This window comes from Schistocerca gregaria, chromosome 8 (assembly GCF_023897955.1).
Source record: "Schistocerca gregaria isolate iqSchGreg1 chromosome 8, iqSchGreg1.2, whole genome shotgun sequence".
NCBI classification, from domain to species: domain Eukaryota; kingdom Metazoa; phylum Arthropoda; class Insecta; order Orthoptera; family Acrididae; genus Schistocerca; species Schistocerca gregaria.
The window spans coordinates 132,663,345-132,735,433 of record NC_064927.1 but is presented as its reverse complement, the minus strand read 5'-3'; the positions used below and the strand labels follow the sequence as shown (position 1 = coordinate 132,735,433).

Below are 72,089 nucleotides of genomic sequence, written 5' to 3'. Positions count from 1 at the left end.
CACGTATGTTCAGAACTCTTGGTGAAAGTGAACAAAAGGTGAAATGGTGGTAGGTAATGATGCAAAATAACTTTATCACTTTCTGGAAAAGCTAGTTGGTAATGAAAGTATGTTTTACTAACAAGTGCTGGAATGTTGTGGGGATAGGCAGTAATTTGAGATGCCAAATATCTTCAATTCTTCCCTTAACAGCAAATGTAGCAAAATAGCTGTTAACACACACATGTCCAGAATATTAGGAAGATCAACACTGAGAATTTACTTGCTGGTCAGTGCAGTGCAATCTGGATTGTGAGCCACCCCTGTGCCGTGATTTACATTCCATTGTTGTTGGCATTCTGGTCCAAACATCTGTATTCTTAACATTCAACCAACACATAAAATGAGATTGAAAACTGACAAAATCAAATACACAGACATTGTGGATTGTACCTGTGATTGGTCAACTACAGGCAAGTCATTAGCTAATAAAGGTGATTTGAAATGGTGCTGAAGTTGTAACAGCCATGGTCATGAAACAAAATACTGGCTTTTAGTTAACCACCAAAGATTTCCAAAAAAATTTGAGCTAAACTGATCTTGATTTGTGTCAATTAGAGGAAAGAGATAAACTGTCTCCTAAAGTGAACTTTTCTTTCTCCACACACGTGTATCTTGTGTGTGTAATAATCTAATCCTATCTATGTATCCTTCCATGTAATCCACTAAATGTGGATGGCATTATAACCTCCTGGAATCCTGTGTCCTGTCCACTGACTCTGAAAACCTTTTCTGGAGGGTCCTGGCTTCTGTTAATAGGTCCTGGGCCATCATGCAACCGAACCGGCAGTTCTCCATGTCCTGACCATGGTAAGCAATGCCATCATCACCAATTCCTTCCAAATCAAACTTCTATAAAACCTGATGAATAAAAGAACTTGTCATTTTATCTAAAACTCTTTTTAAATAAGGAAACTATTGTAAAGAGCAAATGATCTGTACCCCATGTTATGAAATGAGTGTTCAAATAAGCTAAATGAATAACACAATTACTTGTTTCCTTGCGATACTTATGTAACCGACATCAAATGTGACGCAGCATGTGAAAGTTGCTGGATTTGGATGGGTTACTCCTGCAACTGAAATATCATATCTGAAGATGGTTCTGAATGAATCAAAACTGGTCATATGAATAAAACATTTGCAATCCGAGACAGATTTTAAGTAACATTATCAAATTCTTTGATTCTGAGACTTTTGTAAGACTGTTTCATGTGCACCTGCATGGCAATTCTGCAAGCAGCATTGCCAATTGTATAGAGGGTCCAGTTGTTGGATCCAAGAATTGCATCCTTGGCTTCACTGCTCCATCAACAAATCATCTGCTATACCCATTATTGCTCAGCAATATACTTAGTGCAATACCTTTGCATTACCGACATTCTATAACAACTAAAAGCATCAATACTGTAACCAATGAACAAATGGTAACTTTTAGAAATAGACTTGTCTAAAAACCATTGTAAAGGACAATATTGTTGTACCTTCAACAGCAAAACTGAAGTTAAAGAACTAAAACAAAAGGGAATTGTGTTGTAAAAATTATACTTTATGTAAGCAAAGCCACACATACCTAAACTGAACATTATAAATAATCCAAAACATATAAAATCAATAGACGTTTTACACAGCTGAAGGCCCCCACCTCAGATTTCCTTGTGTTTGCATGGAATACACCAGAGTAGAAGGGCGAAATTATAAATTTGAACTCAGGTAATGCTAGAATCCAACCTCAACACAGAAAAATCACAATGATTTTATGCTGATGTATGTACTATCCAAATCGATGCAATGACATAATGTAAAGTGGTAAAAAATCAATCTGTAAAATCTTGTCATTAATTGTCATGCAACAGTATAATGTCAAGCAATAGCATAATAAATTTAGTGTCAGCCATTCCAATCTGTATAATCAACACAAACCACATAAACAAATGTCAACCAGAAATTTATGCCAAGTCCAAAGAAAGAAATCAAAAAGAGCACCTGAGTGCAAGAAAGGAAAATAAAAAAAATAGTACCCCAACTGATCGTCCACAGTAAAAGTCCCAAAGTAATAACATGGCTAGATGCAAAATAAAAATTAATGAAAATTACATGAAAGAAAACAAAAGGTTAGCATAATTAAAATGGTAACAAACTTGTGTACTCAGTTTATAAAGTCTGTTACCATTAGGAGCTCTGTAACACACTTTATTTCAAGTCATTTTTTCTGCAATTTCCACATCTTTGATTGTTTGTCGAGTTAGATTGCAGGGATGCTTGCAAATTTAGTTCAAAGATCACTGCAGTCGTTTTTAGTCTACTCACTGACTATTAGAAGATATAAAATGCATAACTGCCATTTTAAGAACCCCACTCCTGCAAAAAATTTTACTTAGGTCTTCCTTCAGCTTTAGAGCTTATTCAGTTAGTCAGTTAGTTTAACATTGTGAATGTAGCTAAGCAGAATACCTTCTAAGGTAATGCAAGTTTTCAGTAAATTATTGCCATAGATAACTGCTATTACTGATGTTTATTAATCAAACACACCTGCTAAGAGCCCCTTGCCTCATATCCCTGTAATCGACTTAGATGCAATGTCTGTCCCATACATCCTCCTCGTACCACCTACTTCAGTCCAGTCACAAGCATCATTTATCCCACAAATGCAGGGATACGTGTGAAAGCAAGCTGCAACAACTGTTTGCCTTTATGTGCACATTACAAGCAACAAGCCATCTGTCCGAATGAATGGCCATCAATAAACTATGGCCAAGAGACAAGTGGACCACCCCATTACTGAACATGCTACCCAACTCAACATGTTTCACTTCAATGACTGCTTCACAGGCTGTGCCATCTGAATTGTTGACATCAACTCCAGCTTGTCTGAAATGCACAGGTAGGAACTCTCCCTGCAATATATCCTATGTTCCCATAAACCCCTGGGCTCAACCTTCGCTAGTCCCTGTCCTTCACCCATCTATCCCTCCTCCCTTCCCACTCCCTCACTACACAGCCTTCTATTGCACCAACATACCCATCAGCCCCCCCCCCCCCAGCCCCCCTCCCCCACCCCACTACTTCACTCAATTCTCCCCTGCAAAACTCCCATATGTATCTAGCGACCTTACTCTGCTCCAACTACATCCCTACATACTCCAACAAGTAGCACTACACCCACCGCTGCCCTGATATCCTACCTTATACACACGCCAGCCTTCTCATTAACCCCCACCACTTAGATGGCTTCTCCCATCAGGTGCAGTTGCTTGCAGTCCGGCCTGAGTGAACACAGACAGTGGTCATGTGTGTGTGAGTTGTGCTTGAGTGAATATGCGTACATTTTCTATGTTAGGAGAAGGTCTTGTATCCAAAAGGTCACATGTGCAGCAGTCTCTTTGTTGTACATGTCTGTGGCTCAACATTTCCTCTATATGGTGAGTAGCATTTCCTCTATATGGTGCGTATCAATCTATCATTTTTCATAATATTGCCATTATATGTATCAGTCATTTACATATTTTCACTGCTAAATTACTTAAGAAAGGAAAATGATTATAATCTAAAAGAAGTGATTAACTTAAAATATTAAGTGTAAGTTTTCATTACCTTATCTAGTAGGATAGAATTTCAGGGTTGATATTCAGACTATTATATTTTATTGTTTGATGAACCCACTGCACATGTCAGATTGTTCAATTTAAAGCCTATAATAAACAATAAGGTAATCCAACACCAACCGCCACCAGATGAGACAAGTGTTGTAATAAATATACTTCTCGCGTTTGCCGCCAGATCGTATTGTGGAAATCCCACAATATTTCATCGATACAACTGTTCGACATCTTCAGATGGTGGTAGATGCTGTTGTCACTGTTACAAGAAGCAACTGGTGATAACCGAGTGGTGGCATCGACATTTATTATGCGACGACGCAAGAAGAGGCTCGCTGTTGGAGGAAAGTAACGTTGACACTGTCCTCTGCGGGGAGCCGCAGAAAGGCCTTCCGCACTTGCACTGTGGGCAAAGACTGTGCTGCCAGGCACTTTAAAGTTCCTGTTTCTTCAGTTTCAGTTTAATGGCAGCCAGTGCTGGATTCCAGATTGCACTTAATTGAAAACTTGCATCCCTATTGATGAGACTGTCTGTTGTACTGATATGAATGACTTTCTCAGGAGATGATGCTGCCAATAAAACTTCAGTCTTCTCATAAAAAATGTGATGCCCTGTGTCCAGGCAATGCTCTGCTATTGTTGATTTATTAGGTTGCCCCAGGCGTATATGACGAGACATTCAACACAATGTTACTACACAGTTCGACATGTCTGCCCAATATAAGATTTCCCCCAGTGGCAGGGAATCTTATACACACCATGTTTCCTAAGACAAGATGCGTCTTTGACCAAACACAACAACTTCCTCAGTTTTTCTGATGGTTGAAATACATACTTCATGTCGTGTCTCTTCAGTATTCTTTATATTCTTGAAGACATGCCTCCAAAATACAGCAAGAGTGCCATTACAATGGGTGCCTTCACATCTTCATTTACATCACTGCTCTGAACTTGCTCAGAAAAAGAGAGCATGGCGTATCTACCAAAACAGCCATTCTGTTGGAATACTGTCCTTCGGCAAACTGTCAGCATTTGAGACCACACATGCTCTATGGACCAAAAGGTAAGACACTATCGCAGTGCGAAGGATGACGACAGCTTGTGGCCTTCAAATATAGCTCTATGTGAGTTGGTTTGCAGTAGACATTATGGCCCAGTGTACCATCAGCTTTTCTTTTGACTATGTCATCCAGGATTGGTGATGTGCCATTTTCTCGACTACTATGATGAACTGTTTATTTGGATGGAGCAAGTTAAGATGCTGGATACACTTAGGTAACGGCTCCATTCTGTGGGGACACACCACAAATGTATTGTCTACATACCACCAGAAGCAGGAAAGTTGGTGACTCGCCAACTGCAGCACTTTCTTCTCAAAGTCCTCCATAAAATAGTTGGCCACTGTAGGAGAAATTGGACTTCCCATGGTGACAAGGTCTACTTGTTCAAAATATTGGTTATGGAACAAGAAAAAACTTGAGGTAAGATCGTGGTTAAACAATGCAATGTCTTTCTTAAACTTGCTGCTGATAAATGCTAATGAGTCCTGCAGAGGCACTTTTCATAAATAAAGGTAGGATGTCGAAGAAAACCAAAATATCTGACAGTTGTAGCTTAGGTGACTTCAGGTTCGCTAAAAGTCCTCTGAATTTCGGATATGCTGATCACTTTTGCCTATGAGAGGTCCCAAAAATGGAGTAAGATGTTTAGATAGGAAATAGGTAGTAGGAACTCCAATGTTGCTCATTCTTGAGCGAAGAGAAGACTCGTCCTAATGTATCTTCAGTAGACAGAACAGTCTTGGGGAAACTGAAACCTTTTGGTGCAGGCCCTTAATGACTTTAGTTAGAATAGATCGCTTCTTGAGAAGGTATAATGTTTTGCTATGGATCTTGCCCATCGGATCCTCTCTATGCTTGCTATAAACAAGATCATCGAGTAGCACCTCTGTCTTACTGTTGTATTCAATTCCTGTAAGAAGGACAGTCGTGTTCTGCTTGTCAGCAGATAAAATGACAAACACTTTGTCCACCTTCAAGTCTAGCAGAGCCTTTCTTTCTGCTGAACTGATATTAAAACCTTTTGGTGGAGCTCATGCTAAAATTTGGCAGTTGTCCGTCCTAATCTCTTCTGCAACGTCACTAGGTAATTTCAAAATTGCCTGTTCTATGCCAGCTGTCACTGTCATATTGGGTATGTCCCAGGTCTTGCATAGTTTAAACTTTTCTCAGCCACTGGAACCACATAATAATACAGCATCCTGCCCATGAGACTGAACATGGTGCATTTATGTCCTGCATTCCCTTCTTGCAGTTGGGCCTCAAGACAACTTTACTTGGATATTCAGTGAGCCTTAGCTTGTTGTTGAGACCAGTCAGCTAGCACCCACGCAACACTATCTACCCAATCTCAGAATGCAGCTGAAATATTTAAAGAAATCTTTAGATGCAGTGATAGTAATTTCATGGACACAATTTGCAGTTTCCATATTGCATAACATAAACTCTCTCTCAAAAGGGATGTGCATGCTTGTCATTTAATTCTTACACTCAATATGATGTTTAAATTTAACAAGATGATATGGTACAGTGTCAAACACATTTTGGAAATCTTGAAAGACAAAACCTACCTGTTCTTGTGTATGAATACAGTAATGTTTCACAGAGTGGTTATTCTTGAATTCATACTGATCAGCTGAGCGACACTTCTTTTCAATCACAGGAATCCAACATTTGAACTTACAATTTGCTAAAATTGTGTAAAGTGTTCAACGTTTGCAAAGGATAGACTAGCAAGGAAGACTACACATGTGTGCCAGCAGTACTTGGAAATTTGCCTCCTGATTGTATGTGCAAACCAGCTATTTAGTCTCCAGTTGTTTTGTGTCCAGTCACAATAAAGTCATTTTGACTGATCTGAAATTAAATCCAGATGGCAGCATTTTTTAAAATATGATATTTCTGTTAATTGATGAGGAAGTAAGTTGCAGTAATTTTGCAGAAATTGGTAGGGTCCACGTACGCTGTTGTAAGTTCTCAACACTGTAGGTGTAATTGAGATACATTGTGAGCATACCAGATATACTACAGAGATAAGAATGCCTGTTAGCACCCTCACAGTACAACATGAATTCTATGTTTCATTGGGTCAGCACAAAATATCGGTACTACCAGAGCACCACTGTGATTATGGGCAGCTTATACAGTTCCAGGCACCCACAATACTTGTGAGACACCCATGACTGCATACACACAACATAAGAGGAGCAATGGAAGACCTGAAGAAACCTAACAACATCCACAGAGAGGACATTTACAGTCCTGATTGCCAGCAATCCCAGTTTGATGAGCCAAGTGCACTTGGTGGACAACAGGCTCACTAGCCATAGCCACAGTCAGTTACACAAGCAGCACAGGCATCGTCTTTCCACAACTAACAACGGGAAAACATGCCTCCCGTAAGCTTGTTGACCTGCGGCGGGCTACCAGTTATTCACATTCAGAAGCCAAATGATCCATGCAGTCAACAGTGGTATTTTAGGGCCAAAACTTTGATATCAGTGACTTTTTATCACTGTTAAAAATACAATATACTGATTTCTGATGTCGCTGGAGAACAACAGTTATACAATCATTTTTAAATGACACATTGTTATTTGACTGCAATGTTGTTTTGGTCAGCCTTTTACGCCTTTTTCAAGTGATTGCTAAAAGGACAAATAATTCTTTTACCCTCAGAAAATTTTATAATACTTTAGACTTGCATCATACCCACAATATTTGTCTTGCTATTCGTTACAATAAGAAACAGTATGAGGCATTTTACTTCTATGTAGCCCATTGCCTTCCCATATCAGCAGGTGTGCAAAGGTTTTATGAACCAATGAACAACATTAAAAAATCAAAAAAATAAAAGAAAAAACCCATGTACATGAGCTGTGTGAATATTGTATATATTAGATGCTGTACTGTGGCTGGTATGTACAAATGCATCTTTTTGTTGCTTCTGTGTATATGTTACACCTTCCTTGAGTCACACCATGTCTATGTTTAATGGTTTTATGTTCATTGCTAATAAGATGTTATGTACATGCGTAGTGATGTATTACTGCTTAGTTCAACCACATTTGTTTTATTTAAGTATTTTCCTACTAAGGATCAGTTACTGCAGACTATGGAATTTATAATGCATTATTACATTTCTGAAGGCGTATCACAGCTGTCGTATATTTTGTTTATGAATTTTGTATCATATGCAAGTGTGGATGCTGCACTGTTGTGGTGCAGTTACAGTCCCTTATTCTCTATTCGCATTTATCTCCCTTTGCTCCCCACCTTTCCTACTCTCCACACATTTTTAACCAACCACTCCCACTCACCTCCCTCCGAAACCTACTTCTAATACTACATTTCCTTCCCTTCCAGTTCACTATTACTCTAACATCCACAAGCTAAATATACAACAAGTTTTATATAGGGTGTTACAAAAAGGTACGGCCAGACTTTCAGGAAATATTCCTCACACACAAAGAAAGAAAATATGTTATGTGGACATGTGTCCGGAAATGCTTACTTTCCATGTTAGAGCTCATTTTATTACTTCTCTTCAAATCACATTAATCAGGGAAAGGAAACACACAGCAACAGAACGTACCAGCGTGACTTCAAACACTTTGTTACAGAAAATGTTCAAAATGTCCTCTGTTAGCGAGGATACATGCATCCACCCTCCGTCGCATGGAATCCCTGATGTGCTGATGCAGCCCTGGATAACGGAGTATTGTATCACATCCGTCCACAATACGCGCACGAAGAGTCTCTACATTTAGTACCGGGGTTGCATAGATAAGAGCTTTCAAATGCCCCCATAAATGAAAGTCAAAAGGGTTGAGGTCAGGAGAGTGTGGAGGCCATGGAATTGGTTGACCCCTACCAATCCATCGGTCACCGAATCTGTTGTTGAGAAGCATACGAACACTTTGACTGAAATGTGCAGGAGCTGCATCGTGCATGAACTACATGTTGTGTCGTACTTGTAAAGGCACATGTTCTAACAGCACAGGTAGACTATTTCATATGAAATCATGATAACGTGCTCCATTGAGCGTAGGTGGAAGAACATGGGACCCAGTCAAGACATCATCAACAATGGCTGCCCAGATGTTCAAAGAAAATCTGTGTTGATAATGTGATTGCACAATTGCGTGCGGATTCTCGTTAGCCCACAAATGTTGATTGTGAAAATTTACAATTTGATCACGGTGGAATGAAGCCTCATCCGTAAAGAGAACATTTGCACTGAAATGAGGGTTGACACATTGTTGGATGAACAATTCGCAGAAGTGTATCCGTGGAGGCCAATCAGCTGCTGATAGTGCCTGTACACGCTGTACAGGGTATGGAAACAGCTGGTTCTCCCGTAGCACTCTCCATACTGTGACGTGGTCAACGTTACCTTGTACAGCAGCAACTTCTCTGACGCTGACACTAGGGTTATCGTCAACTGCGCGAAGAATTGCCTCGTCCATTGCAGGTGTCCTCGTTGTTCTAGGTCTTCCCCAGTCGCGAGTCATAGTCTGGAATGTTCCGTGCTCCCTAAGATGCCGATCAATTGCTTTGAATGCCTTCCTGTCGGGACACCTTCGTTCTGGAAATCTGTCTCGATACAAACTTACCGCACCACGGCTATTGCCCCGTGCTAATCCATACATCAAATGGGCATGTGCCAACTCCGCATTTGTAAACATTGCACTGACTGCAAAACCACGTTTGTGATGAACACTAACCTGTTGATGCTACGTACTGATGTGCTTGATGCTAGTACTGCAGAGCAATGAGTCGCATGTCAACACAAGCACCGAAGTCAACATTTTCTTCCTTCAATTGGGCCGACTGGCGGTGAATCGAGGACGTACAGTACTTACTGACGAAACTAAAATGAGCTCTAACATAGAAATTAAGCATTTCTGGACACATGTCCACATAACATCTTTTCTTTATTTGTGTGTGAGGAATGTTTCCTGAAAGTTTGTCTGTACCTTTTTGTAACACCCTGTATACATAGCCTCTAAGTCAAGTCAAGGTTTGTAAATTCCGTCATTGTACTGTCCTCAGTTAACATCCGTGTAATGAATATAATCTGCATCTATTGTAATTAAGGTAGATTGCACACATACATGAATCTATTTACAGTATGTAACACCAAAATAGATTTCATTAGGAGTTTTCCCTAATACGGGGCAACCACTCTACTTCATGCAAGTGTAACACATGTTTACATTTCCACAAACATAGTATGATTACTACATATTTTCGTAGTTTTACTATATATATCAGTCTCTTGTAACACTCCCCCCCTCCCCCTATTTTGGAGCTTTCAATCACTTTCCTGTTCTATCCCCCACCCCCTGTCTACCACCCCAACTTTATCCCACATCTACACTCTCATTTTGATCTTTCCTGCTTTAACATTACACTCATGTTCCGTCTGTCATTTTATCCAACCCCCCCTCCCCCATCCACATCACCTACATACATACACCTTTCCAACTATCATTTACCCCTTCCCACCCCAACACTACCCTCCCATCACAGTTTCAACACCTGTTGTTAACTTTCGTATTTTTGTTATCAACAGCACTTACTATATCTTTTAGTGACTGTCTTTGAATTTTATTTTATTTTGTTCGTTTTAGACTCAAGTTCCTCACCCAACTTAATGTGGGTTCACTTACAGTTGTTGACAATTGGTTGTATGCATAATTATTGTCACTTTTAGTATTCAGTTGTTCTATTGCCCATACTCTTTGATTTCAGTATCATTACGACGCAAGGACACGTGTTCATCATTTATATACCAAAGTAAACTTGTTTTTATTAAATATGATGTGCTCCCACAAGTATTTACTGGTGTTTTGATTAAATATTATGTGCTCGGAGGGAGGGAGGGAGGGAGGGAGGGAGGGAGGGAGGGAGGGAGGGAGGGAGGGAGGGGAGGGAGGGAGGGAGGGAGGGAGGGAGGGAGGGAGGGAGGGAGGGAGGGAGGGAGGGAGGGAGGGAGGGAGGGAGGGAGGGAGGGAGGGAGGGAGGGAGGGAGGGAGGGAGGGAGGGAGGGAGGGAGGGAGGGAGGGAGGGAGGGAGGGAGGGAGGGAGGGAGGGAGGGAGGGAGGGAGGGAGGGAGGAGGGAGGGAGGGAGGGAGGGAGGGAGGGAGGGAGGGAGGGAGGGAGGGAGGGAGGGAGGGAGGGAGGGAGGGAGGGAGGGAGGGAGGGAGGGAGGGAGGGAGGGAGGGAGGGAGGGAGGGAGGAGGGAGGGAGGGAGGGAGGGAGGGAGGGAGGGAGGGAGGGAGGGAGGGAGGGAGGGGAGGGAGGGAGGGAGGGAGGGAGGGAGGGAGGGAGGGAGGGAGGGAGGGAGGGAGGGAGGGAGGGAGGGAGGAGGGAGGGAGGGAGGGAGGGAGGGAGGGAGGGAGGGAGGGAGGGAGGGAGGGAGGGAGGGAGGGAGGGAGGGAGGGAGGGAGGGAGGGAGGGAGGGAGGGAGGGAGGGAGGGAGGGAGGGAGGGAGGGAGGGAGGGAGGGAGGGAGGGAGGGAGGGAGGGAGGGAGGGAGGGAGGGAGGGAGGGAGGGAGGGAGGGAGGGAGGGAGGGAGGGAGGGAGGGAGGGAGGGAGGGAGGGAGGGAGGGAGGGGAGGGAGGGAGGGAGGGAGGGAGGGAGGGAGGGAGGGAGGGAGGGAGGGAGGGAGGGAGGGAGGGAGGGGGAGGGAGGAGGGAGGGAGGGAGGGAGGGAGGGAGGGAGGGAGGGAGGGAGGGAGGGAGGGAGGGAGGGAGGGAGGGAGGGAGGGAGGGAGGGAGGGAGGGAGGGAGGGAGGGAGGGAGGGAGGGAGGAGGGAGGGAGGGAGGGAGGGAGGGAGGGAGGGAGGGAGGGAGGGAGGGAGGGAGGGAGGGAGGGAGGGAGGGAGGGAGGGAGGGAGGGAGGGAGGGAGGGAGGGAGGGAGGGAGGGAGGGAGGGAGGGAGGGAGGGAGGGAGGGAGGGAGGGAGGGAGGGGAGGGAGGGAGGGGAGGGAGGGAGGGAGGGAGGGAGGGAGGGAGGGAGGGAGGGAGGGAGGGAGGGAGGGAGGGGAGGGAGGAGGGAGGGAGGGAGGGAGGGAGGGAGGGAGGGAGGGAGGGGAGGGAGGGAGGGAGGGAGGGAGGGAGGGAGGGAGGGAGGGAGGGACACTAGATCGCGTGTTTGTAAGAATAATTTTTATTGCTTCTCTCATTATACAATCATTTCCTTTCCTTGTGTGTACTGGAATTTAATTTCTCTTCTATTAAACAGCTACTTGCTCCCTTACTTCATGTAGCGATCAAAGAGTGAGTTTTCTAACCTCATTCTCACATTGCTTCTCTTGTCAAGTTATACATACTTTTAATGACATTAAGTGATATGCTTACCTCATTTCTGATGTGCTAATGAAGGAATAATATCCACTGACCTGTTGAGTAACTATCTCACTGAAGATATTACGCAAGTATGAAAACTGTTAGTTTTTATCAGCACAGTTTCACGAGTTTTTATTGAGCATCTGATTGACAACAGTGCAGAAGCTATTATATATAAGGTCAGCAGCAATTTTCCAACCATGCAGGCAGCCCCTAGCAGAACCCAATTAAATTCAGAGGCAATGAATCCTACAGAATGAAAATTTACTGCCGTATCAGACAATATTCTCCACTTTCATTTGTTTAATACTGACTAAAAAAAAAGACACCCATAGAAAAGTTGTATAGGGAAGATATGCTGGACAAAGGTTTCCTCTAGACTTTTCTAGGCATTTCAGACATCAGTGCTACACATCCATCTTGTTCCTACATGCTTTCTGATGTCATATACAGAGTTTTCATAAGAATGTTCCCTTGTTCTGAGAGAAAACATTTAAGTGGTTGGATGGGGAGGACCTTTGCTAATTAATTCCTGGACTGTATTTAATTCTTTGAAGCTGGTTGAACAAACTGAGTATACAAAAAAGTAAGGAAGATTTACAAATTAATGTTTCCATCAACTGTAGTTTCTATTTGTTCATGTGTTTTAGTCATTTCATAGATACAAACAGTTACATAAACAATCAAATTGGGAGTGGGGAATCGTTATCAGAAAATAATTAGCACTTTCGAAATAATAAGTACATATTTCAGACAGTTCATATCCCCTATCACTAAACTATATGTTCACTACAGACAGAAAAATAAGGGTTGTCTCAAGATGACTGCAAAAAATTCTGCTACATGAACAGAATGAAACTCAAATGCTGCTTCATAAAGTTAGACATTTGTATGTCTTTTCATAAATATACTTATATTAAAAACAAAGATTCCAAGACTTACCAAGCGGGAAAGCGCAGGCGGACAGGCACATGAACAAAACACACAAACACACATACAGAATTACTAGCTTTCGCAACCAACGGTTTACAAATGTCTGCTTGTGTCTGTGTATGTGCGGATGGATAAGTGTGTGTGTGCGAGTGTACACCTGTCCTTTTTCCCCCCCTAAGGTAAGTCTTTTCGCTCCCGGGATTGAAATGACTCCTTACCCTCTCCCTTAAAACCCACATCCTTCCGTCTTTCCCTCTCCTTCCCTCTTTGCTGAAGAAGCAACCGTTGGTTGCGAAAGCTAGTAATTCTGTGTGTGTGTTTGTGTGTTTTGTTCATGTGCCTGTCTGCCGGCGCTTTCCCGCTTGGTAAGTCTTGGAATCTTTGTTTTTAATATATTTTTCCCATGTGGAAGTTTCTTTCTATTTTATTTACATAAATATACTTAAATGCATATAGTATATAATATGTGGAGAAGAAACTGTGAAATTATCTAAAAGGGTGCATACAATAAAGGAATCATATACAAAGCACTCATTATTAACAACACACTGTAACAGTATCCAAATCTTTTTATTTACAAACAAACTTTATTAAGCACATATTTACAAAATAAATACTGTAAAATGAGAACCATTCACACTCTCCGCATTGTAATCAAACTACAAGAAACTGGCTGATGCTGCGATAGTAATCTCTGTGCAAAATGGACTGAAGTTCATCATTATTGAGCCACTGAAAATCATTTAACTTATTCTTATTTGTTTTGACGTCACCAGAAAGGTATCGAGCTTTGAAGAAAAACACCTGTCAGAGAAAAATGGCATATAATATACTTTTCAAAATGTAATAAAACTGATAATTTTTTTCATGCATGATGAACATAAAAATAGAGTTGTTATAAAAAAAAGTTATGCTAACATAAGTGAGAAGAAAAAGTGCAAAATTAGACACACGGTTCTTCTAAATAAGTGATTTAAGTGCCCTCATCAGCGTGTGTTGAGTGCCTCTGATGATTTGTGAGTGAATGTGTGTACATTAGCTAGAAAAAGAGCAAGAGCTCCAAAGCTAGAGTGAATGCTGCTTCCTGTTACATGTTTCTGTAATCCACTCAGTCTGCTGATTGGCTAAGGTGCATAATAAGAAAGGCAGCTTGGTCATTCAGCATGAACCGACAGATGTCTCTGGATCACTGCAGTTTGCTCACAGTATCATGGCCCTTCCTAGCAGCAATATTCTGAATAGTTTTCATAGAAAAGTATTGAAAGAGTTTCATAAGTTTTCAAACACTTGCATATATAATAAACAGATCCACAAAACTACTTATAGCTACCGAGTTTTGTTTTTGTCCTAAAAGCGCCCATGATACTGATTTGAAAAGCCATGTTTTTTCAGCGCATAAAATAGACAATGCCTGTGAAAGAACTGATATACCCACTTTGCAGATGTAAATTACATCTGAAATACATTTCATAACATTGCCGGTAATATGGGATTATTATGGAGATAGACACCTTGAGATTAGACAACACAACATTCTAGAAAGTGGAAGTCCCAAACTAGAAAAGAACTAATTTCAGGTTTGTAACTTGGCATGCTCTGAGGGCATTACATAGGAGACACCTACAAAACACTCATGCATTGTCCCAGCTATGAATATTTCCCAAGCACGTAGGACTCACACTAAATACATAATAACAGAGGATAATAACCTAACCTTAGACTGGCTTATCCAGTTTAATGGAGACTCTGTACCATGTTGCAACATGGCATTTTCTACTTTAACAAATCACTGCCAGTCATGAAAAGAAGTGATAAATAAAAAATAAATGAATGTTACACCAAAGCATAATAGTTCAATCATGATAGGTACTACCAATAAACACACTCTCATAGTATTCCACTAGTGAATAAATTATTTCTTACTATAAAACTCATGTAAGTCATGATAAAGAAGTTGACAGATTTTCAGTTACAAAGACAGAAAAGGAAGTAACTGAATCTAAAATTGCAATGAAAGTACCATTTGAAGATTTATTGAGCTGTTGCTTTACTCTGTCTGTAACAGATGGGATTACAAAATATTAGTTGCACAGATATTTACTGGTTCATGCTGAATGACCAAGCTGCCTTTCTTATGACATCATAAACGTTAACCAGTAAACATTTAACCATGCATGATGCTGTTTTGCCCCATACAGTAGGTGGTGTGTAGGCCCATTGAGGACTTAGAAAGGCTCCTCTTATTAATAAACTAGGTTCTCAAATGGAGAAATGAAAACTTTCCCATAGGCAGAAATGTATTCAAGTAATATAGGTTATGTAATGTCTTTCCAAACTATAACAAAAATCTTGATTAGACCACATCTTTTTTGCTTTATATTAAATTATCTTTAGTGATCATTGTAATAACATAGTTTTTCTTTCGAGTCTGTTTGCGAAAACCAAAAACAGTTCTCATGTTTTGAACTGCTTCTTAAACAGTACTAAATTACTAGTATTACTCATAATGTTTTGTTCCTATTTTATTCCTAACATTCTTCTACAAACAGGTGTTCAGTTTTAGTACACTGTACTTCAATGACAAGGTGTGTGTGTGTGTGTGTGTGTGTGTGTGTGTGTGTGTGTGTGTGTGTGTGTGTGTGTGTGTGTGTGTGTCTAAACGTGCGCACTTTTTAGCTGTTTGCATTATCTTTTCGTAAAGTCCCTTTAATGTGTTCAAAAGTGTACATGTGCAGAGTGTAGTGTATTCATTTATAACTTTTAACCAACAAAGTACATGTTAAAATAATTTGGTTGCAGATGGCAAGCTATAAGTATAGGATAATGTACAAACTGTCCGGCGTAACCTCGGAATGTAAAATTAAGGTAATGACAAAATCAAACACAAACTGTCTTTAGGCCTACTTTTTGTAGATGAGTTATCACTTACAATATATTCAGATTTGTTAGATTTGAATAAAGACAACTCACTGATAATGGCACAGAGGTGTTTTGGTCACATGAAAAAAACAGTTTTTTGCATAACAGATAGACCTTATATCCAAGAATAATGACACAGAAACTGCTAGGATTCAAATCAAACTGTTAAAAGAAACCAATGAATGAACTGGCCTAACAACTAACATCAGAGATGCCTCCAACATCTCTAGATGAAATATGAAGACATTAGCAGTGAATAAAAAAATTTAGCTGCACAGACAAATTTAAGTAACTATGTGAGATCTGAATGAAAAATGGATCGGAAAAAGGAAGTACTAAAGGAATGATTAAACAAACTTGAAACACCTTCCAAATGTCACCTATAATCGACAACAAAAAATGTCTTTCACAAAACACTAAGATACTTCACTGTGAAACGATTCTGAAGCCAGTAGTTATGTATGCAGCTGAAACATTATCTCTAAATGCAAATAAGGTCCTTCTTGAAGAGACTGAGACAAAAGAGTGCAGTATCATTATGGTTAACATAGGATCCTATTACAAGAATAGTATCCACCACAAAAGATCCAACAAGGAAGTTTAAGGCAAAATAATAATAAAAAAAAAAAATATTACAGACTTAATCTCCAAAAAATGTATGCAATTTGGTAGTCATCTCAAACAAATGGAAGGAACACATTGATCAAGAAGATCCTCCACTTTTTTTTATTCAAATCTCATAACCACAATAATGCGCTGGTTTAAAAATACTGAGAAGACTTCCAACCTACAAATAAAGCCTGACAACACCTGTGAGACAGATAGCTTCCATGAGAATATAGTGTTGAACATGATACACCAAGATGAGCAACCAAAAAGTAGACATTGTGCCCCCTCGGATGGAGGTGTGTAAACAAGTCCACTCACAAAGAGTGAAGGAAAGAAATCTGGGCTTCAAAGAAAGCAAAGCTCAATATCAAATGTAAGAGGATTTAAGATGGTTTTAAATGGTCCCAGAGAAATAATAATAATAATAATAATAATAACACAAAAGGACATATACTTGTAATATTCTATCTGGGCTAAAATGGTACAGTAAATAAATTGATATTGCATGTCCATCTTGATTAAGTCTTCCTACTCTCGACTTTCTGATTATGTAGTGATTAAATACCAGATTCATGAAAGGGAGCACATCAATACTTTCCAAGCGATCTGGCATGATGATTTAAAGTCAGTAACCTCCTTTTCCCATCATATTACATGCAACCTCCTCCTCCCCTCCCCCCTCCAAGGGCACTTACAACCACGTACGTTATTACATTAAAATGTAGGGGAAATCACAAATAAAATTACTGGAGAAATTATGAAATCAGTTAAATATGCAGACTCAACACAGTGAAATTTGACCTCATGGAATACAAAAAGGAAGAACACTTAATGTTCACTTTCCTTTTCAGACTGAGAAAAAAGGTAGTAACCCTTATTTAGTCACATGGTACATAGTTTTAAGGCAAAACAAATTGCACCTTCTTAAAGGTGTGGTATGAGCTAGGGCATCAGTGTCAACACTCGCTGGTTACTACATGGGAATATATCAGTAGAACCTTATGGATGAGTTCTAAATGTCCTGCATGTAATGAAACAAATTACACTATTTCATTATTAATGTACTACCTACTGGTTCTGCAAACAAAATTCTGGTTTGTGAAACTTCAAATACCTTACCTTTGCGCCAACAGATTCATTGCGAACTGCTGTTGGGTACCTATACTTATAGAATCCACATGGAGCATTTCCAATGAACTGAACCTTCAAATTATTTCCGCAACTTTCCTTGAGGACTCGCTCTGCAGCCTACAGAACAAGAAGGGAAAAAAATAACTTTATCAGAATTTCCTAAGTGTCTTTTAAACAAGTCATTTTAAGTACATTTGAAAACATTTTCAAGTAAAATCATAAATATTTTAAATATTTTGATTTAGTAACTGAACAGCACAGCAAAGTGCTCTTTTTTTTTTAAATAAATATGAGTTTTAGTTATGAAGACTATTACATGAAAAGATACTCAGGCAAAGATTATTACTGAAAATAAGTAAAATGACCAACTTTCCCGAAAGTTCTAAGATGTCTTTAGCACTGGTTACTTCCCCATTCCCAAGAGCTCTTCGGATCACATGTGTATTTCTGGAATCATTCCCACTTGTCTTACATTTGCTTTTGTTCTCCTAAGATCTTCATTTACAAAACACAATTTGCCCACCTTTAGTATAAGCAGCAGTCAAATAAAAAGGTGACAGACAGAAAAAAGGTAATAAAAATGTGTATTATTTAAAAAGTAATTACCATAACTATTAATACATTTATCCCACTGTGAGACAAAATGGCCAATGCCTTCGTAGAAAAATGCTTGTAGTTGTCTACAGAACAATGATAGTACACAGGTGTGCATCTCTTTGTCTGGAGCTATGAATGTCTTACTTCAGGGCTCCTAAGATATCGGATGGGGAGATACCGGGACTCTATAGTGGATGTATTGGGGACTTACTAAAGAAATTTTTGCAGCTTGGCAATATGTGTTTCAAAACAGTACTGAAAAACCTACGCATTATAATGTATGCCTGGAAGAACTAATTAAGAATAAGAAAACATTTCTGGGAATTTCATGTATAATACTACAGAGTATCAAAGCATACAGGTCCGCCAGCTACACACCAAAAAGGCCTCATCTGACATGGTTTAGCGATGCAGGGGGCACCAAATTTGTTATGAAAATCAGTAAATTACTCAACGGACAGTATTTTTCAGTACAGGTATTTCGTTTATTCCAAGCAAGAGTCGATTCATGATGTCATCGTCTAGACACGAGTTGACTGTAATCTGAATCTGTTTTAGCGAACTAATAATTTCTTCCAGGCTATAAAATTTTATTGATTATGAAATACAAGTTCTTGAAGTTTATTCAGAATTGAAAATGTTTAAAAAGAAATTACATGCCATAATTTATTTGTTCAATAAAAAGGTGTTTTGAATTTTGTATGCATAAAAAAAAAGTGTGAATTTGTGTGCGGCTTTTACTCTGAGACGAGTTATCACTTAGAGTGCTAAAAGTGCATGTTTACAGTTCGTTGACCTGTGTGGTGAATTTTATTTTGTGACCTTGACCTGAATGGAGAGTAAATCTAGTTTCATTTAAACTTTACGCAAGATAAGACACATCAATTTATTACAAAAGAGTCGTTTACCCCATTAGGGAAAACTGAAACCTGCATGCTCAGTTTGAAATATGTTACACACTAGTGCATGATTGAGTTGTCCAGTAAATCACGTACAATAGTTGTAAATGCGTTTGGACTTAAAGCATGAAATTGGAAATTAATTTTGAGAAAAGTGCTGATTTTGACAAAACTTAACCGAAAGTTTATTCAAAATATTGAGGTCCAGTTTAAATTGAGACATGTACCACTTTGTTGATTATGTTGCCTAGCAACACTGTAAAACAGCTTAATTCATTCATTAGAACGATTTGTGACGTAGTAAGGCCCATTACACACACAAAATGTTACATGAAGATGCTGACTGCATGAGAGTGTTTTTCTTTCCACAAATGCCAATAAACCGGCAGTTTCAAAACTTAAATTATTAACTGTTGTGTAACTTCAGTGATTGTTCAACACCACTGCGGAACTTGTTGTACCATGTCTCTTCACAAGGGATCTCAAGAAGCCGGGATATACAAGAAGAAAAAGACTTAAGAAGAGGCATCGGCAAAATGGCACAGTTTTTAAGCCAGACTACAGAAATGGACATCATCATTACTGCATTATTGCACAGCCATAAAAAGCTGCAGTCAAAGCTCCTCCTCTTTCTAGAGTGGTACACGATCTACATACTCCAACAGAATACTGCTGAATCTCAGAGAGTATTAGTGACATCCAATTATGATACGTTACTATGCCATCTTGGACTATGAAGTCCTCTGACTGGTCATCCATTAAAGATGTTAGTATACTTGATCAGTATGTAATAGTAGATATTTCAACTACCAACTATAACAAGTGAGGAACAGTATAAAGCAAAATCATGCCAATTTCAGTGATATAGAGATGGCACAACATTACATATACAGTATTCCAGCTATATTCAATGGGATGAAACTGAAATTGTATCTTCCATATTTTTTATTTAGGTTAGCACCCGCACCTTGCACTCCCCTGAGCCCCCCCCCCTCCCCCACCCCTTTCTGCCAACCCTGTTTATAGAATGGAAAGAGGTGGAGGAAGATGCAGGGGTGAGAGTGTAGAATATGGATAGAGAAATGGTAAAAAACAATGGGTAAGTGTGAGTAGGGGATGAGAGATGGGACTGTACAAAATTGTGATGTACCACTACAGATAGAAAGTATGAACATGGAACATACAATGAAACCATATGTTCCTGTCCTCACTGTTGTGCTGGATGCAACACCAGGCTCTGTATGACACCAGCATAAAAGTTATACTTCAGTCTATTGGCATTAAAAGCTTAATGACATAACATGCAAAATGCTTTAAAAAATTATCATTCAACAAGTTGATTTGCAACCCTTGTATCTTTACATTTGGATTAATTTTTCTTCAGTATGTGATGGAACTGCAGAAAAACAGATGCAATGACAGTTATGTTACATAAGTTTTCAGAAAAATAAAATGGTAATCTTCATGGTACGTTTGGTTAGTTGCACGACAACTTTAGTGTTCTCACTAAAATCTGGAGAGACAAGTGTGGTTAAAAGCAATAAAACAATAGGCTGAAGTCCTGACACAAAACAAAGTTCTAAGTTTTATCACATATCTCATCTGTTAAGTTACCAATGAAACTAGCATGTAACACAGTTATTAGGCCCCTAATATTTTCCTTATTCATTTCTCTAGGAACATAAGTTCTCTAAAGCCTCAAAATTTCAAACTTTGTCAATCTCTCTCTTGTTTGCATTACTCTTTCATTGTAGGTGAGGTAAAGTTATTTCTCCAAGAAATATGTGCGAGATTATTTTTATCAAAGTGATGATATTTTATAATCAGTTACAATGATGTACTACACTCGAAATATCGTAAACTCATGAAACTGTGTGGTCGGTTAATTGGAATTTGGCAAAACAGGTAATGGAGTGTGATATGTTTTCGTCCAACAATATTTTGCAATTTTTTGCTTAAATTCATACCTATCATTCATTTTGGATTTATTCAATAATTATATGGGACATCTACCAGCATCATTAGTGAGTGTTACCTCACCTATCCTCAATGTATTTTAATCATCATCTTGTACTGTTATGTTAATTTCATTTTTAGTTTATTAATATTTAAAACTGAATATGTTTCTGAGAACTGTACATGCAAAAATACCTGTCGCATTGTTTCACCTTCAACCCGCACGCCTTGAGGAAATGCCCACACAAGGCTATTACCAATTTTCATTTGTCCCAAAAGCGTTAAAGTTGTTGATAAACAACGTTCCAGTGATTTCTTATTGCCTTTACGATCTGCATCTGTGAGAAAAATTTTAATTTAGTATACTACACTCATTAACAAAAATTGATAATTTCACCACATTATCTTCGAAAAAATATTTTTTCTTGGTCATCAAATGTAGCATACAACAGACAAGTTAAATATCTTTGACATTCAAGTAAAGAAAGAAAAAATCTATAATCACATACTACAAATATTAAAATATTGTCCTTGAGTAGTATGAAGAAGTATGAACTATTCTCTGACAGTTGTTTTATCATGCTTGTCAAATGTGGCTGTGAAACTCGAATCATGCAATTACTTGTCCTTCAGCATACATGCCTGGTGTTTAATATAAATGGATTTTTATCATTCATCTTTCCTGTACAGACATTTTAGTGCTGATAACACATAAACTAAGCAATTCAGTATAGTTTCAAAGAACCCGTATCTCCTCTACCTATAGAAAGAGGCAGATGACTCCACATAACAAATACAACCTATCACATTTAAATAAAAGTTTTGGTACATCCCACGTAAACTCAGCATGTGAAGAAGAAATCTTACATTCATAGATGTTATGGAATTTAGCAATCATAAAATTCAGGAGGGACTAATAAACTCATACTTCTTGTTTGACCAAAACAATTTCTGGCCTGAAATACAGAACATTAAAAGATTGCACCTTCGTAACACAGGTCACATGTGTTAAATATTAAAATGTTCCGCCTCTGAATTGGTTCAAGATATTTTGTTGCTTTTTTAAATTCAAATGGAAATAATTTTCTTATTAATAAAATATTCTAAGTTTGGTAATGTGCGCCTCGGTTCTTTTGCTGTAGTTGTTTACTGCAATTCAAATATTTTTTTCCCCAAAAGCCAATCTACTGGTCAGTATCACATAGAACCATATTCTCTGACACTCAAATCACTTAATCCAATTTAAGAGGTTTTTTATTAAAAAAAAATTAAAATTTTGGCATACATTAAACCAGTTCCCATTATCAAACTCTCTCGTGAAATCAAAATGTAGTCTAATTTGGTACAGAATTTTTGTTCTTTCTAAAGAATCTAACTTACATCAGCTTCCAAACATGACAAAAGATTCCTAAATATATATGCAAATTTTACAAAACGTGGGTTCTAGATAACAGCACTTTGGAGTAACTCTGTTTAAAATGTCAATTGTTTCTTCAGTAAGCTAAGCACACTAAAAGAAGTATTTCTGCTGAATGCTTGGATGGAATTTGGCAAGTTATTGTCTCTAAGGAAGAGTGAGTCATTGTGAATACTTGGGCAAGGATAACAAAATCTCTCACACAGAGAATGTTCAATGCTCAACGATGTTGTATTGTGGTTAGGGAAACCAATCACCACACCATGAATCACTGCCAGGTGGGCAGCGTGCATGACATGGGTTGTAATCTGTGGAGGATTTATGAAAGAAGGTAGCATGTAGTGCCTTTTTCATTCCCTCATGGCCACTTTTATTTTGTATTACAGCTTGTCCATAATAATACTTTTTCTTCATCTGTAAGCCAACCATGTCCACTAATGCACTCCCCCATCAGCTAATTTCTTTCCTTTCGAACTTCTCTCCAAGTTTCTCAATCTTGAAACTTTCTCGCAGATTAAAACTGTGTGCTGGACCGAGACTCGAACTCGGGACCTTTGCCTTTCGCGGGCAAGTGCTCTACCAACTCTACTCAATCCTCAATCATGTACCTAACCTTTTCTGGATATATCCAACAAATTCCATTTTTTTCAGTTTTTGTGTCTGTGTAAGGTTTGGATTCACAAACTTTTTATTTAAGTACTCTGAAAAGGATTTAACTGATTTTTTTTTAGCATTTAAAGAGCATTTTCCTACCACATGTGTTTATGTGCCCTGCCCACGTTTCTGTCACCCACTTTTCTCCACATATTATATATATATATATTTTTTAATAAGTCACAGCTGCAAAATACTCACGTGAATTCTTTACAGACTATTGGAAAGACTGGTAGAAGCCGACCTCGGGGAAGATCAGTCTTGATTCGGTAGAAATACTGGAACACGTGAGGCAATACTGACCATACAACTTATTTTAGAAAATAGATTAAGGAAAGGCAAACCTGCGTTACTAGCATTTGTAGACTTAGAGAAAGCTTTTGACAATGTTGACTGGAATACTCTCTTTCAAATTCTGAAGGTGGCAGGGGAAAAAAAAAAACAGGGAGCAAAAGGCTATTTACAGTTTGTACAGAAACCAGATGGCAGTTATAAGAGTCGAGGGACATGAAAGGGAAGCAGTCGTTGGGAAAGGAGTAAGACAGGGTTGTAGCCTCTCCCCGATGTTATTCAATCTGTATGTTGAGCAAGCAGTAAAGGAAACAAAATAAAAATTTGGATTAGGTATTAATATCCATGGAGAAGAAATAAAAACTTTGAAGTTTGCCGATGACATTGTAATTCTGTCAGAGACAGCAAAGGACTTGGCAGAGCAGTTGAACAGAATGGAAAGTGTCTTGAAAGGAAATACAAGATGAACATCAACAAAAGCAAAATGAGAATAATGGAATGTAGTCAAATTAAGTCGGGTGATGCTGAGGGAATTAGATTAGGAAATGAGACACTTAAAGTAGTAAAGGAGTTTTGCTATTTGGGAAGCAAAATAACTGATGATGGTTGAAGTAGACAGGATATAAAATGTAGACTGGCAATGGCAAGGAAAGCGTTTCTGAAGAATTTGTTAACATCGAGTATAGCTTTAAGTGTCAGGAAGTCGTTTCTGAAAGTATTTGTATGGAGGGTAGCCATGTTTGGAAGCAAAACATGGACAATAAATGGTTTAGGCAAGAAGAGAATAGAAGCTTTCAAAATGTGGTGCTACAGAAGAATACTGAAGATTAGATGGGTAGAACTAATGAGGTGGTATTGAACGGAATTGAGGAGAAGGGGAGTTTGCGGCACAACGTGACTAGAAGAAGGGATCGGTTGGTAGGGCATGTTCTGAGGCATCAAGGGATCACAAATTTAGTATTGGAGGGCAGTGTGCAGGGTAAAAATCGTGGAGGGAGAACAAAGAGGTGAATACACTATGCAGATTCAGAAGGATGTAGGTTGCAGTAGGTACTGGGAGATGAAGAAGCTTGCACAGGATAGATTAGGATGGTGGAGTTGCATCAAACCAGTCTCAGGACTGAAGACCACAGCAACAACACAACATATCCCCTACATTGCATGTAAGGGTTTTTTTTTTGTGTTGGCTATCCTTGGAATGCAACGGTCGATACTCTTTTGTTTCTGCTGTTTGTAAACAGCACGCTTTCAGACATGCGGTTAGTTTTGTTCAAGTGTGATTGCGAGTAGTTGTTATAACTACATTTGTAGTGTGTTTAAGTGTGTTTTGTAGTGTTTACTGAAGATGATGAAACATAAAGGCATTTTCAAGAAACGACAATTTAGAGGAAACAAGTTTAGAAAGAATGAAATTTTCACTCTGCAGCAGAGTATGCGTTGATATGAAACTTCCTGGCAGATTAAAACTGTGTGCCGGACCGAGACTCGAACTCGGGAGACGAGGTACTGGCAGAAGTAAAGGTGTAAGGACAGGGTGTGAGCTGTACTTGGGTAGCTCAGTCAGTAGAGAATTTGCCCTCAAAAGGCAAAGGTCCCGAGTTCGAGTCTCGGTCCGGCACACAGTTTTAATCTGCCAGGAAGTTTCAAGTTTAGAAAGCTTTCTGTGCAAGAGGTTATGTTGCCTGGCAATGATGTTTCTAATTGTAATTCTTCAACAAGTGCATCATCAAAGAATCTCTCAACATTTCAAGAGAATTACAATGAATTTACTGTAAGTGACAAGGGATGCAGTAACATTATTATAAACTTGAGAATATTATCAGATGTAATTTCTAAATTTGTACAATGTAGACAGTGTGGTGAGTCACAGAGTGTGAAAATTTGTGAGAGTGCCAGTGGGAGAAAAAGGCCTAGCAATTGCTTTGGATTTAATTTGCACTAAATACTCAGCTGTGATTTCATTTACGAGTTCTTCAAAACCAGATGCAAGTGGCCCTTATGAAATCAATACTGGATTAGTTTCTGCCTTACGATCCATTGGCAAGGGCATGGCTGCAGGGAGTACGTGTTGTTCAGTGATGAAATTACATCAACCACCAAGTAAATTTGAAAAACTGACTGCAATATTAAAGAAAGCTGTATGTGAGGTCAGTGAGGAAAGCATGAAGCTGGCTGCTAGGGAAGCAGTGGAAGAAAATGATGGATGTTCGGATATTGCAGTTGCACTTGATGGAGGGTGGCAGAAAAGAGGACATACTTCTCTGAATGGAGTAGTGTCTGCCAAGAGTGTAGACACCGATAAAGTGTTAGATGTGGAGATAATGTCTAAATATTGCTAATGTTGTAAAGTCAAGAAACATAAAGAACACAACTGTGTGGCTAATTTTAGAGGAACCAGTGGTGGTATGGAAGTTCATGGAGCACAACAAATATTTCATCACTCCATAGAAACAAGAGATGTACGGTACACCAAATATTTAGGCCATGGTGACAGTAAGGCATATAACAATGTGGTGAACTCTAAGCCATATGGAGATGCCGTTATTAGCAAAATAGAATGTGTAGGCCATGTTAAAAAATGTTTGAGAACAAGGCTGAGGAAACTAACTGTTGATATGAGAGGGAAAAAATTAGAAGATGGCAAATTGTTGACCGGACAGGGTTGGTTAACTAAAACTGAAATAGAAAAATTGCAGACATACTATGAACAGGCTATTAGGAGAAATAAGAAAATCTGGAGCCTATGAAGAGAGATGTTTGGGCCATATTCTCTCTTAAGTCTCCTACTGATGATAAGCCATGTCATGGATTGCGTCCATCAGGAGAAAATTTGTAGTGCAAGTACAGTAGGGCTCAGGCAACTGGAGAATCTTATTCTCACCAGCATTCTCTTCCTGCTACTGTTATTACTGCAATTAAATCTATTTTCAGAGACTTGCCTCATCCTGACTTTGTAAGGAAATGTCTGCACGGGCAGACACAGAACCCAAATGAATGTTTCAACAGAATAATTTGGAACCGCCTTCCTAAAACTGTATTTGTAGGCATGCATACAATGAAACTAGGAGTTCGTGATGCTGTTATTACATTCAATTGTGGTAGTATTGGAATGTGTTGGGTACTGAACAAGCTGGGAATTAATCCTGGTGAAAATATGATCACTGGGCTGCAACACTGCAATTAAATGAGGATAGCCAATGCATGCAGGTCTGGATCTAATATGGCCAAGAAAGCAAGACAAACATCCAGGAAGGCGAAAAAGAAGCCAGAAGACCTGCTGGAGGCCAAAGAAGGGCCATCATTTGCAGCTGGACAATTTTATTTAACTGTAAGTAACAAATTTCAAAAGTTTTTTTCTTTAAAGTCAATTTCCCACAAACTCAAATTTCAGTACATATGCTTCATCATATCAGAAACTATCATAGATGAATGAATGAAATTTTCAGAGACTCTGCATAACATAAATGCTACCTCTGGTACTAAATTCATTAATATTCCCCCATTATGAAGTTCACAAAAATATTTTCTGCAGAAAAAACTTAATATTTTTTGTTAATAAATTTAAAAAAAGTATTTCTTAAATACTATAAAATTGATAAATTAGATTTTAGTACAGTTGACACTATTAGCATCATGTAACATACAGTAAAAATATTAAGGTCCTGCATCAAATAGTTTTTTCAGGACTGGGTCAAATACTTGCCTAAATTAACATGGGTTAGATACGCAGGGTGTGGGCCCCTTAAGGTACTGAAAGGTCATGAAAACGAAACAAATGAGAGTGAAACTTGGGGACACCATGGTGTGTGCAGCCACTTTTAAACTCCTCTAATTACGGTACTTTCTGTGGTCCATTTTCCTGGAAGAAAACTTTTTCTAGTTCAGGAAAATACAGAGAATCATTTTTTTGACTATTTCACATACATGTCCCATTAATGCATTTAGCCTCCTCCATATGTAACTTCAGAGTCATTTGTTGTATTTTCCAAACCAAATGTATGTAAGAGTAGTGTCCACATTCCTGAAGCCAACAGATACCTGACTCTACATCACATATTACAAATGACTTCGCATTTGTCATGTCACTGATCAAGCAAGTCCGTAAAAGCTACCAAGTAAAGTTCAAAAGACTAATGACCTCAGAAGTTGAGTCCCATAGTGCTCAGAGCAATTTTGAAGTTCAAAATTTGCAATAAACACATACACAAATATCTCTAGTAATAAGTAATAGGTGTGGAACTAACTATCTGGGCACATCTAGCTTTTTTCACCACGTGTTTTAATGCAGGTGAAATTTGGTGCAAGCTAGTTTTCTCCTAAGTGGATTCTGGGATAACTGATGAACTTTCACCTTTTCACTGTACAATGCATGCAACTGAATAGCTGAAATGATGTTTGAGGAAAATCCCTGACAATCTGTACAAGGATATTTTGGTTTATTTTCTTATGAAGACAGAACTTCTATTCTGAAGAGATTGGTCATCCACAGCATCATTAAATTCTCTGGCCTTTTAATGTACACGTTTGCAGACACAAAATCTATATTGTCCATACTATGGGAAATTACTTGTCCACTTGCTGTCATTATTGATATTCTGTCAAAGCATCTGGAACAGAGGAAGTTTTCTCACTGGAACCATATTTACTTGAAACAGGACTTGCACTCCCAACCTAAAGTCAGTCTTACTTTTTGCTAGTGTTATACATCACTCGTTTTATTAAAATGCAAATAATCAGAATGGTTCACTCTCTAGCAGAACATACTTCAAATGCAATCGCATAAAAATAAAATAAAATAGTAAAAATCGGTTAGCAGAATTTTCACAAAAGTTTATTGAGACTAACATACAACATTATTTTGCTAACTGATACCTTAGTTTGTCTATTGACAACTGAATAATATGCAGAAGAATACAAAAGAAAACTGAAGATGTGTTAGATGATAATCAGTTTGGCTATAGTAAAGATTAAGGCACCAGACCAAAGAAAAACCAAGATGCTTTTTTAGTGTTTGTCAACCTGGAGAAAGTGCCCAACAATGTAAACTGCTGGAAGATGTTTGAAATTATGCGAAAAATAGGGTTAAACTGTAGGGAAAGATGGGAAATATATAACATGTACAAGAGCCAAGAGGTAATACTGAGAGTGCAAGACCAAGAACGAAGTACTTGGATTAAAAGGAGTGTAAATTATCACCCCTACTGTTTAATCTATACCTCAAAGAAGCAATGGCAGAAATAAAAGAATGGTTCAGGAACAGTATTAATGTTCAAGGTGAAAGGATATCAAGTGATAAGATTTGGCGATTGCATTGCTATCCTCAATGAAAGTGAAGAAGAATTGCAAAACCTGCTGAATGGAATGGCCAGTCCAATGACTATGGAATATGGACTGAGGGTAAATCAGTGAAAGACAAAAGTAATGAGAAGTAGTTGAAAAGAGAACAGTGAGAAACTTAACATCAGGAATGGTGATCACAAAGTAAATAAAGTTAAGGAATTTTGCTACCTAGGCAGCCAAATAACCCATGTTAGGTGGAGCAAGGGGGTTGTCAAAGGCAGACAAGTACTGGCAAGTAGGATATTCCTGACCAAGGAAAGTCTCCTAGTGTGAGATACAGGCTTTAATCTGAGGAAGAAATTTATGAGAATGTATGTTTAGAGCACAGCATTGTATGGTAGTGAAACATGGACTCTGGGAATACTGAAAAAGAAGAGAATTGAAGCCGTTGAGATGTTTTGTTCCAGAAGAATGTTGAAAATTATATGGACTGATAAGGTAAAGAATGAGGAGGTTCTCTGGAGAATCGGTGAGGAAAGGAATATATGGAAACAGGGAAAAGAAGAGATAGGATGGTAGGATAACTTTTAAGGCATCAGGGAATAAGTTACATGGACCTAAAGGGAGCTGCACATGGTAAAAACTTTAGAGGAAGACAGAGATTAGAATACATTCAGCAAATAATTGAGGATGTAGGTTGCAAGTGCTACACTGAGATGAGATGAAGAGGTTGGCACAGGAAAAAAAATTCGGGGTGGGCCACATTAAACCAGTCAGGGGGGAAAAGAAAGTGAACTGTAAGTCCATGTATCCCCACCTTTATACACTTGATCAAACATGCAGAATCATCCAGATGGTTTCAGATTATTCTAGAAAATTCTGTTACTTTCTGAAATTATCTCAAAGCTTCCACACTGTTTCAAAGACTTTGACACTTTGAAGGTTCTATTCACCAAGATAAAAATTGATTTGATTTACTGTTTTTATTCCACCATATTAGTCCAAGAGTTAATTTAAAGAATGTTTGTGAGGTATTCCAGAACAAGGTGGTGCATTTCCCTTTTCTAGATATGTAGTAGCCTTTGATATACAGTAAAATTCTCTGAATTTCTGGAATTGCTTATTTTGATTTATAAAATGATAGCAATAAAGGCATTAGATAAGGAAGTTAAAACACAAACACTAGTTAAAAAACTGATAAACTGGAAAGGGGGAGTTCTTTTCTGTTGTTACTGTTAATCATTATCAACAGGACAAAATGGCACTTTATGAAGGAATTATTTTTAAACTTTAATAAAATGAAATGAGATCATTCGAGAAAAACATTTCGAAGCTTCTCAGACAATCATCTTTGAAATAACATTACAAGTAACAAAATATTTGGAAACAAGATGGCATTTCCCACTTTTACTGTTTTAATTTTACTTGTCCATGACTAGTTTCAGCCTTCTAGGTCATTCTCAAGAGATATTGTTATCCTGTACAAAATACAATACATCATATTACTCTCCGAATAGAAAATAATGATGAGAATGTAAATGTATTTTAAAGACATTTACCAGCAAAATTAGAAAATGCCACTTTCTTTTAATAGACCCATTGCTATGGTACCCAATACAAAGAACGAATATTCTGAGACAATGCAGAGTGAATGCATTTTAATACACACATCAAAAAAAGTTTTGCATCACCTCAGTTCCAAGAGTTCCGGAAACTGTACAGAAAATTGGAACAGAGATCAACATAATCATCATTTCCACCCTTTCTATTGCTCATGTTTGTACCACCATACACCGAGGTCTTCAGAAGTGGTGGTCCAGATTGCTGTACACACTGGTACCTCTTATACCCAGTAGCACATCCTCTTGCACTGATGCATGCCTGTATTCGTCACGGCATACTATCCCCAAGTTCATCAAGGCACTTGTCAGTCCAGACTGTCCCACTCCTCAATGGCGATTTAGCATAGATCCCTCAGAGTGCTTGATGTGTCACGCCGTTTTCAATGTATCTCAGGCACAGTCAATAGGGTTCATGTCTGGAGAACATGCTGGCCGTGCTAGTCGAGCGATGTCATTATCTTGAAGGAAGTCATTCACAAGATGTGCATCATGGGTGTGTGAACCGTCGTCCATGAAGACGCCAATATGCTGCTGATATGGTTACACTATCAGTTGGAGGATGGCAATCACGTATCATACAGCCATTACAGCACCTTCCATGACCACCAACAGCATACATCAGCCCAAACAGCACGGAATCTCCACCTTGCTGCACTCGTTGGACAGTGTGTCTAAGGCGTTCAGCCTGACCAGGTTACCTCCAAACATGTCTCCGAGAATTGTCTGGTTGAAGTCTTATGCAACACTCATCGGTGAAGAGAACATGATGCCAATCCTGAGTGGTCCATGTGGCATGTTGTTGGGCCCAGCTGTATTGCGCCGCATGGTGTTGTGGTTGCAAAGATGGACCTCACCATGGACATCGGGAGTGGAGTTGGGCATCATGCAGCCTATTGTGCATAATTTGAGACATAATACGACATCCTGTGGCTGCACAAAAAGCATTATTCAACATGGCTGTGTTGCTGTCAGGGTTCCTCCTTGCTATAATCCGTAGGTAGTGGTCATCCACTGCAGTAGTAGCCCTTGGGTGGCCTGAGCGAGGCATGTCATCAACAGTTCCTGTCTCTCTCTATCTCCTCAATGTCCGAACAACATCGCCTTGGTTCGCTCGTACATACCTGGACACTTTCACTGTTGAGAGTCCTTTCTGGCACACAGTAACAATGTGTGACCATCTAGGCATGGTTGAACTACAGACAACACGAGCAGTGCACCTCCTTCCTGGTGGAATGCTGGAACTGTTTTGCTGTTAGACCCCCTCCGTCTAACAGGTGCTGCTCATGCATCATTGTTTACATCTTTGGGTGGGTTTAGTGGCATCTCTGAACAGTCAAAGATACTGTGTCTGTGATACAATATCCACTGTCAATGTCTATCTTCAGGAGTTCTGAGAACCAGGGTGATGCAAAACTTTTTTTGATGTGTATATTTAACCAAAAATTGCATGTCAAAAAAGTCAACTGAGGTGTCACCTTTGGCAGCCTGTATCGCTAGCCAGGCACCCTTTTATTTCACTTTTGGAAAAAACAATTTTCTTGACTTGTCTTCAGTTTTAGCACTTCTTCAATTCAATGAAGGTGCTCTTCTATGTGAACTCTTGTTGACTACACTACAATTATGAAAGTAGATGCTGCTCTGAATGGTTAAAATATAGAGAACTTTACTGATCTGAATTATTTTTTAAGTGGAATACAGTCTACGAGATAAAATTCCGTATTCTGAGAAAGGAGCAACTACTCAGATCAATAAAATGTTATAATATCCAGGCACAAACAACATATAGCGTCCGACATGACAGCTGCTGCATGCCAGTGTGGAGAAGTAAAGCGTTGCATATTGTGTGTACATGCAATGTTCTCGTGTATTAACAGCTGAACCGCAGCTGTTATGGTAGTTCCATTTCAGTCGACACTTGGCCAACAGGGGGGGATGGTCTTTTTTTTTGTTTTTTTCCTCCCCCCCCTGTCCCCCCCTTTCCCTGTGTGATATTTATTTCAGAGTTATCTATGTTCCTCTTTTTTTCTTTTTTTGTCACTCTGGGTTACAATTCATTAGCTTCCTGTCTTCAGTGAATAAAGAGGTTCTTGTGAAGCTTACTCCTGTGGTGTCTGATTAATAATAATGATTAAGTTGAACCGTTCTAATTACACCAAACCTGGCAAGTGGTGACTCTGACAAGATACTCATGCTGAAGGAACTTAACTACAGCCGTTTTCCCTACTGAGTCCAGGAGATGTCTGGAGAATGTACTGTATCAAGACTAGCAGAGCACTTCGCATAGTTTTGGCCTGACAACCCCATCTTATGGAAGCAAGTTTTTGTTGTGCTGGAATTACAACTCTGCAGATGACGAAGAAATTGAAGAAATGTATGATGAAATAAAACAAATTATTCAGGTAGTGAAGGGAGATGAAAATTTAATAGTCATGGGTGACTGGAATTCGACAGAATGAAAAGGGAGAGAAGGAAATGTAGTACATGAATATGGATTGGGGCTAAGAAATGAAAGAGGAAGCCGCCTGATAGCATTTTGCACAGAGCATAACTTAATCATAGCTAACACTTGGTTCAAGAATCATAAAAGAAGGTTGTATACATAGAAGAAGCCTGGAGATACTGACAGGTTTCAGATAGATTACATAATGGTAAGGCAGAGATTTAGGAACCAGGTTTTAAATTGTAAGACATTTCCAGGGGCAGATGCGGACTCTGATCAAAATCTATTGGTTATGAACTGTTCATTAAACCTGAAGAAACTGCCAAAAGGTGAGAATTTAAGGAGATGGGACCTGGATAAACTGACTAAACCAGAGGTTGGAAAGAGTTACAGGGAGAGCATAAGGGAACAATTGACAGGAATGGGGAAAAGAAATACAGTAGAAGAAGAATGGGTAGCTTTGAGAGATGAAGTTGTGAAGGCAGCAGACCTAGCATGTAAAGAGACAAGGGCTATTAGAAATCCTTGGGTAACATAAGAAATATTGAATTTAATTGATGAAAGGAGAAAATATAAAAATGCAGTAAATGAAGCAGGCAAAATGGAATACAAATGTCTCAAAAATGAGATCGACAGGAAGTGCAAAATGGCTAAGCAGGGATGGCTAGAGGACAAATGTAAGGATGTAGAGGCTTATCTCACTAGGGGTAAGACAGATACTGCCGACAGGAAAATTAAATAGACCTTTGGAGAAAAGAGAACCACTTGCATGAATGTGAAGAGCTCAGATGGAAACCTAGTTCTAAGCAAAGAAGGGAAAGCAGAAAGGTGGAGGGAGTATACAGAGGGTCTATACAAGGACAGTGTACTTGAGGACAATATTATGGAAATGGAAGAGGATGTAGATGAAGATGAAATGGAAGATACGATACTGCGTGAAGAGTTAGACAGAGCACTGAAAAACATGAATCGAAACAAGGCCCCAGGAGCAGACAACATTCCATTAGAATTACTGACGGCCACGTATTCTCTATAGATGAATGGAAAAACTGGTAGAAGCTGAGCTCGGGGAAGACTAGTTTGGATTCCGTAGAAATATTGGAACATGTGAGGCAATACTAACCCTACGACTTATCTTAGAAGCTAGATTAAGGAAAGGCAAACCTATTTTTCTAGCATTTGTAGACTTAGAGAAAGCTTTTGGCAATGTTGACTGAAATACTCTCTTTCAAATTCTGAAGGTGGCAGGGTAAAAAAACAGGGAGCAAAAGGCTATTTACAATTTGTACAGAAACCAGATGGCAGTTATAAGAGTCGAGGTGCATGATAGAGAAGCAGTGCTTGGGAAGGGAGTGAGACAGGGTTGTAGTCTATCCCCAATGTTATTCAGTCTGTATATTGAGCAAGTAGTGAAGGAAACAAAAGAAAAATTTGTAGTAGATATTAAAATCCAGGGAGAAGAAATAAAAACTTCGAGGTTTGCCGATGAAATTGTAATTCTGTCAGAGACAGCAAAGGACTTGGAAGAGCTGTTGAACGGAATGGACAGTGTCTTGAAAGGAGGGTATAAGATAAACATCAACAAAAGCAAAACGAGGATAATGGATTGTAGTCAAATTAAGTCGGGTGATGCTGAGGGAATTAGATTAGACACTTAAAGTAGTTAATGAGTTTTGCTATTTGGGGAGCAAAATATACGATGATGGTCAAAGTTGAGAGGATATAAAATGTAGACTGGCAATAGCAAGGAAAGTGTTTCTGAAGAAGAGGAATTCGTTAACATCAAGTATTGCTTTAAGTGTCAGGAAGTCGTTTGTGAAAGTGTTTGTATGGAGCGTAGCCATGTATGGAAGTGAAACGTGGACGATAAATAGTTTAGACAGGAACAGAATAGAAGCTTTCGAAATGTGGTGCTACAGAAGAATGCTGAAGATTAGATGGGTAGATCATATAACTAATGAGGAGGTATTGAATAGGATTGGGGAGAAGAGGAGTTTGTGGCACAACTTGACTAGAAGAAGGGATCGGTTGGGAGGACATGTTCTGAGGCATCAAGGGATCACAAATTTAGTATTGGAGGGCAGTGTGGAGGGTAAAAATCGTAGATGGAGAACAAAGAGATGAATACACTAAACAGATTCAGAAGGATGTAGGTTGCAATAGGTACTGGAAGATGAAGAAGCTTGCACAGGATAGAGTAGCATGGAGAGCTGCATCAAACCAGTCTCAAGACTGAAGACCACAACAACAACAACAACAACAACAACAACAACCACCATGAAATTCACACTGGTTGTTAGCCAGTTGGACCACCATTTTGTTGCCAAAGTACAAGAAATTTTCAAGGCACCCCAGTAGGACATTTCTAAAAGAAACTCAAGGCAGAGCTAATACAGAGAATCGCTGCGTCACAGGAAGACTGAATTTGTTTTTCTTACACAAGAAGACGACGGTGATCGTAAGCTGGCACAATATCTGAGGTATCTGCACAGTAAAGTGAACACTGTCACAGTGCCAGACAACTTATTGCATACCGGTACATCATGAAGCAGTATATTACCAGCACAAATTACGGCGTAGTGGCATCACAAACCGACAGGAATCAACAGAATGTGTTACCACAGACATTGAAGGTTCTGGTCTTTGAGCAACACTACATCCCCACAAGGTAAGCAGCCTCTGTGTTGGTACCATTGCAGATTTGTCGAGAATGCATGAAAATGTACATCACTGAGCTTACACCCAAATACCAGCAGCAGTTGATCATAGGCGCCTGTCACCATCCAGGTGGCTGTTCATTAGCAAAAGAGATTCTGGCTTGAAATTTGTTATAGAAACTGGTCTGAACATCAGCATTCTGCCAGTCTTTGTTGGATCGTTGTAGGCAACCAACTGTCGTCCGTTTAACATCTGACAATAACTTGACTATTGCAACCTATGGAACACAGAGAATGGAGCTGATGTTAGTGCAACGTCATATGTTCACATGGAACGTCACTGTTGCAAACATCACAGACACCATCATCAGTGTAGATCTCCTGGCACATTACAACCACTTCCGGGATATTGGCAAATGCCCAATTAGTGGACAGCATTACTGATTTAACTGTCACCAGTTGTCAAAGGTCATGCAGGCACCTGCGGGTGAATTCAGTACATGTTAAAGCAGTTTCCCTATTCGATCAGACCACCCAGTACACCTGAACACATTCAACACAATACAACGCATTGCATCAGAACTGCGGATGGACCATCAGTGTTGTGCCAATGTAAATGTTTAGTACTGAGCCATATTGCAACTGCAAAAGCTGAATTCGACAGCATGCAGTGAGACGGCGTTATTAGACCATTCAACAGTGTGTAGTCCTTTGCCTTACATCTGGTGCCAAAAGAAGGTGAGGCCTGGCACCTGTGTTTAGATTACTGGGTGCTGAACATGAGAACAGTGCCATTTCTAAAGACCACAACTACACATAACATGGTGCAAAGACATTAAACATCTTAGACTATGCTACAGCCTATACTCAGATACCTGTGGCTAAAGAGGACATTCCAAAGACTGCAATTATGACACCATTCAGTCTGTTTGAGTGTATGGGGCATGACCTTCAGATTACAAAATGCAACACAGATATGGCAAACATTCAGTGCCTCTGTTATTCAAGGCCACCCATTCTGTTTTGCGTACCTGGACAATGTGCTCGTGTTCTCGGAGACTGAAAAACAACAGCGACAATATCTACAAGAGGTGTTCAAGAGTTTGGAGCATTGTAGAGTCACGATGAATGTCACCAAGTGCGTTTTAAGACAATCTGAAACGACCTTCTTGGGACACAGAATCTCTACTGTGGGCTCCATATCTCCGACACAGAAAGTGGACACACTCTTACAGTTACCTAGGCCAATCACAATCAAGGAATTTGTCAGTTCATTGGTATGAAGAAATTTTATCACTGCCACCTGCCTCATGCAACATGCTGTAGTGAACAAAAAGCATTTATAAAAAGAATTGAGTAAGATCTTTAAAACAAATGAGGGTTGTATTTCTTTTAAACATAGAAGGCTAGAGGCTCGTAGACATAATTGATCCATTAATTTATTATGATGCAGTCACCATACGATGTTTACAAAAGAACTAAATAATCTTGCTACAAAGGCCAAATATATGAACATTTTAACACACTTAAATAAGTATGTCACTAAACCACATCTAAGAAAAAAAGTAAAAAAATCTTACTACAGAAGTTGGATATTTGAAGACGTCTATGAGTATCCTACCACAACTTGATAATTTACTAACAAAAAAGGAAGTAGAGACAGTGCTCTCAGATAACCACACAAAGGCATATTTGGCCTCATATTTACAGCAGATAAAAAACCAGTTTGAACCACTGACTAGACCTCAGAAGAAGGGCAACTCCCCAGTGCAGTGGACCGAGTTTGTGTATTCTGCGTTCAAGGTCGCCAAACAGAGCCTGGCAGACATACCACTTCTAGCTGATTCTAAGCTCAATGCACCTCTAGCAGTACTGGTGGATGCAAGCCAGACGGCTATCTGCGTGGCACTACAGCAGTAGTCAGACAGTTCATGGTTACCATTGACATACTTATTTTAAAAACTGTCACCATCTCAGAGAAAGTGGAGTGCCTACAATCACAAACTCCTGACAGTATGTGAAGCAGTGAAATACTTCCACCCTAAAATTTAAGTGCAAGGATTCCTTATATTCACGGGCCATAAATAAATGACCTTTGCATTCAAACATGAAAGTGTCAACTGCCCTCCTTGCCAATTCAAGCATCTAGAGTTCGTAGCCCAGTTCACTACTGACACATTTTGGGATCCGGTAATGTTGTGGCGGACTGTCTTTCATGTGTGAGCAGTGTGATGAGTCCCATTGACTTCTCTGCTCTGGCCACATGGGGAACTCTGGAAGCTGTGTCCAGTTCCCAGCCCGTTTCCTTGATACCAATCCTCCAATTCAATCAAGGGAGCTGATACAGAGTACAACACGATAGCTGGTAACTGCTCGTGTGCAGGAATGCCGTGTCGCATAGTCAGTGTATGTGCAATGTCGTGTGATGTAACACCTGAATTGTGGTTGTCGAGGTAGTTCTAAACAGCTAAACAGGCTGATCAAGGCACTGTGTTTTGAATGTAATAAGTGAATTGCAGCTGTCAAGAGGCTTCTACGTCCGATTGGCTGGGTTGCTGATTTTTTATTTTTCATGTGTTATTGTGCATTCTCCATGTGCAATATTTATTCCTGTGAAACTTCCTGGCAGATTAAAACTGTGTGCCGAACCGAGACTCGAACTCGGGACCTTTGCCTTTCACGGGCAAGTGCTCTACCAACTGAGCTACCCAAGTATGAAAGGTTCACAGATGAGCTTCTGTGAAGTCTGGAATGTAGGAGACAAGATAGTGGCGGAATTAAAGCAGTGAGGATGGGCCGTGAGTCATGATTGGGTAGCTCAGTTGGTAGAGCACTTGCCCACGAAAGGCAAAGGTCCCGAGTTCGAGTCTCAGTCCGGCACACAATTTTAATCTGCCAGGAAGTTTCATATCAGCGCACACTCCACTGCAGAGTGCAAATCTCATTTTGGATGTATTCCTGTGTTTTTCACGTTCCATCTTCTTTTTTTATACTGTATTGTTGCTCTGGATTACAATTTACTAGCTTCCTGTTTTTACTGAATAACGGGTTTCCTGTCAAGTTTAATCTTTTGGTGTCAGATTAATCAGAATTATTAATTACACCAATTCCAACAAATGTAATGCAACAGACAAGACAGAAAACTGAATGTCGAAATGCATGATAGAGTAAGGAATCTCGAGGACAAATTTTTATTTTACTTAATGTTCCACACATCCATGAGCAAATCACTATTATTATAAGAAAAGAATGGTTAGAGTAGTGCAATGAGAGATGTCTGGCCAGAAGATAAATCAAATGAAAAGAAAATTAAAGTTGCAATTTGATCCACAACAGATCATTCTCCATCTCTATCATCTTCAATTTTGATGAAATCTATAGAGAACATATTCATGGGATCCACATGAAGTTCTGCCGTCTTCGAAACTGCAGATGTATATAAAATTCTGAAGCTTGGCAAGCCATTCTTTCTGATTTAATAAATCTTGCAACCTGCCATATCGAAAACTTTTTTTTTTTCAAAATACAGAAATACCAAATGCATATTAGGGATGGTCAGTTATATGTAGAAGACTGTCACTTTCAACTACTTAGTGACTCTACTACTTGTAAGTTGTTCCTTCACGCTTTAAATTATTTACATTCCACCAAGGGTTTTCTGTATCTGCTGTGTGTGTGTGTGTGTGTGTGTGTGTGTGTGTAGGACAATTTAAATTTATGTACAACATGCTACAAGGATCATTGCATCTACATTTATTTAGACAAACAAGCAGCTCTGAAATACCTACCAGCCACTGCAATGAGATCAGAGATTGTAGCAGCATACCACGATGCCCTTGTCAGACAATGGGAAAGCATGGGAAAGCTGCCATGGCTATTAAAATGCTCTTAGCTGGCCAGGGCAGGTGAGATGACTCCCTTTATTGGACCAGAAACTGTGCTAATCATCATCAAAGTGGTGGTAAAATTAAAATTACGCAGCTGAGTGAGGAAGCAGCAAGTAGGATATTGAAATATAGTCGAAAACAGAAACATGGTAAGCTAGTGATGAGAAAGCCATGTTTCAAGAGAAGTTCTGTAATACTGAACTTGAACAGGAGGCAGATTAAATTCATTGCAGGGCTAATGACTGGCTATGGGACTTTAAAAGACACCTACATGTGATGAGTATAGAGTAGTGACGGTTATGAAACTGCACCAAATCTAATCTCCCAATACAAAGTGTTGGGTGTCAAAATATACAAAATATTCAGTTCATTAAGTTGTGAAGAATCCATGTCTAATAATGAACTATTAAAAGGGCTCCTACTATCTTCAAGGGTACTTGGATGGCTTTACTAGAATCATAGGGAGTGAAACCGCACACTAAACTCAGTTTTCATGTGGGCAATAGTGGACCAAGACCACTTGTTTTTGTCTTGTTGTGCAAATCAATAAAAGGGTTTTCCATTATCACATAAATGAAAATCATAAAGCATTGTTCATGGAAAACTTGCTACAAAATTTTGTAGTGACAATTTTCCCTACATTTTCATCAGGAGTAACTAAATAATGAAAAGTATTGGAAATATCATCATTTGTCAATGCCTTGTCAACATTCCTGTCATAAAATGAGTGAATCATGAACTTACTTAGAAATGTAACCACTATCATCAGCCTCTAAATTTACCAAAAATACCAAATGCATGAAATTTTGCTTACCGTTAACAGCATGTGTCTTAAAACAGTCACCACTGATTTTATAAATGCTGACACCACCAAAAACAAGAGCATTTAAGTCTATGAGGAACATTTTAATTTTGATGTTGTTTGGTTAAGAAGTACAAATTTGGCTCAAATTTTCGAGTTAATTTAGAGCCTGACATCATTCCCATTAGTTGCATGTATTTCAGAGGTTAACTGCCAGACTATGGTTTTGATTTCCAGTCAGTCCTGGGATTTTTATTTTTTGTCACTTATCATGTGTTTTACATTTGCTGTAACAGACATAGGCCTATAGGAGATAGGATGCACTTGCCTTTCTCTGACCTTTAGGACTGTTTTACTCAGTCAATTACAGGGAGATCTATAGTATAAATTTTGAACCACACTGCAGCTCTGTAATTTCCACAGTAACAAACAATGCCAGAGATGATAGACTAGAAGTAACAGGCGAAAATCTTACTATTGACAAGGAATCAAGCCCCAGATCTTTGGATATACAGTCTGGCGTTTCCTTTCTGAACCACAAAAAGTAATGTAAATGTTATCGAACACTAAATTAACAATGTACACTTACTGATAAACACCACAATTTGAGCCAAATTTGACATCTTAATGCAAATGACATTACAATTAAAATGTTTCCGACACCCTTAAATGCATTTATCAGTATTTTCAATAACTGTAAAATCAGCATTGTGAATTTTGAAATATGTGGTTTTAAGATTGGCAAAATTTGGTAAGTTCAGAGACTGGCAACAGAGTGAACACATTTCTAGGAAAGTTCATAATCCTTTAATCTTCTGACAGATAAGGCATAATTCTATAGTTTTCTTACAGGTAAGCAGACAAGGCACTGACAAATGATCACATTTCCAGTACTTTCTAGTCATTATCTATTCTTTGTTAACATTAGGTGAAAAATGTCACTACAAAATTTTTCAATAAGTCTGAAGAAAGATAGTGCCATGAGCATTGCTTTCAGATTTTCATTTAGATTATGTCTGTATTCTTCACAAAATGTTGTGTCAGGATAGTAGGTAGCAGGATCCTATCTCTGCTAGGTCAGAGGATCCTATCTCTTCTGGGACAGCAACAATGGCAGCCAAACAAGGATTTTATAGCATAACAGCAGTTTCAAATAAAGTAGCCCTTGTGAAAATGGCTCTAGTAGCTAATTAATCTTGCAGACAAAGCCGAAAGTTAGCAGACATTCTGCTGGTCCATCAAGTATAATCGGTAAAAATTTCAGTAAAATGAAGGATGATTGAGCTTGAACTCCTATGTCACTTGGAATTGAATGACCCGAATGACTCTGAGGTCATCAAAAATATTCACTAGGACTGGAACAGTTATTAACATGTGATAAAGATCATCAGATATTAGACCAGACGTAACTGGTTTGAATCCGAGGATGGAAAACATTTTCATTACCTGTCCAAGAGTAGGATGTTATGGGCTGACAATGGCTTAATAGCTTATTCTAGTCCATTGAGAAAGTCTTGAATAGAATTGATTATTCATTTATACAGCAAAAAAACTGTAAATGAACAGCATGTAGCTGCATTATTTTTTTTTAAGTGTGGGCTTTAGGTTTGTTATGCTGATACATCACACATAATAATGTTTACAAGGAACATGTAACTAACTAACTAACCAACTTTTGTTTCTCTCTCTCTCTCTCTCTCTCTCTCTTACATATGAAACACAATATCACACAACTTGTGCATTCATTACCATCATCTACAATAAACCTTTGAGTACCAATGGTTTCTGCCTGAAACCACCATTTTATTAAGTTTGTTGTGAAGTACCAGTACCTTTGTCAGGAAACTGCCAATGCTGTTGCAAGACAGAAACAGCTAGTAGCACACAGAGATACGTTTACGAATATGATGTACAGTAATAGTCACATAAACGTTCAATGCAATAGTTGGTGCAGATATGCTACGTGATTGTAGGAGATTGTGATATGTAGCTTTTTGTCAGTGGCCTTATTGAGATCACTCACAGCAAATTTAACTATATCTACAATTGCTGTAATGTAAATTTGAGTTGGTACTATTGCTTTTATGAGTGGTTTTGAAATGAAACTACTGACACAGTATGTACTGTTGATACAGAAATACTAAATTTTATGCCTGTTTTTGCTTATTATTTAGGGTTAAGATTTGTTTTAGGTATCATTAGCCTGGAAATTTAGAGATGTGGGACTGTGTCTCGAAAAAATGCAAATTTTCTTTCAAATATCTCATTGATATTATGGATGGACAAAGTTTTCATTGCATGCACTGATGGTTCAAAAGTAAAACCATCTTCATAAAACTACTGATTGTTTACTTTTACCAACTCCTTATATTCATTGCTCACTATGATAATAAACATTAATTTTGTAAATTTTTAAAAATTATCTAGGTTTTCTTACTACTGGGACTCAAAGGATTAAATAGTGATACTTGGACCCACTCAACAGGTAAAGCGCTACACTGGTTTGCAACAGTTCATAAACTATGTGGGGAAAAAATGCTTTGCACAAGAAACCATTTTAAATTTCCTCGAGTCAAATGAATTGAAAAAGAAACTGAAACAACAATAAAAAAGAAACTAGAGCGACAAGAACTGAATTCTGATGGCATTCACACCCTTGGTCCAAAATTTGTATAATACAGAGCTTTTCTTTGAAGAATATGATAAAGGAGAGCGTGAGAGAAAGAAACTAAAAAAGAAAGACCTAGTTTTCAGAATAATTTATCATGCAAAAGAGACTAGTAAAAAGATCAAGAAGCACTGAGATCAGACAGTTATTGCTTTCTAGCAGACTGAATGGATCTTCTATTTAAGCACATAAGTAGTCTGTTACTAAAAATTTCATTAAGATGAATGAAAGTGTAAGCTGTGCAATAATGAGGTTAGTGCATTTGAGGCACATTATACTGCCTAACAAGTAGCAAAATCTTTACTGCAAACTACTCTGAAAATGGAATTGTTCATCTTCCACTGAGTAAGTGCTGACCCACTACAGGGAACTCCCAAAAAATTCCACATCAGTTTGGGATGAATTCTCGTGAGGTGCCTAACATTTCGAAGCCCATAAATGAGGTTGTAGTTCCAACTACTGCTTTCCCATAGGCAGCCTAAATCAGAGATAACAGAAGTGGATCATGCACAGTGGTTTTAAAATGTCGAGTAGTCACAACTTCTATGTTCGTACAATCGCCCCTTTTGGCAAGGTTTGTTTGAATACAGATTACTGTTCAATGAATGATATATTTTAGACAATATGTTTAGTATATGAAAAAAATATGTATTACTTTAATAAAGTGTCTATTGTTTCAAAATCTGTATGTTCCAATCAAGTTGGATCAAGTGTTCTAAGTTAGTGTACTTCCCCAGTACTCGCCATGTTAACCCTAGCTATGGCCAACCATTTCCTCACTTTCGGATACTACATATTACAATAAAATTGGGGCTTTAATAATTGTAGAATCTATTTTCTACAAAGTAATTTGACCTTTATTCAAGCAAAAAGATAATAAACACTAATAAAGTAATTAAAAGTGAACTGAGTAGATCAGAAAACAATTAATAATAAATATGATAATCACTGGCCTTCAAACTACTTAAATCAACCTCTAGACAAGTTTATTCCTCACATGTGTCAACAGATTTGCGTAACTTTGTTTTTAGTACCTGTACTACTTGCATCAAAACTGGTCCTGGCAGTTTCTCCAACATTTCTTTGGCTGTTATGGTTGAAACATCATTTTCAATGTAATCAAAATGAATTTTCTGAGCATAGAACTTTTTTAGACATTGAATTCCAAATTCGGAATCAGATGCCACTTCCAAAATAAGAGCCACCTAATTAAAAATTGCAGGTCTTTTTGCTCTGGCCCAAACTGAACAAATTTTTACCAGAACAGTTACCCCTATTTCCAAGTTCCCACTGGAACACAATTTCACTTTCTGATGCATTTTATCCGTTTCTTCTTCTATGCTGTCATCTAATCTGCTTACTCAGAAGAACTTGTTTGCCTATCAGCTCATTACAGTCTGTTTCTTGTTTAACACCGTTTTCAATGAAAATCTGCCAATAGTTTTTTTTTTCACTCTATCTCCTTCATATCTTTTCTGTTCCTTTTTCATGTTCCTCTCCTGTTTCTCTTTTTCCTCTAATTCATGATGTTCCATCACTAGTCACAACACTAGGTGTGTGTTCTTTCTTTCTCTTTGTGCTTCGTTGCTCAGATTCTGGTCAAAGTGATAAATAACACTTCCAAAAATTATTGCTATTGGTTTTGGTTGTGTTGATTGAATATCATCAAAGACAAAAGATTTTGGAAAGATGTTGAAGTATCCAGATTTTGTGAAGTGTTATTTAGAGTCATCGATGTTTAGAAAGGAACAAGACTTTTGGTGGGCCATCAAGTAATATCACTATTTTGTAAACTGCCTATGTGATGAAGATATCTGAATAGTACCAAGACTCTGGATGGATGAAGGATTATACCTATCTTCATGTGGTGAAATTTTCTTTGATGGATTGTCATCAAAGGGTTTCAGCTAGTAGACTCTGCTCAAATTAATTAATAGCATTTCCTGGACATCTCATATCAATTTATCTTTGCTTGTAACATAGTAAATTATACAATAAGAACCATGAAAACCACTAGCAGCAAGCATTTCTATGTCATCAGCCATTTTGCTCTAGAACTTTAAAAGTAATGATGCCTCCAGATTTCCTCCCCAGTCAAGATTCCTTCTCTCGGTTACTTTAAACTCATCTAGATGGACAGCATCAATTTGTTTTTTATATACAAAAAATGAATCTTAAGCTCCATAGCTGACTGGACTGTAGCTGACGCTGGCATATGACAAGCAACTATATTGGTATAATTCACATTGTTTGCATCAAATGGAAACAAATTAGTTGCTCTGAAGCCTGCTTGAACATTTGCTCCATTTTACATTCTGAAATAAATTGCAAAAAAATAGCAGGTACTTCATATTTTGAAATATTAAACCTCTTGGTGTCAGAACACAATGTCTGAAATAGTTTTTTTTTTTTTTTCATTAGTCCAAAGACTGCTACATCTAGTAGATGTAAGATATGTACAGAATTGGGATGTAAAGTGGGAAATATGATGTCGTTTTTCCAGCAATATCCGCTCAAATGGAGAGTCAGTCTGTCTAAAAATATTACAGCAGACTGGGGAATTTCAGTTTCTTTCAAGAACGGGTTAAATACATTCTTTATATGCTTGAAGCAACTTTCACAGCTCATCTGTCCATTTTCCATTTTTCTAACGAGCAAACCTTATGAGCTTGAGAGCCCTGAGGATCTATGATTAAATCCCCTTTAGGAGTCAGGTGTTGGTGGTAAGGTCCTAAGGGACCAAACTGCTAAGGTCATCGATCCCTAGGCTTACACACTATTTAATCTAACTTAAATTAACTTACGCAAAGTCAACCAATCCTTTTTCTCTCTCTTAAGAATGTGTGCCACAGTACCCAGTAAACTTTATTGAAGATATAACAGAAATTGTATTTCTGAATGGTGCTCTTGAAGTGTTGTACAACTGTCTCTCAACAATAACTTCTAGCACATTTTTATCTCAACTGGGAGAATACTGAAATCTCTTATTCTTTGGCTGACTTACTTTTCCTATAAGTAAAACACAAAGATGTTGAGTTAAAAACAGTATATTTTTCATAGTTCATAGTTTTTATTGCATATTGTTCTATGTTGCAGGCATAGATAAATTAATATGAGATGTCGAGGCAGTGCTATGAATTAGTTCTAAGATGGTATAAAAAAAGTACCACAAGTATTTCAAATAAGCATGCTTAAATAAAATAAACGTAGTTATAACTGCTGGCCAGGGGTTTCCAAATTGTGCTTTGCAGCTCCCAGGGATGTTGCAGCCTTACATCACGGTGTCACAGTGGTTCCACAAAAATAATAATTTAGTTTATTAGCTTTCTGAATGAAGGAACAATGTGTGTACCAGTACTGAAAGCTAGAGGTGGAGAAAAAAATGTTTTTGCTATGGCAATGTGTTACATTTCAGTTCATCGTGCTAAGCAGGTCATTTGTTTTTATTCAGTAATAATAAAGATTAGTTCTGTTGAATGCACATCATTTTTAATTGTTGTTTGTCCTCTGTGATCTGTGTTGAACTTTATTAAATAACAACCATTTAATTTGAGATGTTCCCAACCAATGTGTACTGATGTGGGGACTGAGCACACTTTCCTAATTTACTACAGCAACTCTAGTTAGCTTTAAGGAATATTGTTCAAGAGAAACATGTGACTAATGAGAAGTTCACAGACAGTGGCCATTTTCATGCTGGCGTATCTTTGTGGCATCTTTGAAAAACTAAATTCATTGAATGTATCCCTTCAAGGCAATGAGAACTCTGCAGCTTCCAGAAAAAAATTTCAGCTTTTAGAAAGCATGTACTACAGTGGAAGAAATGGCGAATGATAAATACGTACATTAAACTTTCTCCACTCTTCACACGGTTTCAGCAGACAGTAACTTTAAATTATGTGAAGAATTGAAGCCTGTGTTTGTGGGTCATTTAACCAAACTTAGTGATGACTTTCTGAAGTACTTTTCAAAACAAGTTGATCAACACAACAGCAACACACATGCTTTCAATGCAGAACTTCCATCAACATTCATCACAGAAGAGCAAGGGCAATCTGACTATTATGTTTCTCTAGATTCTACACTGAAATTGAAGTTTATTTCTTCATCACTGTCTGAGTTTTGGAGTTTAGTGAAGTAGGAGTGTCTGCAAGTAGGGAACAAGACCCTACCTACAAGCTTGGATACCTTCAGCAACATCCTACTTATATGAGCTAGGTTTTTCAGCATTTGGAGCTATCAACACGAAATATATATTGCAAATGAATTTGGAGAAAAAGATGCATGTAGCAACTTCCAATTTTGTGTCAAAATTTGAAGAACTGAATATGAAGAAGGAAGCTCATCTTTCCCACTGCCTTTGTTGAAAGACTTCAGTGTAAAAATATTACGAGATGATGAAAGTGTGTTACTTCAACATTTGACAAAGAAATTTTTATCCCACGTTTCAAGATGGATTTAGTGTGCAAAATGAGCCAAAGGTGCCTATGTTCAGATTAAGGGAGCCATTGGCCCAAAAACTTTGAAAACCATTGATGCAGCGCAATTCTATATTAGGCCTACAGAGGTTTTATATCAGTTTTTAAAAGGGGCCAAAACTGAACAGATATTTATCCACTTATGGCCACTGCATTGAGATAAGAGGGAAATGAAAAATAGTACTTTACCTCTCAATAAATTAAGTTTCTTCTAACGTTCCATTTAAACATGTTGAATATTTTTTAAAATAAACGCAGAATGGAACATCACAGAATGGTGACTCCACAAAAAAGAACACACAAGGAAATACTATGGTAACCAACTGAATAGCATAATTAATGTTAGTTATAATGGACAATTAAATGAAAACTACTCACTTTTTCTGTTATACAGAAGTCCACAATATAAATTTTCTGCGACTTTTCTTTTACTAACCTGTTAACCTAGATGCAGGCTGAAATTTATTCAGTTCTTCTTGGCATGCATCTTCAAAGTCTTGGGCAGTTTGCTTCACCACCTGATCTAAGTCTACATCTTTAATATCACCTTTTTTCAACAGCTCAGCTTGTTTCCTGATTTAAAACAACAACAATAATAAAAGTAGTAATAATGCCAAAAGACTGTAATTCAGTTATAGACCTATACACCAATATTTTTTTCTAGCTGTTCTACGTTAATTTCAAAGCTACAACAAGATATATTTTAAAAGCTTACAGGCCTATAGTTGGCATACTTCAGTACATTATGAAATGATGAACTGTATAGTTGAAACATAACACTAAACGGGTAGGCCTAGAATAGATAACCGACGACGACATACAGTACTGAATCAAAACAGGAGGAAAACAAATTTAAGGCACAACTTGACTAAAAGGAAAAATAGTTTGACAGGACATGTTCTGAGGCATCAAGAAATAGTCAATTCGGTTATAGGAGAAGTGTAGGAAGAATCAATTGTAGTGGGAGGATAAGACTTAACTGCAGAAAACATGTTCAAATGGATGCAGGATGCAGCAGTTATGTGAAGATGAATGACCTAACACAGGACAGAAAAGGTTGGAGAGCTATATCAAACTAGTCTTCACAGTAACAAAATTCAAAATATTTGTAATTCGGTAACCACGTCTCACATGCATTTTTATGATCAATGTACAGTCCATAAGATGTAGCTACTTCCACACAGCAAGTTATAAATATACAAGGAAGATTTGGCACACTGACAAAAAAATTTTAAAAGAAATGACTCAATAACGATGTTGAGGGGGAATTGGTTTTGATGAGCAATTATTTTTCATGCGTTCAGGCTATACATACAATTATTTCTGCTACTTTTCACGGCAACTGTAAAACGTAGTAAAAGAACACACAGTCTCACTAAAATATTCAAAAAGCTATGACAATACATGACCAGTTCACCTTCTCATGCTATACTTTAATTTTTAATATTTACTTAGAGTTACGTGCAAGAAGAATTTCAAGGTGATTTAAAGCAATTCACCCAACTGAAAAGGGCCGACACAGATACTCCATGTTCTTTAAAGGGTGCAGATACGTTTGTTTACAGTTAATACAGAAATGTGTTACTGCGACGGAAACATGTCAATATATTCCGTACAAAGTACCTGTCTCGCTCGTGACGTATTTCATGATCGCTTTTCATGCTGTTCTCGAACTCAATAGTTTGCAAGTACTCCGAAAAGCGTTTCTCTATGTCCGTCATATCAGCTGTAATAATCGGGTCTCTCTCCAAACATACGCCGCTCAGCAAATCCCATCTTTCTTTTCCGGAAGTACTGCAACATCTAATATTTCCTTTAAACCAAGAAGTTGCAAAAGTGAATTATTTACCACGTTTTGAACTGTGATAACCAAAAAAACTAGACGCAAACTCTTATCAGTGACTCCGTACGAGAGAATTTCAAGCGAAACAGAAATTTACCTTTACAAGTAACGCGTGTTCCTACACAGACTCGAAGTAAGGAAAACACACGCGAGTTTATCATTTTCATGTTTACAAACTTCAAACGTAAACATCCGAACACCCGCCAGAAACACTGGTTATAAATCTCGAAGATACTCCATTAGTATACTACATCAAAGATGACAATAGGAAAGATGTTCCTGAAATACATGCGTCTGCACCAGTTTTCCGTGCCGCCTATTATACTTCAAGCACGCGTATTGACCTGCATTTAATTCTGGTTTTCATTATTAGTTTATTGTTGTTTTCATTTTAGTATTTATTCTCCCACGTCACTTTGCCATGCTATCTCAAGAAAAGTCATAGGCCGTTATCTCAAAAGATCCGAAAAAACCTTTTTTATTCTTTCCCTAGGACACTAGAAAGCCTATGGATTATTTCTTCACTGAAGTTAAGCTGGTACCAGTATAAATAAGCCCACTCGATACAAAAATTACTGAGCGCATAAGCGTCAGTAAAACGATAAATTCCTGCTCGTACTAGACTTGACAGGCAAAATAATAGACACTGCACAAAACGTAATTATCAGTCGGCCTTACAAGGAGACGTTAATCAAACATTAAATACCACAGTCAGTATGGGCTACATGTGCTATTCTGAAATTCATATTTCCGATTACTATCATCAGAGATCGGTTAATAATGCTTGTAACATTTTCAACAAACTGAAACAGTTTCTTTACAGAAAGCAGCAACATTTCAGTGCCATTATTTAAACAATGATTTCAAGTATGCCTTCAAAAGACACCTGTAAAATGCTGAAGACACATGTAAAATTTATTATCTTACTAAGGAGAGATATTAGGATTTTGGTTCCATCATTTTGTTTTCAGGTGGGTTGTACTTCCACCCTCATCAAATGGTTTGCTCATCATACAAAATTAATATCATCAAAGCTATATTTTCTCGAAAGAAAATATGAAATAAATAATTCATTCTCCCTCATTTTCAGAGCTTTGAAACACATGCTGTTCTCCTCATTTCGAGTTTCTGTTTTTAGTTGCATCTTCAGTTTTTTGACGATCATACTTTCTTTTCACGTCCGCTGAACACTATAGTGACATAGATTGCTCCACATAGACTCTTAGTGAAATGAGAAGCTAACACTCAATCGAAATGTTGGAAAATTCATGACCCTAACAAATAAGTCCTGGGAGCAGTCCTTCAAACAATCGATAGTAATTAGGGGATACAGGGTCCATGTTGCTACTGAAATTAAAGGTGGTCCAAACTGACCAAAATTCACTGCAATCATAAGTATAGCCAGTAACAAAAAAATATGAATTGATATTAGTACAACATAAATTCCGAACAATTAGAGATAAAAGAAAATTAAAGCACGAAACCTTTAAACAGGCTCAATTACATACAACAACTGTAGTACCAATTTGACAAAACTCGGAAAGTCTGTGCGATAACGCCTACAGATTACTGTGGTCCCAGTTGGTATAAGGTCACCAGTGTCGATGCCTGCAGTAGAGGCTAACGCCATTTGTCCCAACTGACATTTGAAGTTACACACAGTTTACACGTTTTCACTCAGACAGCATCCCATCATTTCGATCTGAAGAGCACCTGTTCCCCCGTTGCGAGTTTGTGATGAAGGCGGTATGCACCAATATTGATAGCATGCCATCCAGTTTATTTTTTAACTTGCTGGGCCACAGCTCAGGCGTCTTACTTCACTTCAGCTGCTGCACTGTAAAAATCACCTTCTAATACTCGGCAGTAGACTGCCTACAATCTATGAGAGGATTTTGTTTGAGAGTACTGTCTTTGAGTCAATTGTATTGCCTGTGATTGTATTTGTGCTGTCAATAAACAAGTGTTTAACTGTTTCAGTTTGTCCCCCTGTGTAGTAATCACTGCACAAGTAGCGACAAAGGAATTTGGTGAGCTCCTTTTTGAACAGTACATTCGACAGAGCCTGGAACAAATGATAAAGAGTGCCATCAGCGAATGGCACTTTGAAGTTACACAGTTCTGCATCAGTGCCACGAATTTCTCAGTGGATCATGGATAACATGACTTCCATGGAAACTGTACTTCTAAGCCTGCTGGGATGCCAGTCATGGATGGAATAAAGTGAGCAAGAAAAGGGTTTTATCAGAACTGATTGATTGCCTTGAATGCCGGCAGCAGCCACATTTGGCCCAAGAACCATCAGTCCCACCCCAAGAGGAATCAGCGGAAGACTAGGACCCACATGCAAAGTGGCTCCAACAATGTTTTGAAAGTTTTCAATTAAAGGATGCCAACACTATAAAAGCTCTCTTATATGAATGTATGGTGTCTGTTCTTTCTGACATGTCTGAAAGAACTCAAGCGACACCTGATGGCCAATGAATCCACAACCTTCCGCATAGGTGCACATTTGCATTCAATGACCAATGGGAATTTAAGATTAGTTTGCATGGAGGACATGGACAGGGACTGTGGGTAGGTGGTGTTAGGTGAGAATGTGAGTCAGCTGGGAAGCATACTGGGATAGTCCATGCATTTGCTATAAACACTGTGTGGATGGCACAGTGCTTAATGCACTGCCACAGTAAGCAGGGGATCTCAGGTTGGAGTACCTGTATGGCACATGTTTTCATTCATTGCCACTGATTCCTCATAGTGTCCCAGTGCAGCAGATGCCATTAGTTCCTTCTCTTGCCTTGCCTTTTTCTCCTTCACCTTCATTTCACATAAAAGCTACTGAGCGAGTTGGCGCAGTGGTTAGCACACTGGACTCGCATTTGGGAGGACGACGGTTCAATCCCGTCTCCGGGCATCCTAATTTAGGTTTTCCGTGATTTCCCCAAATCGCTTCAGGCAAATGCTGGGATGGTTCCTTTAAAAGGGCACAGCCGATTTCCTTCCCAGTCCTTCCCTAACTTGAGCTTGCGCTCCATCTCTAATGACCTCGTTGTCGACGGGACGTTAAACACTAACCACCACCACCACCACATAAAAGCTCTCGTCTTGCTGTCTTGGATCAAGCTGAAAACAGATTTTTATGTAAATTCATCCCAGTGACTGAATTCTCTCAGTTGCTATTTGAAGAAATGTGCAATTTACTAATCACATATCATCACCGACATGTGCATGTGATTGGGTCGAAATTTATCAGGGGCAAAAAAAAAAAAAACACCTTACTGGAAGGACTGCAGCAATCACTGAGTGACTTGTTACAAGTTCAGGAAGTGAGAACGCATTGCAGTATTGTGCCAGTCTTCCACAATTCGTTCTTGTCAGCCGTAACAAGAGCCTGCAGGCATAAACTTGATTGTTGCCAGCAGTTTTGTACCCAGTAAATTGTTTATCACAGGGCACATCAATGATCACCAGTATGGCTACAAGTAGATACTGGCACTGTCACTTCACTTCTCAGTATGCAAATGCATTTGAACATTGGTGCACCTCTCTGTCTCCAACAACTAGGCACTTATGAAACTACAACAAGGAAACCATCCCTATCCAATGTCAATTTACTAATGACGCTAAGTACAAAAGATAACTTATCTGGTAGTCAATAGCAGCTCAGAAGAAAATCTCTCTGGTCGAGACGCATTTACATCATTTGGTTTTACTATCACAGATACTGCCAATTTAGTGTCAAAGTGCCTTTTCAGGACTTAGAGGTGTTATGCAAGGAATATTCCAACATCGTCTGGACTTAGTTGTGCAAAAGGGTTCACAGTCCTCATCAAACTAAAACCTTCCACTCACCTTCACTTTTGCGAAACACATCCTGTTCTATTAGCTCTCCACGAACTGGTTAAAGAAGAACTTGATTGACTACCACAGTAGGATGTCATTGAACCATCATCTAATAATAATGATAATGATAATAATAATAATAATAATAATAATAATAATAATAATAATAATAGCTTTATTCAACATCGAATGGTACACTGTACATGTACAAAGAAACAGTAATGATTAAAGTTATTTGTACAATACACAATACACATTCTTCTGAATACGTCATTAATTTACAACAAAATTACAATAAGATGTTTCCTGATTTCCATTCACATAATTTCACAAAGCATTTGTTGTTCTTCATATAAGTATGGTATTCTTCTAATGTGTAGAAAGGGTGTTTTACTAAAAATTTCTTAAGCTGACGTTTCAGTTTAATTGTAGGAAGAGCCATGACTGCACCAGGCAATGCATTAGCTAATTTTATACCTGCATACTGAGGCCCATTTACTTAAAGTGTTCTTTTGTGGCTGCCAATGTAAAATCTTTCCTTATTTCTAGTATTGTACTGGTGAAAATCTGATTAAGTGTTTGGGTGCAGTCTTTTCACAAGCAATATGGCTTTTAGAATGTATGTGTTTATAACAGGTAACACCTATGTTTTTGGAAACAAGTTACAACAAGATTCCCTATATTTTGCTCCACAGATTATTCTCACATCCCTTTTTTGGAGGATAAGTAGCTTATCTAGATTAGCTTTGGTTGTTGCCCCCCAAATTTCAATACCGTAGTTCAAGTGAGAGGAGAAAAGTGCATGGTATGCAGTCTTTAGGACTACGATGTCTCTACAGAACCTGCTAATAGTACTGATTGCAAATATATTTTTTGACAACTTAGTAGCTAGGGAGTCAATATGTGTGTCCCATTTCAGGTTGCTTTGGATTGTTACACTAAGGAATTTTACACTAGACTCTTTCTTTACCAATTTGTTGCCCATGTATAACTTAATTTCATTATTCAAACTACCTTTGTTAAACTCCATCAAACGTGTCTAGTCAATGGACAACATCCCTCATGGTCATCAAAAAACTGTAGTTATTTAGTTGATAACCATTTTTGCTGAGATTTTTCTTTTCCCTAATCAACATCTTCAAGCCTTATGACATCCATGGAGGATCCTGTTTACATACACTCTTACTCTCAGTCCCTAGTACCTCTAGAGAAATTTTTGTAAGTGCTTTTTTAATATTTTCATATTCTACTTCAACACTGTCATCTTCTAGAATCGCTTTACATTCATTTTCTAATCTATGTTTAAGTAAATCTTTGCTGCTGAACTGCTTCAGGAGAAAGAGCTTATACCTTGCCTGCTCTAATATCTCATGATTGCTGTCAGCCACTTCACCTGTTAATTGATGGTTTTCTCCTAGATGGATATGTCAACTTTGCTAAAACTAAGTAGTGACCAGACCCACAGTTGGCTCCCTGCATTACTCTACAGTCTTGAACTACAATTTTTGGCTATTGCTTGGTAATGATGTAATCAATTATTGATTTCTGCTGTAATGATGGTCTCTCCCATGTATATCTGGAGATATCTTTATGTGAATAGTGTGTGTTCAGAATTTTCAAGTCATATTGGGTACAGAATTCTACAAGGCTCTCTCCAGAACTAGTAATGACATTTTCTCCATATCTCCCTAATACTGCATCATTTACCTGTGAGCCAACCCTCACATTAAAAAAACTCCTCCTATTATTACTTCTTGGTGCTTTTTAACATGGTTGAGTAGATGATCTAATTTCTGATAGATGGTCTTTGGTTTGCTGTGCCACATAATCATTTGGTGCATATACCCCTATTATAACTGTTTCAATGCCATATAACTTGATGGTAATAGTGGCAATTCTTTCCCATATAAATGCATAGTCCTTGATGTGGGCACTCAGAGCTTTGTTAACTAGAATGGAAACACCTGCTTTTGTTCATTTATGTTTATCAACTCCAGACTAAAAATGGATGAAATTTTCAAATTTCTCATTCCCTTGTCCCTTCTTTTCTGTTTCTGACAGAATAATTATGTCTACCCTCAGTTGACTAATTTCATTCTATTTCGGTGTGTTTATTTGTCAGGCTTTGAACATTCCATGTACTAATTCTCAATGTCCTTTTCCTGACCAATAACTGTTGCAAAGAGTTTCTATGTGATTTCCGAGGCTCTGCTTTAGATTATTGAGCTTGTAGAAGTTTTTTTATGGATAATGGGGTGCTGGCCCGTTGACCTAACCACAAAGTTGGAGGAGCAGGATTTGATATCAGGGTTTACTCCCCTAGGGGGTTGGCTTCACCATGCCTATAGAGACCCCCCTTTCCTAGGTGGGACATACTTCATCTGGCTCCTCTGTTGAGGCCTGTCCAGCTTGGGTGACCCTGCCAGTAGCCACGCTACCACTGGCATAGTCCTCAACTTCGCTGGAGCAAGCAAACCCTCCTGCCCGGTACTGAAGATACTTTTGATAAGCCACTGTCCCTTGGGAGGGACAAATATTCCTGCTTCCCAAATATTGTGAGCCTCAGGGGAAAGTACCTTTACAGCCTTGTCGGAAAAAAAAAAAAAAAATCCATTGGAGGCCTTCCCCAGACCTCAGAAAGCCAGTGGTCTCCAATTTCTTCTGCAAACCTTCCACATTTTCTGTGCTGCAAATAGCATCCACCTTTTCACCCATAATCTAAGGTGAAGTTGAGCACTTGGTATGCACTTTTAAATCTCAAATGATCAAACACATGTGAGACAGTGTGGCAAATGGTGCTTTAACCTAATTTTTAAGTTCTTACAGAGCTAGACCCAAGGGTAAAAGAGTCCATTAGAGTTTCTGCATACTCACCAGCCATGCACACTGCTTCACCTGCTGATGTTAGCCCTGAGCCTGTTCCAAGCATTGCCAGCACCCAAGTTCCACCCAAGCATTGCAGTCTGGACATGAGAGTTTGGCCATTGGAACAGATAGGTCTTGGTGGTCATCCAGCAGTAATAGGGGTGCATAGTGTTCAAGCTGTTTATGTTCAATGTGCATGACAGGCTAGTCACCTGCCTTACTCAACCAGCTCCCATCTGTGCATTGCTGGGCAGTTGTTGCTGTCATCTCCTTCCCATCTGCCAGCAGACGACTCATCTTTTGCTCGTTCTTACTCACCTTCAAAATCACTGAAAAGTCCTCTTTGCTTCCAGTTCTTTACAGAACTCCCACCAAAACAAAATCCTCCTCCAATATAAAAGTTTGCCAGTCATTCTCCCAATAGCACACATAGCAAACTTGTCATCTTCCCTCCAACCAAAATTATTTAAAATATAATCAGTCTATTATATTTCCAAGATGGCAAAATCTTAACTATTTATCAAACAGTCTCCCACTCTTGAGAAAAGTTTCTGCACTAACACATGCAAGCAGACCCACATTTGTTTATTTCAGAAAACAGCATCCATCCCCCATAAGCTATTCTTTTTAACCATTAATCAATCATTATTCTGCCCACTACTTTGTGTAGTGCTAGAGGCAACAAACTCCATACCCTGCTAGCAGGATGTTGGTAAACCTACTCTTTACAAACTATGGCTGACATTCCATTCCCAATTACTAGTTCTGAATGCTCACGAGCCAAATAAGGTCTTATCTAGTTTTCTAGACACTAACATCATTCTTTGATGACTAGTGTTTTGGCCTGCAGTCAGCAAGCACCCCATGGACTGATATAGCTGAACTAGGCATCCATAATGAAGTGTTAAGATCCTGTGCGATCCCACCTTTCTCTTTAGTGCTCAATTCTAAGAACCATTTGTGATGCCTGTCCACCTGCTGCCACCTCAGTTATTCTGAAAAGTGAGTGGGCCATGCCACTGTGTGGCCATATACACAATTGTACTTGCCTGCTGACCACTGGCTTACATTACCAGTTCCTCAGTTCCTCAGTTCCTCTGGGGTCTCACTCTGCACCATGTGGTGAGGGTCTTCCAGATTTCAGGATAAGTTTTCCCCTGTGCAGACCTCTCTGGCTCATGAATATCAAGTTGTCCCTAAATTGATGGCTCCCAATATTCGGCCAAATTTTCCAACCAGGTACTACATGCAAACTAACTACCCAGAGCTAATCAGGTTTACATTATAGAGTTATGGCTTGATCTCTGCAATAATCTGTATAACCCATTTTGATATCAGATCTTAAATTAATTGAGGAAAAAAGGAAAAAAATGTGCATGTTTGATTAATAATTAATAATAGTAAGAAAGAAACTACAGTCTGGCACCAGCCTGATGTGCTTCAAAATAACCACAAACTACACTCTGTTATGCAATTACTAGCTGTCATCCCTGCCTGTGTAACAATAACATCTTAAATCATCTTATATCCTCAAATAATCTTACACACCATCCACTTTAAAAACATAATAAAATGATACCCAATAATTTCAATTCTTACTTCCATGATCTTAACCCATACTATATCTGATTAACAGATGGTGCAATATTCCCATAATCTCCACCCTTTTTTTCCACTCCCACTCTCTTCTTCAGAGTTGGTGCTAATACTTATGACAAGGAATCCAGAGCACCTCAAAATAGTTGCAGGTGTTCGATGTGAACTATAGTTATTTGTGTAAGCATTGTCTTCTGTGGCCATTTTCACAGTCAATAAAATTCTTCTGGGTATGTAACTACACTGCCACTGTGTAAAATTCTCCAACATTTAGACCATTTGCAATAGTGGCCAAAACATCAGAGTATTTTACACAATGAAAATCTGGTCAGGTACCAGATAAATTTTATTGACTTGAGTTGTTTGAGTTGGCAGTTGTAGCTTAAGGGTAGGATTTAATAGCATCACCCACTGTCTTACTCTATACTCTGGCAGTTTTCTCATATGTTTACCTATCTTTCCGTGGCACTCCAGGGCTTTGTTCTTCACCCTTTGTACACATTTCTCTATTTCCTTCATGGTCCTTTTGGGCCAGCTCTCCATTCCTCCTGATTTTCTGTTTGATGATGTTGAATGGCAAAGTCGTCTTCCTCCCATATACCACCTCCTGTGGAGAAAAACAAGTGCTGGTGTACACTTTGGAATTGTGTGCTGCATAATATTTAAACATCCTAGCAGTAGTATGATGTATACATTTGGTTCTGTTGTTAGCTTTAGTTGCACTGGGCTAATCCATAGCTTCTGAACCCACAATAAGTGTTATAACTGCTTCATCAAATGTGATGAGTGGTCTGTGCTTATCATCTCAGGGACAAAACTTCAGCAACCAGTTATTTACCATGGCTTGTGCCATCACAGTTGCTTGTTGATTAGGAATGGCTATCAGTGTAATATATTGTGAGAAATGATCAGCAATTGTCTGAACATAGTGGCTTCCCACTGATGTTTGGGTAAAAGGTCCTAAAATATTTATTCCAATAATCTCAATAGGTTTGGTTGCCTCTGGTAACCTTTGTAATAATACTTGGCAATGGCTGAAACATGCCCATTGTGCACACACTACACAATTTCTTAAATACTAGTCTCTGTGCTTTTTACTTATTTTCTACCAAAAATGCCTTTCTACTCTTTAATCGATTGCCCTATGACCTCCATGCCCAGATAGTATATGACTGCACTTTTTCTTCAATACATCTTTTTTCAGCTCAGTAGGCACTACCATATGTGACCCCAGCTTAGCTGACCTATGTAACAATGATGCACAATTAACTCCAGTTGTGACGTAAACGGTTTGCAGTCTGCGTCAACAGCTTGTGCTTTCTGCCGCTCTGAAAGACTGTGATCTAGTGCTCACATAACCAAACCTCCCCACTAAGACCATCCACATTCCTACACTTCTTGTCAGGTTTATGAATCACTTCAAAATCAAATTCAACCAGTCTCAGTGCTTACTTTCTGAGTCTGCTTGAATGATCCTTCAACCTCAAAAGTCACTTTAATGCTGCATGAGTGGTTATTACCTTGGACTTTGTTCTGTACAAATAGCACCTGAAGTATTTAAACCTATATGTAAAGCTCAACATCTCCTCTTCTGTTTTGGATTACTTATACTCAGCTTTGTTAAACTACCATGAGGGGTAAGCACCTGATGTTCCTCACCAAGTATTGCTTGACTCAAAATATACCCCAAAGCCTAGTTTGGAGCATCACATGACAGTACAAACTCCTTTTCATAATCCAGGAAGATCAACACTGGACCCAAAGCCCATTTCAGTTTCTCAAATGTGACTTGAGATTCCGTTGCCCACTGTAATTTTATACCCATCATCAGTAACTGCTTAAACACTTCCCTTACCCACTGTATATACTCCTTTACATCCCTTGAAAAGACAATAACATTATTGAAAAAACCAATGCCTTGCTGTGTGCATGTACCCCTTAATTTTCCCTCCAACAACTGCTGAAACATGGATGTGCATTTTTAAAACCAAAAGACATTTACTGATCCTGGTAAGGAGCACAGTGGGCCAAAAAGGCAGTATTTTGTTGGTCCTCCAGCACCACCTTAAACTGATGGTACCCACTCCCTGAACCTATCATAGGGTAATACTGGCACTATCCTATCACAGCAAGTATTTCTGTAATGTTGGATACTGAGTGCATATTTGTTACTGTTTTATTACTTAAACATCCCAACAAAATCAGTACATCTTGTGTCAACCACTAATTTTTGTTATTCTACAATGACAGCTGCTCTACATGTGCTACAGCCCTCCTCTATTATGCCATCACTCAGTTGTTGGTTACTGAAGTTCTCCTTACTTGTATATAAATTATGAGGTATGAAATACACTTTATTGTGTACTGGTGTATCATCCCCTGTCAGAATTCTCTGCCATGTTATGGGAATCCCTGAGCATTAAAGAGGTCCTTGAATTTAAGTAATAATTACTCCTTTGCTACCTTTACACATAATGTAGCTGTATTTGTGGTCTGCTAATGATTATGGCCCACAGATGATGGAATCCATATAATCCTTATGTAGAATGATTAAATTCAGTAACAACAAACCTTTGATTAACTTTACCTCATCAATTCTGAAGTTATCTAAACTGATGAATATCACTCTCTCACTGTGTGTTTCCTGTATGTGTGTGATACTCCACATATATAACATGTGATGCATCCAATACATTATTCTACTCCAGTGGCTTTACTACACACAACATGTTAACAAGCAGTCCTGATCCCATGTTCACACAAAGCAACTTCCTGGTGCTTCACTTAATAGTTTCGTCCACAGTTTAACTGGTTTGTGCTTCATGACACACGAACTTTGAAACAACATTTCACTGGTGACAGTTTCCCCCAGCTGGAACACTGTCCACTGAGCTCCATCATGCATCACTGTAGGTCACTGTTTTGGCATGGTGAGTGAACAGAAAGTCTAGCCCTAGGACCAAAAAGACCCTCCCCCTATGAGGCACAACTTTCACACACTCTTGAAAAAGTTCTGCCCTAACCTGGAAACTTGATATTGGTGAACCTATTGACTTTACATCGCTATCACCTACCCAATCCAATCTATGGCATTATGTGTTTAACTGTTTTCTAGACATGAGATTCAGACTTGCGAGTGCCACATACTCCCCTGGGCCAAGCAAAAATCTATTCTTCTTACCTTTTACACCCTGTACTAAGCAACCATCCATCTTTGAATATATCTTCATTCCACTGACACTTACTAGGATTGCCACCAAATGGATTTGAAGTTCATGTTTGCATTTAACATGGGACTATTTTATTGTTTCCCATTCTGCCTCCTATGTCTACAATCCTGCTGTTGGCACCCAACCCATATTGTGGTTGGTGACACTGTCTCCCAACATGACCCGAACTCCACATCTAAACACCATAAGCCAACAGAGAAAATTCTCTGTCTATTGCATACCCCTGTTGCTATGTCTATTTCCTCCAGCTCCATAACTATGTCCACAGCAGCATTTAGGCATTTTGGGGTAACTGCCTATACCATACTTGACATGTCAGGAAGGCATCCAGTGTGCTATGTTTTGTTTTCTGAAGGATAATCTTACTCATAAAGATAGAAAAATGATATGGAACATGTACAAAAATGAGACAGCAGTTATCCGTGGGTGAACAAAACAAGAAGAGGTGCAGATACGGAAAGGTGCCTGACAAGGTTGCACACTATCCCCTGTTATCTTTAACGTATACATTGAAGAGGCACTGAAAAAAGTAAGGGAAAATTCACAGACAGGTGTAGTAATTCATGGCCAATGAATAGATATGATAATATATGCCAATGATATAGCTGTCCTGGCTGAAAGTGAAGAAGATCTTGTAGTCCTACTGAATAGAATGGATAAGGTTGTGGGTGAAGATTATAATATGAGAATTAATAAAGCAAAAACAAAAGTAATGGCATGCAACAAAGAAGATCAAGTGAAAGTCCAAGTTCATGTAAGCAATGAACTGCTTGAACAAGTTGATAAATTTATTTATCTGGGCAGTAATATTACCAGGGATGGAAGTAGCAAGGCAAAAGTGAGAAGTAGAGTAGCTCAAGCAAAGGCTGCTTTTAACAAGAAGAAAAACATATTAACATTTAAGAGCATCAGCCTAGAAATCAGGAAAAGATTTTTGAAATCATATGTGCGGAGTGTGGCATGCTATTGGCGTGAAACATGGACTCTCGGGAAAGAGGAAGACCAGAAGCTAAATTCTTTTGAAATGTGGTGCTATAGATCATGCTCAAAATAAAATGTAGAGGCAAAGTCACAAATAAAGTGGTTCTGGAAAGAGCAGGTGAGAAGAGAAGCTTCTGGAGTTTCATTTTAAAAAGAAGAGTGCAATTTACAGGCCATCTATTAAGACATAAAGGACTCCTGAACATAGTCATAGAGGGATATGTCGAGGGAAAAACACCAAGAGGAAGACCACAGCTCAGGTACGAGGGTCGGTCAAAAAGTAATGCCTCCCATTTTTTTTCTACTTAAAAAAATTAAGTTAAGTGAAAAATTTGAATTTGGCGCCATTCCTCAAACCTTCTTCTGCAATCCACTGCAGTAGTAACTTTCTGTGTCAACAGGTGGCAGCACAGCAGAAGTTTGTAAGATGGCCGACATCGATGTTCGTTTGAGACAGCGTTGTGTGATTGAATTCTTGAATGCAGAAGGTGAAACGCCCATACGCATTCATGAAAGACTGAAGAAGGTGTATGGTGTTGTGACAGTGGATGTCAGCACTGTTAGACGATGGGTTCGTCGTTGTAAGGAAGCTGAAGGGCAAACACCGTTGACTGACGAAAAGCGGAGCGGCAGGCCGGTGAGTGCAGTGACTCCACACAACATTCAGCAAGTTGATGACATCATTCGTGGTGAAAGTCGGGTGACTGCAGATGAAGTGTGTCGCATTATTTCTCTTAGTAAAGGCAGTGTGATCACGATTATGGCAGATGTTCTTCTTTTGCATGACAATGCAAGACCACACACCAGTCGTCACACCTCTGACGAGATTGTCAAAATTGGATGGGAAGTTTTGCCTCATCCCCCATACAGCCCTGACCTGACACCATCAGACTTCCATCTGTTCGGGCCACTAAAAGAAGCTCATCGTGGGATTCATTTTGAAGATGAGGAGGCCGTCAAAACATCTGTGCGTCTATGGCTTAGGAAGCAGAGCTGTGATTTTTACCGTGCTGGGATACATGCCCTTGTTCAAAGATGGACCAAAACTGTAGAGATGGGCGGAGATTACATTGAAAAATGACAAAATGATCCTCAATGTTGTGGTTTTCAACCTATGTAATTGCATTTAAATTTCCTGACACTTAAACGTAGAAAAAAAAATAGGAGGCATTACTTTTTGACTGACCCTCGTACATGGATCAAATTGTGAAAGATGTGGGATGTAATACCTATAAAGAAATGAAGAGAAAAGCTGAAAGACGCACAGAATGGAGACAAGCTGCCATTGTAGCTGTTGCAAACCAATCCTTGGCTTGAGGCGTGTTTATAGCGATAAGAAGTGCAATAGTATCGAAGGAAATTGACGGAGATTGGAATTGTGAAATGATTTGGGTGAAGGTCACGGTTAAAGCAGGCTCAGACATGGTAATTGGATGTCTCTATAGGCCCCCGGGCTCAGCAGCTGTTGTGGCTCAGCACCTGAAGAATAATTTGGAAAATATTTCGAGTAGATTTCCCCACCATGTTATAGTTCTGGGTGGAGATTTTAATTTGCCGGATATAGACTGGGAGACTCAAACGTTCATAACGGGTGGCAGGGACAAAGAATCCAGTGAAATATTTTTAAGTGCTTTATCTGAAAACTACCTTGAGCAGTTAAACAGAAAACCGACTCGTGGCAATAACATATTAGACCTTCTGGTGACAAACAGACCCGAACTATTTGAATCAGTTAATGCAGAACAGGGAATCAGCGATCATAAAGCGGTTACTGCATCGATGATTTCAGCTGAAAATAGAAACATTAAAAAAAAGGTAGGAAGATTTTTCTGTTTAGCAAAAGTGACAAAAAGCAGATTACAGAGTACCTGATGGCTCAACACAAAAGTTTTGTCTCAAGTGCAGATAGTGTTGAGGATCAGTGGACAAAGTTCAAAACCATGGTACAATATGCGTTAGATGAGTATGTGCCAAGCAAGATCATAAGAGATGGGAAAGAGCCACCGTGGTACAACAACCGAGTTAGAAAACTGCTGCGGAAGCAAAGGGAACTTCACAGCAAACATAAACATAGCCAAAGCCTTGCAGACAAAGAAAAATTACGCGAAGCGAAATGTAGTGTGAGGAGGGCTATGCGAGAGGCTTTCAATGAATTCGAAAGTAAAGTTCTATGTACTGACTTGGCAGAAAATCCTAAGAAATTTTGGTCCTATGTCAAAGCGGTAGGTGGATCAAAACAAAATGTCCAGACACTCTGTGACCAAAATGGTACTGAAACAGAGGATGACAGATTAAAGGCCGAAATACTAAATGTCTTCTTCCAAAGCTGTTTCACAGAGGAAGACTGCACTGTGCTTCCTTCTCTAGATTGTCGCACAGTTGACAAAATGGTAGATATCAAAGTAGACGACAGAGGGATAGAGAAACAATTAAAATCGCTCAAAAGAGGAAAGGCCGCTGGTCCTGATGGGATACCAGTTCGATTTTACACAGAGTACACGAAGGAACTTGCCCCCCTTCTTGCAGCGGTGTACCGTAGGTCTCTAGAAGAGTGAAGCATTCCAAAGGATTGGAAAAGGGCACAGATCATCCCAGTTTTCAAGAAGGGACGTCGAACAGATGTGCAGAACTATAGACCTATATCTCTAACGTCGATCAGTTGTAGAATTTTGGAACACGTATTATGTTCGAGTATAATGTCTTTTCTGGAGACTAGAAATCTACTCTGTAGGAATCAGCATGGGTTTCAAAAAAGACGGTCGTGTGAAACCCAGCTCGCGCTATTCGTCCACGAGACTCAGAGGGCCTTAGACACGGGTTCACAGGTAGGTGCCGTGTTTCTTGACTTCCGCAAGGCGTTTGACACAGTTCCCCACAGTCGTTTAATGAACAAAGTAAGAGCATACAGACTATCAGATCAATTGTGTGATTGGATTGAGGAGTTCCTAGATAACAGAACGCAGCATGTCATTCTCAATGGAGAGAAGTCTTCCGAAGTAAGAGTGATTTCAGGTGTGCCGCAGGGGAGTGTCATAGGACCGTTGCTATTCACAATATACATGAATGACCTGGTGGATGACATCCGAAGTTCACTGAGGCTTTTTGCAGATGATGCTGTGGTGTATCGAGAGGTTGCAACAATGGAAAATTGTACTGAAATGCAGGAGGATCTGCAGCGAATTGACGCATGGTGCACGGAATGGCAATTGAATCTCAATGTAGACAAGTGTAATGTGATGCGAATACATAGAAAGTTAGGCCCCTTATCATTTAGCTATAAAATAGCAGGTCAGCAACTGGAAGCAGTTAATTCCATAAATTATCTGGGAGTACGCATTAGGAGTGATTTAAAATGGAATGATCATATAAAGTTGATCGTCGGTAAAGCAGATGCCAGACTGAGATTCATTGGAAGAATCCTAAGGAAATGCAATCCGACAACAAAGGAAGTAGGTTACAGTACGCTTGTTCGGCCAATGCTTGAATACTGCTCAGCAGTGTGGGATCCGCACCAGGTAGGGTTGATAGAAGAGATAGAGAAGATCCAACGGAGAGCAGCGCGCTTCGTTACAGGATCATTTAGTAATTGCGAAAGCGTTACGGAGATGATAGATAAACTCCAGTGGAAGACTCTGCAGGAGAGACGCTCAGTAGCTCGGTACGGGCTTTTGTTAAAGTTTCGAGAACATACCTTCACCGAAGAGTCAAGCAGTATATTGCTCCCTCCTACGTATATCTCACTAAGAGACCATGAGGATAAAATCAGAGAGATTAGAGCCCACACAGAAGCATACCAACAATCCTTCTTTCCACGTACAATACGAGACTGGAATAGAAGGGAGAACCGATAGAGGTACTCAGGGTACCCTCCGCCACACACCGTCAGGTGGCTTGCGGAGTATGGATGTAGATGTAGATGTAGATGTAGACCACTACAGAAGAAGAAGAAGAAATAATCTTACTCACATCACTGTTCTTTGTCAGTTCATAAGTATGCACATTGATTTTCCATACCTTGTCAGTGAAGCTTTCTACTGACTCATTTTGTTTTCATGATACCCCTCTCTCAATTGCTCACAAAGAAATCTCACACTAGGCTGCATCTTAGAGCATTGCAGGAGACTGTACTTTTGTTGTTCAAATACAAGCACATTCCTCAGTCACTCATGACATCTAACAAATGCTTTTGCTTCTCCTTCCAACCATAACTTAGTCATTTGCAACAGCTGATCAGCCACCTAAACGCAAGATTGCACTGCTGCTAGCAGATCATTCAGGAAAGACCACTCGTCTCCAGTTCACTTACTTTAAAGGGGGTAACCAAACTAGAGGAATTTGAATCTAGCAATGGAGAGGCCAAACTGAATGATACCCTATCCTCTCTCAGAGCAGTTATTTGCCTATGCATCTCCACATTGTCTACTTACAATTGGGCTACTTGATTTAGTAACAACTTAATTGCCTCCTGTTGAGAAACACCCAGTGTCTCAGACTCTGCCATTGCAGAATCCTTATCCAATTCTGCACAACACACAAAAACAAGTACAATTAAGAACAACAATACCAGGAGACCAATAAAACAATTCAGTACATAATGCATAAAAGCACTGTGAGATAAAGCGGCCATTGGATGCACTCAGTACATTGAGATGTCTTGACCCCAATTTTATTATACCATTATGCCTTAAGCATTTTTACATTAAGTCTTTATCAAAGGTTATTTAAAAAAGTACAAAGACATAACAGGTACCTGTAGAAGTACAAGATAAGTTAAATTTTCAACAATTAATTATGCTTGTAATATGGGAAGTACAGATTTTGATGAAGGTTTCTTGGGTCTCCAGCTGGGTGGTAGTGTTAATATCTCATGACATTTTGAGAAGTGAAACGTCGTGAGATATCAATGCTACCATCTGGCTGGAGACCTGAGAAAGCTTCATCAACAGTTTACACGGGGAAAGCCTACAGTGACAAGTACGGATATTGCTTACCAAATGCTTAAGGTTGTTACTATGAGTGAGTAGAACCTTAACAACAGATGAGTGTAAACTGATTTCTAGGATCAAAGTTCATACAAAGTGGGATAAACCACTAGGTGGCACTAAGGCCATGGTATAGTGTTAACAAGAATGAATAATGAACCAATTATGTTGTATAAATATCTACATCAGGAAGAAAACACGAAATTTAGAATACAGTTTAAAAAATTAATTTTTAAAATATATTTTGTGCAATACACTCATTATATTGGAAAACAGGTGGCACTTGCTAAGTCCATTACTAAGAGTAAGATTCCATAACAGGGATGATGATGAAGATGTTGATTTGTGGGGCGCTCACCACCCGTACAAGTTCCAATATTTCCATTTCCATTCTCACCACTAGCCAAATGATGATAAGATGATAGGGATAACACAAACACACAGCCCCCTAGTAACAGGGAACAAATGGATGAGCATCGTGCAGGGAAGGAATGGCCAACCAAAACTTGTTCCCCAAGATGCAAACTTTTAAAATGCTACACTCCAGTTAACCAATGGTAAAATAACAACCATCAAGGCTACGTTACACAAACTAAGTGTAAAATTAACAACATCAGTAGTGACACAGTGATATTTTGCAACATGTAATAACTGATCTGCATTTCTATGCTACATATTATACAAATTCATGGAGTCTGAAATAATTCTTAAAGATTAAAATTAATAAATGATGAAAATGTGTTGGAAATTGTATGTATCAAATGATGAATTATTCAGTCAAAAAATAAAAGAAGGGCTGAATTGGTAGTGGATGATTGGGGAAGGAGGAAGGGAGAAGAAGAAACACAAGGGAAAATGTGGGAACAAGATTAAAACTGGCATCCATTTAAAATAAAATTTTTGAGCTATCTACAGCCCTTTGATTGCAAAATTGTTTATTTGTGTTATAAAAACAACACTGCTCATCACGACTAAAAACTAATATCTTGAAAGCATGTAGTGCATTTAATAACATTATTAAGAGGAGCTTTCAGGTTCTGCCATAGAAAGTTGGTCGTTAAGTAACAAGTTGCAAAGACTGATTAGTTGGTGGCCAATATGAGTGTATGGCGCAATACTTGTAATGACATAATTAAACTATATTTATCCCATGTAGAATCCAAATTTTAAGCAAAAACCACACAGAGATATATAACATTTAAGATAAAACATGAAATAGTGTGATATTAAGAGTAAGTGAATGCTGTGTGCTGTGTGATTTACCATCTACCAGTACCCAGGCTGACATTGTAAATGCATTTACAAGTACACAGTGAATAAACTAAAAAAAGAAATGGAAAATTAATTGGTTAACCACTAGTAATAACGACCATCAGATCATCTTATCTAAAACAAATGTGAAATTAATAAATAGCAGTGATGGGTCAGTCACATTTGTGCACATACCATAATTGGATTACATTATCATGTCACACATTTTCAATTTTATGAGATCCAAGCTAATAATTAAAAATTCAATAAACATATAATGAAAAACTTGTTGGAAATATATCTATTATATGATACATTATTAAGTAACATAATGAAAAGATGAGGTGGGGAAGGGGGGAGGGGTTGGTGGGGTAGGGGGGAGGGATGGGAGAAATGTAAGGGAACTACAGAAAACAGGATTGAAACTGGCATATATTTAAAATAATATTTCAAAAAGATATATGTAGCACTTTGATCACAAAACTGTTGTTTGTTTAAAAAATATCATCAATGCTTTTCACAGTTAAATCTCAAATCTTGAAAGCATTATAGAATGCACATGAAAGCAATGTTAGGAGGAGCTTTCAGCTTATACCATACAGCATCAGGCACTAAGTAATAACTCACAAAGATTAATTAGTAAGTGATCAAGGTAGGTGTATAGCCCAATACATAATCAAAATTAAGCTGCTTCTTCTCCCTTGCCCACACAGCCTCCACCATTGCCACCACTCTTTTATTATACCACTTAATACTTTGTCATATGACACTTATAATTTACAACGTATTTTTCATCATACATTAATTTTAATATTTAAGAATTAGCTTGGATTCCATAGATTTGAGAAAGACATAACATAGACATTCAAATCATTAATATAGGTTGCACAGATGTGTCTGCGCCATTATTGTTGTTTGTTAATCTTACACTAGTTTTATAAAGGTAACCTTGATTGTTGCTATTTTACCATTGGATAACAGAAGTATGGCATGTTAAAAAATTGCCTCTTGAGGAACAGTTTCTGGTTTGGCAAGTCCTTCTCTGTACAACACACAGTCATTTGTTTTCCGTTATGAAATTTCACTCTTGGTTACAGAAACAGCAATGCATACACACCTCCTGTTTCTCAATATAATGACTGTACTTCACGACATCTATTTTAAAAACATATTTGTAAACCATATCATAAATTTCATGTATTCTTTTCTGATGCAATGGATTATATGATGTAACGGGTTTAACAATAAGTTTATGAAAAGGATAGATTGCTATTCAACATCTCCTCTATTTCATGAGTAAGGTGTGTATCCTTTTCATAATATCATAATTATTCCATCCTGGATTTTCCATTGTTTGTAAGTGGTTTAAGATTTATTATTATTTACAACAGTTGCTACCAATACCATGGCCTTAGTGCAACCTAGCAGTTTATTCCACTTTGTACCAAATTTGATCCCTGGAGTCAGTTTGCATTTGTTTATTGTGAAGTAATGTTGACTATATGTTCTGCATCCATTTAGATAAATTTTGCTGATGCACAGTAACAACTTTAGGCATTTGGTATGTTTCAAACCATATTTGTACTTCCCATCCCACAGCTCCCTTAATTGTTTTTTTTATGTTTATATATGAATCAGCTATCAGATTATTTGAATCATATTCTGACATTGCCGAGGGTGCACCCTATTGCTTTTATCATTCTGATCACAGATCATCACAATCATCTCAGAGACTCCTTTCATGTACGCCCCTTAAATGGTGAAAATGTAATATCTCTTGTATGTCTACAGATGCAAGTTATGTCATTGTGTTTTTTTGTACCATTTGAAAAGGACGTAATGTCAAAATGTGAAAGGCATACTGGAATAATAAAACTGTTATCAAGACATCTCAAAAAATCTTAAATTAAATAATTGAAATCATCAAACAGTAGCTCAAACTACAAACCTAATCATGAGACAGCTTGATTTGGTATTCTGCTGATTGCTACAACCATAACAATAGCATGTGAAATGCTTCACTGGTACTGACTCAGTATGTGGTGTGCTGTAATCTGATAGGTTCCATTCGTGCACCTCTGTCTCACCAAATAGTTTTCCTTAGTATTGCCACAAAATTTTGATAAATCAGGTGGTTCCTCTGGCTTCACAAATTTTACTTTCAAGTTCATATAACAGTCCTATCTCCTCTCCCCTTCACAAAAAAGCAGAAGGAAAGAAATAAGACAGTGTGTGTACTCACAACACTGTAACTATCAATGTTGATAGTGGTACAGTGACAATAACACTGAGTTCAGCTACAGACATCTGCCTTCAGTGGTGGTTGATGCCATTGTTGCTTACTTCTGCCACCAAAAAGTAAAGGATGAGAGTGGATGGCCTCTACAGTGGCTGGGTTGAGATGAGGTGGTGGGTTGTTGTCTGGATGATGAGGTGATTGTTGCTCAGAGGAATATCTTTTGTAGTCACACATTTTATTTAAGAACAAACCACAATATTCACAGCAATGCACTTAAGTGGCTATGTCCTCTGGGGTGTGTGCAGAAGGCAGTGAGGGTTGCTGACGTACCAGGCAGCCTGTGGCCTGCTCTGACATCAGCGGCTCAGTGGGAATGCTGACATTTGGTGTGAGTAGCAATGTGCATGCCATCTGGGTGCAGATTTGCAGCTCAGGGCAGGATGCCCCCAGTGATGTAGAACTCACCATGGATCTTGTAGAGGAGGACAGTCTCCTGCAGGAGTGCCTCCCCCCTTTTGTGTGGAGGTTTACAGGGACAGTTTTATGCCTGCACATGTGGAGATAGTCAGCTGGCTGCACCAGCCTGGTCTAGAACAGCAGCCATCCAGGACAGAAGGCTGGCAATGATGGGGAATAGGCCTGCAGGTGGCCCATTGACAGAAAGGTATTGAGACCACAAAATTGGGCTTGCAGCCAGCAGGAGAACCATAATTACTCAATGCCAAGTCTCATGGTGGCTGCTTGTGGAAACATTTTGCTTTGTGTACCAGACCAGACCTGTTGTCATAGATGGTGGCTGCCAGACTACAATACCAATGTCTAAAAATGAGGATGGATTATAATTGTTTGGTGTATATTTGTTTTGCTACTGCATCAGGTCCAGCCACATAGACCACAACAAGTCCATAGTTCTGGTGTGAAGTAACTGGACAACCTAGACCAGTATTTCTCAACCACCATGTAGTGACACACTGGTGTGTGATGAATACATCAGGTGTGTCATGAGATTTTTATTATCTTCTAATCTTCCACATATAAAATATCTAGACATAAAAAATTATCACCAATCATTTCCTGGAATAATGAATTTGTAAAATTTGTATCTCATAGTCATTCCACAGTAAAGAAAAAATATTGTATGTAATTTATGTGATTTCTTTCTTGCATCTCGGAAAAAATAACATTTAAGGTTGTTGCGAAAGTATGAAATACACTTCGGTGTGCCACACCGGAAAAAAAGGTTGAGATATGAGGTCTAAACTGTTGTATCTTTGCCATGTTGCCATGTCAATGTAATTTACAGTCCTGGTCCCTTTCCCTGGAGACAATTAAGGTAACCATCCTGATACTTCAGCAGCTGTGCTTGCTGCATCATCAGGTGGGATTGTCTCTCCTACTCATCTGAATTAAGTTATATTCTTCTACATTTACATCAAGCTGCCATTGATAAAACAAAATATAAATACTGTCCAAGTGTTTCTGTATCCTCATGAAGTCACACAACTACAAAACTTTTCTGTATACTGCAGCACCATTAGCAAAGCATCACAAATTGCTACTTACTCTGTCAGACCAGTTATGTACATAGTAACCAAGAGTATTCATGTTATACTTCTTTCGGTTGCTTCTGATGATTTCCTTGTCTCTGCTCAGCACTTCTCCCTCCAGAACAAACTTAATGCACCATTGCATCAGAACAGCATATTTTCGTAGTGTGCAAGATAAATAGGAAAACATCCATATGTAGCACTTGAGCATCACAGCCATGGAATCCAGTATGGCATCTGCTCTGTTTGTTTCTATCAGGCAAAATGGCAGTTACCAATAACTGTCACAAATAACTGGCATCAAAAAGTAGTGATGTAAAATAATTGTTTACCCTGTTTCTAGTGATAGTGCATTGGCTGTAACAATTAACAGCCAGTAACACCCCCATCACTGATTCTTTAAAGAATCAAACTCCCTTTT

The 72,089-nt window shown here is 38.7% G+C and overlaps 1 protein-coding gene across 1 annotated transcript; it reads right to left on the bottom strand.

The window, feature by feature from the left end:
- Window positions 1-13,535: 13,535 nt before the first annotated feature.
- LOC126284749 (39S ribosomal protein L46, mitochondrial) lies at window positions 13,536-49,377 on the bottom strand. Its single transcript, XM_049983892.1, has 6 exons — window positions 49,232-49,377; window positions 48,915-49,104; window positions 47,728-47,864; window positions 21,291-21,433; window positions 17,632-17,760; window positions 13,536-13,788 (listed from the first exon to the last, which is right to left on the bottom strand). The coding sequence occupies exons 1-6, from the start codon at window positions 49,299-49,301 to the stop codon at window positions 13,639-13,641; spliced, it is 819 nt and encodes a 272-aa protein (XP_049839849.1). The 5' UTR covers window positions 49,302-49,377; the 3' UTR covers window positions 13,536-13,638.
- Between the last annotated feature and the right edge of the window lie 22,712 nt (window positions 49,378-72,089).

Coding starts and splice junctions, on each gene's coding strand:
- LOC126284749 (XM_049983892.1), bottom strand. CDS start 49,301: ATGAAAATGATAAACTCGCGTGTGTTTTCCTTACTTCGAGTCTGTGTA. Junction 49,105..49,231: donor AACACGCGTTACTTGTAAAG/GTAAATTTCTGT, acceptor CTTGGTTTAAAG/GAAATATTAGATGTTGCAGT. Junction 17,761..21,290: donor AAGGTGAAACAATGCGACAG/GTATTTTTGCAT, acceptor CTTGTTCTGTAG/GCTGCAGAGCGAGTCCTCAA.